Below are 70311 nucleotides of genomic sequence, written 5' to 3'. Positions count from 1 at the left end.
TTTGTGTGGGTTGGTTTTCTGTATACTTTTGTTTCAAATTTGTTTATGTCTTTTTTGATTAGAATGTCTAAAATGGAAGTTCGTTATTTTGTTCAGTTTCTGTTGTAAATTTGATTGTGGGTTCTATTGAGTTTATGTGAGTTAGAAATTGTTGAGATGATCATTACCGAATGGATATATTGTGAAAACATCATCAATATATCTCCACCAGATTGTTGTTTATAATTAAAATTATTAATGTTATTTTCTTCGAAATGTTCCATAAAAATATTACTTAATATTGGAGACAATGGAGAACCCATTGCCATTCCAGAATTTTGTTGGTAATAATCATCTCCATATTGGAAGAATGTTGTTTTAACACAAATTGTTAAAAGTTCTAAAATAGTGTTTACGCTTAAGCTTGTACGTTCCCCAAGACTTGCAATTAGATCTAACAATTGAAAGAGTTTTGTCAACTGGGACGTTTGTGAATAAACTTACAACATCAAAACTTACCAGAATATGATTTGGATTAATGTCGATATGTTTGACTTTTTCAAGAAAGTGAGGAGAGTTTTTATGTAAGAATCTGTGTTACCTACTAAAGGATTTAAAATGTTTAGCAAGAAGCGAGCTAATGAGTGAGTAGGCGAATTTATACTACTCACAATTGGCCTTAATGGCATGTTATTTTTATGAATTTTAGGAACACCACAAAAATGTGGTGTTTTGCTATTATGTGGCGTAAGATTACGCTTCTCAAGATCAGAAAATTGATCTCGATGTTTTTTTAAAGTAGTGTAAATTTGCCTTTCAATTTTTTCTGTTGGGTTTTTATTTAGTTTTGTGTAATTGTTTTCATTTAAAAGAGTCATGACTTTGTTGTGGTATGTAATAGAGTCCATTATGACTGTAGCGTTACCTTTGTCTGCTGGAAGTATTTTTATGTTGTTGTCTTTTTTGAGAGAGTATAATGCTTGTTGTTCAGGTTTGGATAGGTTTTGTTTGATTTTGTGTTGTTTTCTAAGATAAGTTTTGATCTTATTTTAAATTCTTGTTGATGTTCTTCTGGCAAATTTTGAGTTGTCTCTTCAATTGCAGAAATAATATCAAGTTTGGGAATGTGTTGTGGTGTAATGGCAAAGTTTAAACCTTTTGAAACAACAAGTTTTTCGCTATCAGATAAATTTTTGCTAGAAACATTTATTACAGTTCTTTGTTGAAGATTATTGACCTGATTGTGACTATTTACAAGTTGTATATGTTTTTTCTTCCATTAAATTATTAAATTTATTGATATGAATTTGTTTTTGCTTATTACAATTTATATGATAGCTATTCAGAATACATTGCCACATATGATTAAAATCATTAAATGAGACTTTTGACTGAAGGTCATTCTTATAAAGTTAATATCATTTTTCAAAACAAATATATGATGTCTGTGGAATTGTATTCTGTCTCTTATTAAAGATTTGCACGTTCTTTCTAGAATACGTATTATTCTGTTATTGTAATAAGGTGCTCTGAGTCTTAAACCTTTTGGAATGATATCATTGTTTCTGCATTTACATAAAAATGTTAAACCGTTCTCAGAATGTGTAAGTTGTATAAATTTGTGTTCTAAATTTCGAAATATAGAACAAATATGAGGCCCATACCTTTGTTGGAGATATGTTCTATATTTGTTGAGACGAGTTACTCATTTTTTTCTTTGTTTATTGGGTCTTCTGTCTCACACAAAAAAGGTTTGTTGGGAAAATGGAATTTCGCACTATTTTCAACTAAGTTGAAAATAACATTTTTATGTAAATGCAGAAACAATGATATCATTCCAAAAGATCTAAGACTCAGAGCACCTTATTACAATAACAGAATAATACGTATTCTAGAAAGAACGAGCAAATCTTAATAAGAGACAGAATACAATTCCACAGACATCATTTATTTGTTTTGAAAAATGATATTAACTTTATTAAGAATGACCTTCAGTCAAAAGTCTCATTTAATGATTTTAATCATATGTTGCAATGTGTTCTGAATAGCTATCATATAAATTGTAATAAGCAAAAACAAATTCATATCAATAAATTTAATAATTTAATGGAAGAAAAAATACATATACAACTTGTAAATAGTCACAATCAGGTCAATAATCTTCAACAAAGAACTGTAATAAATGTTTCTAGCAAAAATTTATCTGATAGCGAAAAACTTGTTCTTTCAAAAGGTTTAACCTTTGCCATTACACCACAACACATTCCCAAACTTGATATTATTTCTGCAATTGAAGAGACAACTCAAAATTGGCCAGAAGAACATCAACAAGAATTTAAAATAAGATCAAAACTTATCTTAGAAAAACAACACAAAATCAAACAAAACCTATCCAATCCTGAACAACAAGCATTATACTCTCTCAAAAAAGACAACAACAAAAAAATACTTCCAGCAGACAAAGGTAACGCTACAGTCATAATGGACTCTATTACATACCACAACAAAGTCATGACTCTTTTAAATGAAAACAATTACACAAAACTAAATAAAAACCCAACAGAAAAAATTGAAAGGCAAATTTACACTACTTTAAAAAAACATTGAGATCAATTTTCTGATCTTGAGAGGCGTAATCTTACGCCACATAATAGCAAAACACCACATTTTATGGTGTTCCTAAAATTCATAAAAATAACATGCCATTAAGGCCAATTGTGAGTAGTATAAATTCGCCTACTCACTCATTAGCTCGCTTCTTGCTAAACATTTTAAATCCTTTAGTAGGTAACACAGATTCTTACATAAAAAACTCTCCTCACTTTCTTGAAAAACTCAAACATATCGACATTAATCCAAATCATATTCTGGTAAGTTTTGATGTTGTAAGTTTATTCACAAACGTCCCAGTTGACAAAACTCTTTCAATTGTTAGATCTAAATTGCAAAATGATTCAAGTCTTGGGGAACGTACAAGCTTAAGCGTAAACACTATCTTAGAACTTTTAACAATTGTGTGTTAAAACAACATTCTTCCAATATGGAGATGATTATTACCAACAAAATTCTGGAATGGCAATGGGTTCTCCATTGTCTCCAATATTAAGTAATATTTTTATGGAACATTTCGAAGAAAATAACATTAATAATTTTAATTATAAACCAACAATCTGGTGGAGATATATTGATGATGTTTTCACAATATATCCATTCGGTAATGATCATCTCCAACAATTTCGAACTCACATAAACTCAATAGAACCCACAATCAAATTTACAACAGAAACTGAACAAAATAACGAACTTCCATTCTTAGACATTCTAATCAAAAAGACATAAACAAATTTGAAACAAAAGTATACAGAAAACCAACGCACACAAATAGATATTAAACTACACATCCAATCATCCAATAATGGTAAAAAAAAGGTATTGTAAAAAGTTTATTTGATAGAGCCAAAATTATTTGCAATAATGACAATTTAATAAAGAAAAATTATTCATTAAAAATGTTCTAAAAGAAAATGACTATCCTGAAACATTTATTAATAAATGTTTTAGGGATTTAGAACATCCAAAACAATCTGGAAATCAAATCAATTTTTACCTTTTACTAACCTTTTTATTCCTTACATTCCAGGTATTTTCTGACAAAATCAAACGAATAGCTAAAAATATAACATCAGAACAATATTTAGAACTCAAAACACATTAAGATCACACTTAACTAAAACAAAACCTCACAATGAAAATTAATCTACAAGAAACGTGATATACCAGGTGTCCAAGAGCACCCTGAAATTGGAGATTAACATGGGAAAACGGTTTTGATTTTTTTGCGCCTGTACGGTTGATTTGATTGAAAAATCCTATTAATGAAGTTGTAGTACCTATCACGGGCTAGTTTTCTGTATTTTTTCGGTTCTCTAACTTCAGCCCTTTCGTCGTAAAACACAACAAAAATGAGAAAATTTAACTTTGGCCTGCACTGTATAGGCGGTTGTCGGGCAACGGATAAACATTCATGTGTGCTGGTACGGTTGCTCGACAACCGCTTATACAGTGCAGGTAAAAAGTTAAACTTTCGCATTTTTGTTCGTATTTTACGACAAAAGGGCTCAAGTTAGAGATCTGAAAAAAATACAGAAAATTAGTCCGTGATATGTACCCTACAACTTTCATTAATACGATTTTTCAATAAAATCAACCGTACAGCGCAACAAAATTAAAACCGTTTTCCCATGTTAATTCCTATGTCCAGGTGCTCTTGGACACTGGTATAAAATTCCTTGCTAATGCAATCATTTATATTGGTGAAACCTCCAGACCATTAAAAAAACGTATTGTTACGATTTTCCCGTGGGTTCACACAAAGTCAATTTAACTCAACAATTAATAATTGTATTTACACTTCAAAACACTCCGTACAATAATTAACTCAACTAAAAAACACTACTACAATTCCACAATTATTCCACTATTTAAGCTTAACCGCGTCCCAAATTCACTACTACACTACTCTCTCTCGTCGACGCCGCTTCTTTTATATTCACAAACCACGTTCTAGAATGACCGCGAAACGCTTCGCGGGTTGCCTTGACCATTCAAGAATCTTCCAGGTAGCGCTTCCTAACTGTGGCCTACCTTAATACGCGCCCGGCCAGATATTGCGGCGCATCGGTTTCATCCTGACTCGAGTATAGTAGGCCCAAACCGTAACACTGCCCCCTCTTAAAGCTGATCGTTCCCGATCCGCTTCAACTAATCCCTGGTATTCTTGAGTCTGTCCAGATGGACAATTTTCATCTTGCCTTTGGGGCTGCGTTGGACTCTGTATGCGACGTCGTTTAATCTTTTTACCACATTGTAAGGTCCCTCCCCGTGTCCGTTGCCATCTTGACTTAATCCTTTGCTCCTCTTGGGTTGAAACATCCACACGGCATCACCTTCCTTATAATTGCCACCAGTTGGTCTGTGGTCCAGTGTCATCTTCATACGGTTGTTGTTTGGTTTCTCTTCTCTCTCTCAAGTTCCCGAATTGTGCTGGATCCCTTCTGTAACGAACACTGGTCACACCGTTTACAACCATTCCTCAACGTCCTTTCTGAAGTTAATCCAGTAAAATCGATCTCTTATTCTAGCCAAAGTCTGGTTTACCTCCAAATTGTCCTTCTCCGCGACTGCATGTAGTTCTCGCAGCACATTCTCTTTGCAGGAATTGGGCACTATTGTTTGGTAACAAAGCGTTTTCCGTCTGGACTTTCCCATTTGCCAGTAATTAAGTCATCTCGCGTCGAAGCGAATTCCACTGCAACCAGTAACCCCTTACTGTTGGTCCATATCTGGAAATCTGTTGCCAATCCGGTTTCAAATCCTTCTCCAACCATCTTCTGATTACTTTCAAATCAGAGTCTGAGCGCTGTCCTTTTATTATGTCCTCCTTAGAAACGCAGCTCTTCATTCTTTTTGTAGCCTCTTTATCTGTCACCATCGCGATTGACCAATCCTCCAACCATTATGAATTTGTCCTTTTCGATACCTTAAGTCACTATCCAAAGCTTGACGATCCTCTACATATCGCGGTAAATGTCCTTCCGGGTTCTCATTTCCGGCTCCTGGTTACGCCAGTTCTGCGAGGTCGGTAAACGAGACTGCTGTCTGCAATTCCATTGGTAATGTCCTTTACGTCCACAAACATAACATGTAATGTTTCTTTTAGCAGAGGAGTTACGGTGATTTGTTCTGATGTCCTGATTTCGTCGACACTGTGGGTTTGGAGAACAAGACCGCTGTCTGCAATTCCTTCTATAGTGTCCTTTGCGTCCACATCGATAACATTCCACTCTAGTGATCGGACGTGACCGTTCTAACTGTCTGGACTGACCATTTCCTAATGCTGCCATTTGTTGCACTAATTGGCCGAACATTGATTTAATTTCATCTATTAATGTAGCAACATGATCGGCTGGCGGTACTCTTTCCTCTTGAATAGGCTCTGACTTTAAATCATTGCACGCAGCTTCAATTTCCAGCGCTCGAACCAGTAATTCGCTGTTGTTGCTCCCTTTGAACATCTTCAGCCATTTCTTTACCTCCGGATCTCGAATCCCATCTACAAAATACTGTGCCACAAGTTCTTCTTGGATTTCATCCGGGACGGCTGGGTAAGCCAGATGCACAAGGCGACGAATTTCGGTTTCAAACTCTTCTAGATTTTCACCAGTTTTCTGCTGTCTTGCCATTAATTGCGTTCGATACAGTCCTTTCTTATGTTGATCCCCATAACGTCGTTCTAATGCAGCTACTAATGCGTCATAGTTGCTTCGTTGGGCGATAGGCAGAGTCTGTAACAGCTCCAATGCAGGTCCTCGTAATGCCACTATTAGTGCTACAGCCATTTCCTCGTTACTCCATCCATTTGCATTTGCAGCGGCCTCAAATTGGAGTTGGTACATTGCCCATGAAGTTGACCGTCGTATGTGGGAGGCTTGATCTGTTGAGCCCGTTTCCGGTGATCACTGTAGAGTTGACTCTTCTGCTGTCAATTTTCCACTCTAAGTCGCGTAGCTTTATTTTGACATCATTCTGAATTTTATTAATGTCCTCCCGAACATCATTCTGAATTTTATTGAGACTATGGGTTACATACTCTTGGATTTCTGTCTTGGTCCCCGCTAGAACGTTCAATATTTCTACGTTACGCTTTTCATGCCGCTCTCTGTCTTCTTCTTTGTCTTGTTGTCGAATTCTTTCTTCTTGTTGTCGAATCCTTCCTTGTTCTTCCTTGTTTCGTTTTCGAATCTTTTCTTGTTCTTCTTTGTCTTGTTGTCGAATCCTTTCTTGTTCTTCCTTGTTTCGTTTTCGAATCTTTTCTTGTTCTTCTTGTCTGTTATCGAATCCTTCTCGTTCTCCTTGTTTTGTTTTCGAATCCTTTCTTGTTCTTCTTGTCTCGTTGTCGAATCTTTTCTTGTTCTTCTTTGTTTTGTTTTCGAATCCTTTCTTGTTCTTTCTTTGTCTCGTTGTCGAATCTTTCTTGTTCTTCCTTGTTTTGTTTTTCGAATCCTTTCTTGTGTCTTCTTGTCTCGTTGTCGAAGCCTTTCTTCTTGTTGTCGAATCCTTTCTTGTTCTTCCTTGTTTTGTTTTCGAATCTTTCTAGATCTTCTTTGGCTTGTTTAAGCATAGCTTCAAATTGGGCCTCCATGTTTGCACTTCAACGTCTTGTTATTGGCATAAAATAAATTTAACACACCACTGTTCCGAAAATCTCTAGTCCGGTCCTGAACACAAGTCTCCAACCCGAAGTTTAGTTCCAATTCACGTCGCACTAAAGTCTGATCCCACTTCTGACACCAATTGTTACGATTTTCCCGTGGGTTCACACAAAGTCAATTTAACTCAACAATTAATAAATTTATTTACACTTCAAAACACTCCGTACAATAATTAAACTCAACTAAAAAAACACTACTACAATTCCACAATTATTCCACTATTTAAGCTTAACCGCGTTCCCAAATTCACTACTACACTACTCTCTCTCGTCGACGCCGCTTCTTTTATATTCACAAACCACGTTCTAGAATGACCGCGAAACGCTTCGCGGGTTGCCTTGACCATTCAAGAATCTTCCAGGTAGCGCTTCCTAACTGTGGCCTACTTTAATACGCGCCCGGCCAGATATTGCGGCGCATCGGTTTCATCCTGACTCGAGTATAGTAGGCCCAAACCGTAACAGTATTAAAGAACACCAAAATTATTTAAGAACTGGAGACTTTCACAAATCTAATATATGCCAACACGCGTTTGATAATGATCATAAAGTCAAATGGAATGAATGTAGTATCATAGACAAAGAAACTTTTTCAAAAAGACGTAAAATAAAAGAAAGTGCATATATTAGATATCAAACGAAACTGAAATTTCTTGTAATTTTGTTTTCATTATAAAACCCACCTTTCACTACACAATAGATAACCTTTCCTATTGGAATGACAAAAGTCAAAATTTATGTCAATTTTTATTGACAAAACCCTTCTCAGAGTTCCAAATTGAACATTATCAGGTTTAATATTTATTAAGTTGTTGTTTTCTGTGTTCTGCCGTTGTGTTCTTTCTTTTTTAGATTCTCTGAAGACGGTGGTAGATTTTCCACCGAAACGTCAGCGTTTTTAGGTAACAAGGACCGAGCCTAAGTCAGTGGTCTTGTGTTGGGACGACTAGGTTAATGTTATTTTCAACTTAGTTGAAAATAGTGCGAAATTCCATTTTCCCAACAAACCTTTTTGTGTGAGACAGAAGACCCAATAAACAAAGAAAAAAATTGTCATAAGTTGAAAAAAAATAATAGTCAATCACCACACTTAACGGAAACTCATCGATCTTCAGACCTCACCCCATTAGATTTATTTATGGGGTTACCTTAAAAATAAGGTTTATAAGGTAAAGCCAGAAACATCAAAGATTTAAAACAACGGATTAGACATGAATGCAATTAATAACACCTGAGGTTTTAGAAAATGTAAAGCAAGAGTTCAATTTGCGATTAGGGTATTGCCAGCAACAGAATGGTGGGCTCTTCGAACTTCGTTACTTCATTGATTTAATAATGTGTATTAAAATAATGTTGGAACATAAAATTTGTTTTGTTTTGCTCTTATGAAAAAACCGCTAGGAGTTGAAAAGTAAAACTCGTTTAAATTCACTTTAACTTCGTGCATAGAAAGCAAGCCATTTTAAAAAATTAAAGTTGTCTATAAAGTAAAGTAAAGTAGTACTTTATTTAGCATTTCTTGCTAGTAAATACAAAACATTTATAAACATTGAAACATGAAGTTACTTACTATTTAACATCTATACAAACATTCAAACACCAAAGTTATGATACTAAAACTGTTCATCAAACAAAAAGCGTTTTATCCTCTTCTGGAACAATCCTAAGTTGTTAATTTCTCTAAGTTTATCAGGAAGAGAGTTATATAGGCGCAATCCATCATATAACAATGATTTCTGTAGCAAAGTACTTTTAACAAAAGAGATATTGAAATCACAGCCCGATCGGATGTTATATGGTACAGAGCTACATCAACAAGAAATCAGCAGCGAAAAACAGTAATTAAAATGTGGAAAAATTATTGAATTATACACTAACTTTTTTGCATACACTGACAAGTATTGTGAGACACGGTAAAAGAATCCAATTTTCTTGCCCAATTTTTTAGATAAAAAATCAATATGTTTTGAAAAATTTAACTGTGGATCTAAGACTACTCCTAAATATTTAATTTCTGTTACACATTTAATTAAGGAACCATTAATGTACAAGTTACACCCTTCTTCTGCAAATTTTTGACAATTTCTTGTTGAAACCCAGCACCATACATTTAGTTTTGTTAACATTCAGTTTTAATTTATTTTGGCACAACCACTCTATAAAATGCTAAGCTCACTATTTAATAAGTCCGCAATGTTTTCGCTCGGCCTACCCGACATGCAAATAAGAGTGTCGTCCGCAAATAAACTTATAAAAGACCTTTTTAATAACAAGTGCAAATCATTCACATATATTATAAACAAGACAGGCCCAAGTACACTGCCCTGAGGAACCCCCCAATGGCTTACTATTTTTTCTGATATGCGATTATTTACTTTAGTTTATGGAATCTGCTCTGTAGATAGTTCTCAACCATATAAGTACACTACCCTTAGACCATAATTATGAAGTTTTTTTAGCAGAATATCCCTATCAATCGTTTCGAACGCCCGTTGTAGATCTACAAAACGCTGACAGTCACATTTTCACGAGCCATTTCATTTCTCCACACAGCACAAACATATTGGAGAGCAGATTCACACGAGTGATTTGATCTAAATCCTGATTGCCCCGAATATATTAATTATTTGATTCAAAATAATTTCTTAGCTGGCGACATACAATTGTTTCTATTACTTTATCAATAAGAGGGAGCAAATTTATAGGCCTAAAATCTGATGCGGATAATGGCTTAGGAATTTTGGGCACTGGCACAATTAAACTAACTTAGTTCGTTTGGAACACTACCTGAGCTTAGTGATGTGTTAACCAGATATAACAAGGCAAATCCTATTACGCAAAATAGCTTTTTTAACATGTTAACAGTAAAATAGTCATCACTAGTACTTTTACTTTTAAGCTCATTTACAACTGACCTAAGTTCACTTAAGTTCAACGGTGTAAACATGCTGAATTCTGTCTGCTGAGATACGAACATATAATTCCAGTTCCGCTTTTCTATACTCTCCGAAACTTCCCGAATACTGTCACAATAGAAGTTATTGAAGTTCTCTTCTGGTGGTCTAATGCTACTAAATTGTACATGGGAAGTTTCCGTAGCAGGTTTTTTACTGCCTAATAATTCTTTTAGGGTCCTCCACATTTTTTTGCTATCATCCTTGCACCTATCCACTCTGTCATTGTAATGTTTTCTTTTTTCAGTCCTTATTGTGTTTGTAACTTTATTGCGAAGATTCTTGTAGGCTACCCAATCCCTGTTATCTTTAGTTATAGCAAATTTTTATAAGCTCTGTCGCGGTCTTTCTGCACTTCACAAACTTTATCGGTAATCCATGGATATTTTCTAATGCTGATTTTCTTAATTGGTGCTTTCTTATCCACGGCAGCTAGTATTATGCTCATAAAATCAGCATATAACACATTAACATCAGTAGAAGTAAAATTCCAGCTGGCTCCGACCAATTCCTGAGTTAAATTTGCAATTGCTTCCTCATTTAATTTCCTTCTGAAAGTATTTGTATCTTTTGTTGATTTTTCATTTAGTGTCAATTCTGTTCCGATTATTTCATGATCTGAGATTACGGGGTACACGCGTTCTACTTCGCAGCATGCAAACTCGTTTGTGATTATATGGTCAATCAAGCTTAAAGAGACGTTCGTTATTCTTGTAGGATTCGCCACAATTTGCTTAAAGCCAGAGTCCTGGACAATCCGCTTCAAATGTAATGCATTACCGTCATTCTTTAAAAAGTCTATATTCAGATCACCCAATATAAAAGTTCTGTTCTTTTGGCTGCTGTCTGCATCTAATTCTTCTTCAAGAAATTTAAAAAAATCTCTGCAGTTACCGTTCGGTGATCTGTAAATAGCCCCCCACTATAATGCTTTCGGATCCTAGGTCAATCTTAATCCAGGTAGACCAATAATTATAATCAATGTAAACCTGTTTTAATGTAGTAAATTTAAGATGTTCTTTTATGTAAATGGTTGTTCCCCCTGTATGTGTACTGTTCGAATAACAAAGTGTAACAATATATGTTGTAAACATTGTAAATATTTAAACACTTAAGGAGAGTAGCGCCCTATAATTTTACCCCCACCAACCCACCACCAAGAGATGCCTAAAGTTGGACTTTAATAACTGGCAACGCTGCATCTCTCTCTCTCGTACGAAGCCGTCGCCGTGCCGACACGTTACCATTTTAATTCCCGAATATAATCGTTTAATTAGCTAAAAAGTTCGTTTCATTAAAATAATCGAATCATACAGTCCACTACAAACGAGAAGTATAAATCCAACATAAATTTTGGTCCATACGAGCGGATTGCAAAGTGATAAGTGATAAGTAACCTCAAAAAGCATCGGTTTGATGAAAACTCCGCGTGCCGCGTTCCGTGAACGGGTGCAAGATCAACAACAGCGAGCCATACACAGCGTTGCCACGTAGAGCAGCGAGAAAGAAGCAAGACGTCAAAATATAAAGTAGGTCCTTTCCATTATTTTCCGTTAGTGTTCCTACCTGGATACATCCATCTGCATGCTAAAATTTGTGTGAGAAGCTTAAAGCAAATAATCAGATTTAGTTTTTTAAAAAAACGTCTAAACGGTCAACTTACATCAAGTTGTAACAATGCCCGATGACACAGATAATGGTGTCGATTCAAGAATAGACGAGTTTAAAAGGTTGGTATTTCGAAGAGGCCAATTAAAGGCAACTCTAACTCGTTTTACTAATTTTTTGAACAGTCCAAATCCCGGATATACTAGCTTAAAATTGCGTGTAAAAGATCTCGATACAACTTGGGCAGAGTTTCAAGACATTCAATCAAAAATCGAAGAATTAGATTCAAAACAGGATGTTGAAAGACAGTCGTTTGAAGACAATTATTACAGTAGCGTTGCGATAGCGCTTGATTTAATTGAACAACAAGAACATAACGTAGTTTCGAGTGCTGGAGCAAATTTAAATGTGTCTCAACCAGCAATAAACAATAATAATAACGCAAAGTTACAATCTATTTACCTGCCACAGTTTAGTGGATCGTACGAAGGGTGGATTCAATTCTACGAAGTATTTCAAGCGTTAGTAGATAAAACAGCGACTTAACTAAAATTCAGAAATTTTATTACTTGCAGTCGTGCCTTCGCGGTGAGGCAACACAAGTATTACAATCTCTAGAAATCTGCGAAGCTAATTACGATGAGGCATTAAAGTTACTACGTGAAAGATATGAAAATAAGCGCATGTTAATTCACAATCATGTTCGAAATTTATTTGAAATGTCCTCAGTATCTAGGGAATCTCATCAAAATTTACGAAAACTCATAGACAGCGTAGTTCGAAACCTTCGAGCATTAACGAGTCTTGGTCAACCAGTAGACCAATGGGATACGTTGATAATATATTTAATTTCACAAAAGTTAGACAATCACACCCGTAAAGAGTGGGAAGTGCTGAACAATAAAGATTCGCCAATGCTCGATGAGTTATTAAATTTCTTGAAAAATAAATGTCAAGTACTTGAAACTATTGACAATAAACAACACCACGCGTACGAAAAAGCTCCTCAAAACCGCAGTACAGTAGCTCATGTAAACACAGGAGATTCCACACAACAGTTTTATCAGAATTCGGCAAATCAAGGGCAATTTAATAATTTTTATTGTTACGTTTGTAAAGAAAAGAATCATTATACATACAAGTGCCCTAAATTACTTGCGTTATCCTGTAAAGATCGTTATCTTGAGCTGAAGCGTTTAGGAATATGCACTAATTGCTTAAGAAGTGGTCACAATAATGAAAATTGTACAGGTAAAACATGTAGGATTTGCAAGCGTAAACATAACTCCATTTTACATGATTCTAATTTCCAATTTAATCGAAACACCCCTTACAATAACAATAATACCTTTACCGCCATTAGTTCCACAAACGTCAGTTCTGAAAATACCGTTAATCTTGAAAATAGCGAACAATGTTCCATAATCTTGCAAATGTCCGATCAAAATTACAACAGTACGCGTCAATCGATACAAGAACTCGATAGTTCACTTCAGAGGCAATGTACCTTAACTAGCATAAATACAGGTGCTAACGAAACGGTCAGCAATGCAACAGCGTCATCAGCTGATCGTTGTCACAACACTAATTCCTCGGGTGAAACTCAAATTTTGCTTGCAACAGCAATCGTTAACATTATAGACACAAATGGCAAAGCTTTAAAGTGTCGCGCGTTATTGGATTCTGCGAGTCAATCCAACTTTTGCTCTGAAGCTTTGCATCAAAAGTTGAACTTACCAGGATGTATAGTAAACGTTCCTGTTCTTGGAGTAGGAGGCGCGACCTGTAATGTGTCAGTCAAAGTCAAAACAACGATTAAAGCGTTAAATGATTCATTCCAGGCAAAGGCTGAATTTTTAATTATAAATAAAATTACCACTAAATTGCCGCAAATTTCTTTCGATCCTACTTTTCTTAACTTGCCCGAAAACATTCAATTAGCGGATTCCGATTTTTGTAACTCAAACGAAATTGATATCTTAATCGGAACCGAATTATTTTTCCGTTGTTTAAATGACCAAAGAATTATGTTAGGTGAAGACGCTCCTATCTTGCAAAATACCAAGTTCGGATGGGTTTTAGTTGGTCCTTTAAACTTATACCGTGTACCGAAAGAAAAATATCATAGTCATTGTTTTTGAATCTCAATGAATCTTACGAAAACCTACATAACACCATACAAAAATTCTGGCAAATTGAAAATGTAGGAAGCAAACAAGATAAGCTAACTAATGAAGAACTCGAATGTGAGTTTGATTTTCGAAATAATCATAAAATCGAAACAGACGGACGTTATACAGTTAAACTTCCGTTAAAGCAAAATTATGTAGAGTTAGGAGAATCTTATTCGATCGCATTAAAATGTTTACTTTCTTTGGAGCGACGTTTGGAAAAGAATATCGAGTTAAAAACCCAGTACACTGACTTTCTAAGGGAATACGAGAAAATGGGTCATATGTCCCGCATTAATCCTGATTTAGATTTACCAGGTGAAATTTGCGTATATCTCAGCCATCATGCCGTCATAAGGGAAAGTAGTAGCACTACAAAATTACGCGTCGTTTTACAACGCAAGTTTGAAAACTAATTCTGGCTATAGTCTAAATGACGTGCTCAAGATAGGGCCCAAAGTACAAAAGGACGTATTCGATATGGTTTTACGTTTGCGCACTTACCCAATTTTGAGTGTCGCGGACATTGAAAAAATGTACCGTATGATATGGATTGACAAATCCCATCGAAAATTGCAACGCATTCTTTGGAGAGATGACGTCACTGGAAACGTCGTTCATTACGAATTAAATACCGTGACGTACGGCACAGCTAGCGCATCGTTCTTAGCTACGCGTGTTTTACATGACATTGGACTTAAATATAAAGATTTACAGCCCGAAGTTAGTAAAATAATTTTAAACAATTTCTACATGGACGACTTAATTTTTGGGCACCACGACCTTGACAAAGCAATTGAATTAAAAGCAAATATCGACAAAACATTGTCTAAACATGGATTACAATTAAGAAAATGGGTGTCAAATAATCCCCGCGTGATCAAAAAATCTGACGATTCACAGAACACAGAATTTTATATACTAGGAGACGATGAAACAAAAACGTTAGGTACCGCTTGGAATACAAAATCTGATACTATTCATTATAATTTTCAATTAAAAATTGATCTTTCTATAATAACTAAAAGAACCATTCTAGCAACCATTGGACAGCTTTACGACATATTGGGTTTAATTAATCCTGTAATAGTGACGGCTAAATTAATCTTACAAGAGGTTTGGAAAAGTCAACTAGATTGGGACTCTCCAGTGCCTGCAATTATAGCTGATCAATGGTCAATTTTTGTCAACCAATTGCCTAAACTCAATTCTATACACATTCCACGTTGCGTGATAGATACCGAAATAAGTCATAGATCAGTTTTACTTTGTGGTTTTTCGGACGCGTCACAGCTCGCTTACGGAGCTTGCATTTATCTCGTATCTTGCGATAATTCAAACAAACCCTCTTCACATCTGATTTGTTCTAAATCTAGATTAGCGCCATTAAGTTCGATGAGCTTGCCACGCTTAGAACTGTGCGGAGCACTGTTATTAGCTCAATTAGTCGACAAGGTGTTAAAGTCTCTAGAAATTCACATACCTCAAGTAAATCTTTTCACCGATTCTATGATCGTTCTGGATTGGCTAAATTCTGAACCGAGTCGATGGAAAGTGTTTGTCTCAAATCGAGTTGCCGAAATCCAACGACTTACCGCAAATATGACTTGGTATCATATAGAGTCTGATATCAACCCCGCTGACATAGTCTCCAGAGGTTCTGATCCTGTAGCCATTCAAACTCAACCTCTTTGGTGGCATGGTCCTCCTTTTTTATTGAAAGATTGTGAGCAGTGGCCTAAATGTCCAAACGTTAAAATAGCATTGCACGAAGCGCGAAAACAAAATATGAACTTATCTTTTTCTACCGTAAAATAAATCATCGGTAATCCTAATGAGATATTTTTTAGATGGTCTTCTTATAACACATTAATTCGAGTTATTGCACATGTTTATAGATGGTCTCATAATGCTCGAAATAAGGAAAAACTTTCAGGGCCGTTATCTACCCGTGAGTTAAACAGCACTATTTACAAAATATGTAAGCTAGTGCAGATTGAAAGGTTTTCGGAAGAAATTCGTTGCTTACAGAATTCTCAAGTTGTGCCTAAAAATAGCCGAATTCTTTCTCTTAATCCGTTCATTGATGAACAAGGATTACTACGAGTAGGCGGACGATTAATAAATTCTAATCTTAATTTTGAAAGGAAACATGCTATTATTTTACCATCTAAACATGCATTTGTTCAGTTGTTAATCAATCACTATCATCGGAAATTTCTACATGCAGGTCCGTCATTCATTCTAAATCAAATTCGGGACAAATTTTGGATTATTACCGGAAGAAACGAAGTTCGAAAGGTGTTAAGGAAATGCGTTATTTGTTTCCGAATAAAACCGTCAAGCCCCAATCAACTAATGGGAGCATTACCAAAACCTCGAGTCGTACCATCTCGACCCTTTTCTCATTGCGGCATTGATTATGCTGGCCCTTATTGTCTGAAAGATGGTAAAACACGGAACCGGGTAACTATTAAGGCATATATTTGCGTTTTTATTTGCTTCAGTACCCGCGCTGTTCATGCCGAACTTGTAACGGACTTAAGCTCTGAAGCATTTCTTAATGCCTTCAAACGATTTGTCTCGAGACGCGGTTTATGTCAGCATATTTTTAGTGACAATGCAACCAATTTTGTGGGTGCTAACCGTGAATTACTTAGACTTTGCCAGGTTGTGCGAGATTGCGTCTCTAATAAATACTCTAACTACTTTTCTGATCATCGAATTAATTGGCATTTTATACCGGCGCGATCACCTCACCATGGAGGTATTTGGGAGTCTGCGGTGCGTTCGTTTAAATATCACTTGAAACGTGTCATTGGGGATAATCATTTAAATTTTGAACAATTTTATACGCTTCTTACACAAGTTGAAGCCATCCTAAACTCTCGACCTATCCTACCCCTATCCAATGACCCTACTGATATTGATGCACTCACTCCTGGGCACTTCTTAATCGGCGAGAGTCTAGTCGCTGTACCCCAATCCCACGACAGTGACATTCCAACCAACCGATTACGTCAGTACAAACTGCAAAAGTTAGCGCAACGATTATGGAGTCTTTGGAGTAAAGACTACCTCAACACATTACAGCAGAGAGCCAAGTGGAAGACTCGACAAGAGAACATCAAGATCGGAACTCTCGTACTACTCAAGGAAGAAAATGAACCTCCCTTGCATTGGCCTATGGGTCGCATAGTGGCTGTTCACCCCGGAGCTGATAAATTAGTGCGTGTAGTGTCAGTGCGCACGAAGAAAGGTGTTCTGTCACGCGCGATTACGAAAATATGTCCGTTGCCGATAACGGACAATGGCAGTGACTGTTTTCTTAAGAATTTGTTCTCTTAAATTATTTTCCTTTTAATTAAGGACATGTTGTTCGAACTGTTGAAATATCTTTGTATTTCAAGGCCGGCGGCATGTTGTAAACATTGTAAATATTTAAACACTTAAGGAGAGTAGCGCCCTATAATTTTACCCCCACCAAGAGATGCCTAAAGTTGGACTTTAATAACTGGCAACGCTGCATCTCTCTCTCTCGTACGAAGCCGTAGCCGTGCCGACACGTTACCATTTTAATTCCCGAATATAATCGTTTAATTAGCTAAAAAAATTCGTTTCATTAATATAATCGAATCATATAGTCCACTACAAACGAGAAGTATAAATCCAACAATATATCCCGGAATGTGTAACTCACTATCTCCAATCTCGGAAGTTACATGTGTTTCGCTAATACAGAGTATTTCAGGTTGTACATCATGCAGCAGTTTCCTAATTTCTACGAGATGTGACAATAATCCCTGGGCGTTCATATGTAACATTAAAAAGTGTCCATCACAATCACTCTGGTCAAACGGCTCTGGTTGCTATGAATACTGTGTTCTCGCTTTAACCTTTTCCTGCGCTCTCTGATAACTAATGCAATTTTTATCGACTACACTGTGTCTGTAGTCAATATCTGAGATTTTCAAGACGTCGTGGGCAAATCTACAGTTTGTGAATTCTTTTACATTGGAAGAACATTCCTCACTTTTGTGATTCTGATTACATAGTGGACAAATTATGTTGTTTTGCTGACAGTTTACTGCTTTGTGCCCATATTTCCAACATTTGTAACAGCGCAAGACACCAATGTACTCGTACACCGCATAACTATCCCAGTCGAAAAATATCCTCTTATTTTTTACCAGGCACTGAAAAGCATCCGGAGATAGTTCCAAAATTACATTATGATAGGTTTTTCCTTTCGGCACAAACTTTTTAATGAACTTAATTTCAACATTTTCCAAGGCTTGTAATGAACCCTGATTTTTTACTCTCCGAACAAAGTCAGCCTCGTCATCTACATATTTATTTTCGACTCCGATTATAATAATCTTTGGACATATAACTTGAGGAATTGCAACAGTGTATTGATCCGATAGTTCAGCTAATGCCTTGGTTTGCATTTTTTGCAAAGAGTCTCTATCACTGCATTCTATGACCACTGACCCGTTCCCTGCTTGTTTACACCTTTTTACTTCTGCTGATATATCTGTTGGGTTTATCTTTTTTATAACTGCGTTCTTTGTTGCTTCACTGTCCTGGCCGGCTTGCTTAGGTTTTATTATTAACGGCGGAAATTTATCTTTTTTGACTATGGAAGACCACTGATTAATATTCGCTACCACTGGTGGATGTGTTTCTCCAAGCTTTTTTATTAGCTCTTTTGCCTGGATTTGGTTTTCTTCAAATTGTTTTTCAATTTTAGACAGTTTTACACCAATCTGTAGATTCACTTCCATAACATTGACACAATCATCACAGCACCAGAACAAATTCCTGCCTTCGCTACTTAGAGCTCTGTACACATAATCTCTCTCTATCATAACTTTTATTTGGCGCACCTTGTATATGTCTAGATTGGTTCATAAAATGCGCAAGATAAAGTTTTAGTTGACCTATTTCAGCGATTTTTTGAAAAACGAGTCAATTTAATTATAGCGAATTTATTCCAAGTTACGCCACTTCTCTGTATAGCAAACTATAATTATTTTTAGACTTAGAATACGCAGTTTAAGTTTGCGTATTAAAATCTGAAACACTCTGTTCAGGGTGGTATTTCATCTTGAGATAGCAAGGTATCTGGATAACCGTAGAGTTCCAAATTTCGTTTCCTACATAAGTAGACCTACATAACATCGAAAGGGATATTTCCGGAATATATATTTAAGTGTGACAGGGTGACCTAAAAAAGTGTGACTTCATACAATACAATATTTTTAGTATATTTTATATAATTAATTGCAGTAGTTTGCAGAAAAAAATATAATTTTTGAATGTTTCCTGTATGTTTATTATACAATTTTTGGCAATACCAACGCTTTAAATTTGATATGACTTTTTTAAATATAAATATAGATATAGCATTTAAAAAGAGGGCCTCTTTTCGTGGCCTGCTAAGTCTCCCGATGTCTCTAAATTATATGACACAATTTGAATAATTGCATACAAAATATTTTTTGTCTTTTGAGCTGAAAAACTATTTTTTGTGCAATACAGGCATTTAAGAGTAAAAAGTGAAATGATGGTCATTCACGCAAACACGCCTCATCCGAATGTTGATAGACTGGGATATACAGGGCCTTGACGGTTTAAAATTTAAATTTTCTTTATTAATCTGTAATTATCAGGGGTACCACGAAAGATTTAAAACTACAAATAATTTTTTTGGTGGCTTAGTTGCATTCTTGCAAATTTCACTCGTCCTACAGGACTTGTGTAATTATGGGAAACATGTACGAATTAAAAATTATCTGGTTTGCTTAAAAGTGCGAGCGGTATTTATGCCTGGTTTATACAGAAACTTAACATTAAAAAATTAATACAGGATGGTCCAAATTGATTGTAAGATACTTAGAGGGCGGAGATTAAAAAATAAAAACCAAAGTGTCATGTAAACTATGGTTGAGAAAAAACAACAACAACCCTTAAAAAACCGTTTTCCATTTTAATTAACTAACCAAAAAAACTCGTATTTGGGGTGTTTGTCTTTTAAAGTGCTACTATTTTAAACTGATTATTTAGAAACTCTTTCAATTTATAAATAATAATTTGGACTGGTACGATTTGGATTTTTTTTCATCATGCGTTAGCGTATCAAAATGACGGTATCTGAGAAACTATGCAAAATGAAAAGAAATATCCAGACAAGCATCTTCAAGGAGAAAGTAGGGAATATCAGATGTGCCACATCAAAATGCCTTAAAATTACATCTTAAAGAAATTTAAAGCTGCCAAATTTTTGAACAACCTCCGTATCTGTCCAGATTATTTTCAAAAAATTGAAAAAACGCTCATACGACCACTTTAAAACATCGAACATGAATGCAAAATTTTATTTAAGTAACTTTGTTAAAGAATTAAAATTAAAAATGGTGTTTGTGGCATTAGGATGAGCACTCTGCAGAGACACTTTTTTACTACAGTTTATATGACACTTTGGAGTCTATTTTTTTCTACTTTCTAACCTTGAATTATCCGACAATCAATTTGGACATCATTTTGACCATTTTTACTAATGTAATAATACAATTATGGAAATTTTAAAGTTATAACACAAACTCAAAAAAAATAAACATACGCTGTGTATAAAAAGTCCCTGAATTATTTCGAAAAATATTCAAATTATTGAAAAACATCGTTTATAAAAATTGACGCATTTTAAACGTTTTACCGTTATGTGATTAGTGAATTTACCGGGCCACAAAATAGCCATGAATTGATGTTACATTTTTTCTTATGGAATTACTATGTTTCAATGACATTTTCCGATTCGGTCTTTCATTTTGGTCACATTTCATGTTACATGTTATATGGTTGTGTTGTATATCGATCTACACAATCTACAATGGTTAGCTTGCATAGTTTGGCAGCCTATTAATTATTAAAGAAAACTACATTTTTAAGTAAATATCAATTTTGTATTTGATTGAATGCTAAAAATGTGCCTGAATTAAAATACAAATTTGAATTAAAAAGACCCCATGTTAATGATCTAGAAGCGTCAAATCTGGTGATCTAGGTGGTAATTAATTTGAAGCAAAGTTTTATTGAATAATTAAATAGGTGGCAAAGAAACAAAACAAAGTTCAAGTTAACCATTCGAAATGTCAAATATGTACAAGATTATGTCTCTAAAGAAACGATGAAATAACATATTATGTACAAAGTGTTGTTTCTACTCTATTTGTTTAATAACTCCCAAGGTAACAATCAATTAATTAACCACCGAATGGGAACAATCGGTATAAAAACAATCATATATACACTACAATACAAAAGTATAAATACAATCGTAAAATGTCCTGTTCAATATTTTAGTAACATTGTAACGAAGTTACTAACTATTTCGCTCATTAAATTTATATACGCGTGACCTTCACTGCTGGGTGCTAGACCGCGGCCGTCGTGGCGTCGATTCTATCGGGGCCGTCCGGGGCCGTTCGAAATGGTTCGGTGGGCGCTGAGAGTGGGTACCGCCACTAACAGCCCCCACCGTGGGTTTTGTGTATAAAAGAAGGCCCCGAGCCGGAAAATAGGGATTCTTCGATCATCAAAAGATCGAAACCAGCCAGCTAAGCCGATCCGTGCCGACCGTTATCTCTTATCTCCGCGAATTTGTAAGTAAAAAAATAGGCACATACCGACCGTCCGGTATTTGTTCTGTTTGCTGTTTAAACCCGTACCGTTAACTGTAGTTATTTTAACAGACTGTAAATTGGGGCATTTTCAGTATTTTCTCCGGGGATTTTCATTTGGGGCATTTACTATATTTGTCCGGGGATTTTCATTTGGGGCATTCACTATATTTGTCCGGGGATGTTCATTTGGGGCATTTGCTATATTTTTCCGGGGTTTTCCGTTTGAGGGTATTTCTGGTGAATCGGCGCCGGCTTCAGTTACTTTTTTTTGTGAAAACAGTTAGGTAATCCTTCTGGTCCTGTTCCTGTTTGTTGAACACCGGGGAAACGGTGTAGCAAGCGGGAACGGTGAAACCTGTGACTCGTTTGCTTAGCTCCGGGGAAACGGAGCAGTAAACGGGTTTGGGGATACTGGAGGGATTAGCGGCTGTGTGACTGGCAACGTCACGAGACTTCAAACCTCTGTTGCATGCTTGGGGAAACAGTGTGCAACGGAGGCTCTATTTGTCGAATCCCGGGGAATCAGGGAGAGGCACCTAGGGGTTAGGTCGAGTGGCGGGAACACCGCTGGTCACGTAATTGGCCTCTTTGGGTTTTTGGAATAAATTCCGGCGCCGAGTAGTCAGTTTTACATAACCGTACCGTACCGCTGTTCTTTCACCGTGTCACAGTCAGTCTTAATCTACAGTAGTCAGGCTAATCAGTAGTGAAGGGTCCGTAGGTAGTTTTCATTATCGTTACACGCTTTCCCCGTACCACCGTATAAGGTAATTTCCGTTTCATTGGGTATTCGTTACCGTGAGTATTTACTGTAAGTATTGAGAGCCGTAATACAGTGCAATTAGTGAAAACAGTTGTTTTAATTTTTGTTTTCTTCCCGAACCCTTTGGAACTTTTCTCCAGGTGTCTAAAGGCTACCCAGGTACCGCAAAGTGGACCTTCAGCCACTATAAATAACGAAGGTGGCGCCCGAGGCAACGTAACCGAAGAAATCGGCGAGAAAAGCGCTACAAATTTGGCGCCCGAGCAGGGACCGACTTTTTTTTTTCCCCCTTTATTATAGTCTGTTTTCTTTTGCCGGTTTTCTTTAGCTGAAAAGAAATGGACGAGGAAGGCTACAGCGGAGACAGGGCCGCTGGTGGAGTGACCGAGGGTCGAGACAGCGACAACATGGAGTTGTCGGTAGTACCGGGACCGACTGACGTGAGGGTGAGTTGGATTTACGGGTTGAAAAAGGAAGAGTTGCAGGATCAACTCAGTAAGTTTTGCCTGGATGTGACTGGGACCGTGGAAATGTTGCGTAGACGACTGGTGCGTTACATGCGTGAGGGTGTGGCAACACCGTCCCCACACTTGCAACAGTTTGCGTTTCCTGCAGTACCGGTTCTTGGGTTTCCAAACCACCCACTGTCACCGCCAACCACTACCGCCGTAACGTCGACGACCACCCGGTATTTTACGACTGTTTCAGGTACTTCTGTGGTGACAACGCCTCCTGTCACTATGACAGGCTTGCCAGCCGTCACGTTTGCCCTGCCGCCGACCGTTCACTCACCGCCCGCCGTTTCTGGATCCCCGTTTACCACCGTACCGCCGCCGACTGCCCATGTGCAAGTACACAACTGGAAAGTGTACTTTGATGGCCGAAACGACCCCGTTGCATTTGTGGAGCGTGTCCAAGAGCTCTGTGACGCTCAAGGCATTTCCATGGACGTTTTATTGCCACATATGCCTGATTTGTTACAGGGTGAGGCCGCTTTGTGGTTCCGTAACAACAGGGGAATTTGGCGATCCTGGGGGCAGTTTCTGGCTGATTTTCGCAGCTTCTACTTCCCCATAAATTATGCCGAAGATTTGGAGCTGGAAATCAGTCGGCGACGTCAGCGACCGAATGAATCGGCTGGTGCGTATATAACTGAGCTGCAGACGCTAATCCGCCGTCATGGGGGAATTAGCCCGGAAGAAGAGCTGAGGTGGCTCTATCGTAATTTGTTGCCGGAGTACCGACAACAAATCCGTCGGGGCGATTTTTCGGATCGCACCAGCTTTGCCCGATCGGTTCGAGAAACCGAACTATTGTTCAAGGAGCTGCACTCACCGCCGCCGCCTATAATTCCCGCCTCCGTACCGTCGTCACGGCCATTCTCAGGGCCCCGAAATTTTACTAACACCCGTCAATTTACAGAAAATCAAGCAAACCGGGCATTTAGGCCAACGACAGTGCCGCCAGCTAGACCATCCACTGGGACCGAAGAACGAGCCGGACCAAGCCAACAGGCTACGGATAACGGCCCTCAATGCTGGAACTGCGGTCAAAAAGGCCATTACCGTTCGGCCTGCAGAAACCAGGCAAGGCTGTTTTGCTCCCGTTGTGGCAAGGCCGGTGTATTGAGCCGGGATTGCACCTGCCGGACGGGAAACTAGATCGGTGTTGCATTGCAGCAAGGTCCGTCCAGCACCGTCAAACCGAAACCTTGCCTGTCCGTACAAAAGAAGATTGCCGTCCGCACCTGCCTGTTACAATTTTAGAAACACCGTTTAGGGCATTAATAGATACCGGAGCAGCTCATTCTTTCATAGGTGACGCCGTTAGGGGGTTGTGTGTTGCTAAACGTTCGCAACAGATCACCCCGCACACCAGTTCCGCTCAAGTTGCTAGTGGAGGCGTGGTCAAGATCACCGAAGCTTTCCGGCTTACCGTCTCTATTAATGATCTTAGTTTGCAGGCGGATCTGAGCTATTTGCCAAATCTCACTTCCAACGTTGTGTTTGGCATGGATTTGTTAAAACAACATGCTTTTCAGATTGATCTAAGCACCAGTCAGGTTACCGTAGTACCGCTGCCTCTTCCATGCAGTCCGTTGGGTCTTACCGCACCGCCGAAACTGTTGTTAACCGCCGATGAAGAGGACCGACTTCAGAACTTTTTGGCCGCCGAACTACCCGGTTTTGAGTCAATAGAGGGCACAACACCGCTGATTTACCACCACATTAACTTGACACAAAGCGACCCCATAAAACAACGATACCACCCCCGCAATCCGAAAATGCAGGAAGTGATCAACACAGAGGTTGATCGGATGCTGGAAGAGGGCGTTATTGAGCCTTCCATGAGCCCTTGGAGCTCGCCGGTGGTGATTGTCAAGAAAAAGGATGGTAAGCACCGGTTCTGTATCGATTTTCAGAAAGTGAACTCTGTGTCTCGTCCGGATGCGTACCCGTTGCCGTTTATCAACGCAATACTAGACAAGCTGCGCAGAGCCAGATACATTTCTAGTATAGACTTGAAACAGGGTTATTGGCAAGTACCGTTGACGGAAGAAAGTAAACCGATTATCGCGTTTACCGTACCGGGTAGAGGCCTGTTCCAGTTCCGAGTAATGCCGTTTGGTCTTCATTCCGCCCCCGCCACCTTTCAGCGCCTAATGGACCGTGTGATCGGGCCTGAGTTAGAGCCGTACTGTTTCGCCTATTTAGATGACATAATAGTACTGGGCGAGACATTTAACGAGCATTTACACTTTTTAAAACAGGTATTTGACCGTCTACGAGCCGCCAACCTGAAACTGAATCCAGAGAAGTGTCAATTCGGGCGCCGATCGCTCCGGTATTTGGGTCACTTTGTCACATCCGAGGGAATCCGCACTGACCCGGAAAAGGTTTCGGCAATACTCAGTTTACCGCCGCCGACTAACGTGAGGGGCGTACGAAGATTTCTGGGAGTTGCATCGTGGTACCGCCGTTTTGTGGAAAATTTCTCACAATTAGCCGCCCCGTTGAACCACCTGTTAAAGAAAAACGTACGCTGGCAAAGGCAGGAGGAACAGCAGGCTGCATTTGAGCAGTTAAAAATCCGGCTTACAGAGGCGCCCGTATTAACCTGTCCTGACTTTACCAAGCCGTTTATTTTACAGACCGACGCCTCCGCCGCTGGATTAGGGGCAGCTCTGATTCAGCATGACACCGATGGTGACCATGTCATTGCGTACGCCAGCCGTAGTCTGTCCGCCGCCGAAAAGAAGTACTCCGTGACTGAAAAAGAGTGTCTGGCCATAGTTTGGGGCACCGAAAAGATGAGACCGTACTTAGAGGGCTACCGGTTTACCGTAGTGACTGTAAGGGAATACTTAATAAAGTAGCCGATGCTTTGTCTAGGAGTCCGGTAGGCAAGCCTGAAGACGAAGTGGACCCCGTTTCCGCTCTCGAAGACTTCGTACCTTGTCCTTGGTACAGTTCGAAGAAGACCGCCGTGGAAAAGAACCCCGAAGCTTTTCCGGATTTTTGTGTGCGCAATGGCCGTCTCTATCGACATTTCTGGGACATGACCGACTTGACTGAGAACGAAATGGCCGATCCATGGAAAGTTTGCGTGCCTAAGGATGCTCGAAAAGCTGTACTGGAAGAAAACCACTCTCAACCGACCGCCGGCCATCAGGGCATAGCCAAGACAATAGCCCGCATTGCCCGCCGCTATTATTGGCCAGGAATGTTCCGAGATACCGCTCGGTTCGTCCGTAATTGCTCTGTTTGTCAGCGATTTAAGGGTGAATCCCAGAAACCGCCTGAAAAGATGCAACCGTCCCGCAACTGCCTTCCGTGGGAAACCGTTAGCACTGACCTAGTGGGGCCGTTGCCGAGGTCCTCTAAGGGTAACTCTTATATGGTTGTATTTCAGGATAGGTTTACAAAGTGGGTCCAGTGCAAAGCCATCCGCAAAGCTACCGCCAAGGCCGTCAGTCAAGCTCTACACGAGGAAGTCTTAATGCGCTTTGGGTGTCCGAAAACCGTGATTTCCGACAACGGGACCCAGTTCACTGGTAAACTGTTCCGTGGTTTACTGAAGGAAATGGGAATAAACCACCGTCTGACTCCGCCGTACACACCGCAAGCAAACCCGGTAGAGCGTACAAATAAAACTTTGAAAACTATGGTGGCTTCCTTTTGTGAGGAAAACCACAGAAAGTGGGATGTTTATCTTACAGATTTGGTTTTCGCCGTGAACACGTCCCGACATGAGTCTACAGGGTTTACTCCGGCTTTTCTGAACTTTGGCCGAGAGTTAGAGCCGCCCGCTGCATTGTCCCGTCCGCCCGTCACCGACCTTACAAACGACCGCCCGCCCGTCACCGAACTTACAAACAACCGCCCGCCCGCCACCGAACTTACAAACGACCGCCCGCCCGCCGAAACCGACTACCAAGGCTATACCGAACATCTCCGAAAGCTTGCTGAAGTTTATGAGTTGGTCCGAGTTAATCTGGGCCGAGCTTTCTCCGCACAGAGCCGTAACTACAATTTGCGCCGACGAGAATGGAGATGTAAAGTTGGGGATCGACTTATGAAACGAGAAAATCCGTTGTCATCCGCCGACAAGGGTTTTGCTGCAAAGTTAGCCCCGAAGTTTTCCGGACCGTACTTGGTAAAACGAGTTGTGTCACCGGTGGTGTATGACTTAAGGGATGAGAACGGAAAATGGTACCGCCGTATACATATCAAGGACTTAAAACCTTTAAGTTCTGCGGAGGTGATGTATTAATGTACCGTAGAGTTCCGGGGGTTGTAATTGGGGTTGTGCCGTTTTTTTTGTATCGTCTAGTGATTATGTGGGCAGGTAATGTGCCGAAACACCCGTATTTTACGACTATGTTTACAGAGAATGACTCCGCCGCCGTCAAAGCGCCCCTGTCTCGAGCAGTTTCCCCACCTTCGGGATTGGCCGGAGGAGCTGCTCGAGTTCCTCGGCGATTTAGGGGAGCCGGACAACCGGGTGTTTGCCCCGCCAACACGACCGTCACCGCCGACTGTACCGTCACCTCCGCCGCCGTCGACCGACCTGTTTGGCCCGCCGACGCCGCCGCCGTCTGTGCCGTCCCCGTTTGCGTCGCCTCGAACGCCGCCGCTGCCCTGTCTGTCCCCGATGCCGCCCTTATTGTCCCCAATACCGCCGTCGCCACCACTGCCGCCGACATGGTTATGGATGGTTAGTACCCGTCACCCTGCCGCCCCCAACACCCGGCCTGTCGGCGGCCGAACTCCTGCTGGCCCGGTATGGCGGTCGGGCACCGCGCGACGGAGAGGCTTGGCCGGACCACCAGGTTGCGGACTTTGCCGGAGTATATCCGGACCCGAGGGACTGGCCACCCGATCTTGTGGCGGCGTTGGGAGGGAGGTTTTCGGCGTCCAGCGGGCGCCGCCGTGTCCTGTTGACCAACTCCACAGGGGCGCGGGTGCGCGTGGCGCTGCCTAGGCGGTCGCAGGCACCGCCGTAGGGCGCCGGGAAGGGAGAAAACAGTTGGTAACACCGTAAAAGTAGAAAGGGGGTAACAAGTATTGTGGGGGTAGATTGTGTTGTCTGTTCGTTTGTTTCGGGGGTTCAGTACCGACAATTATTTTTTTTTTTTTTTCTCTTATTAGCCGATATGAGCGACAGTGACGCGTCGTCCGATGTGTTGGTGGTGGTCCCAACGGGAGGTGACCCCTTTTATCGGGAGGTGGACCGCCACGCACCGTCGCCGCCGCCCCCGAGCCGACCCGAGACGCCAGTGGCAATCCGACGCCTCCGAGAGGAGACCAGGTGGATGGAGGACCATCGGGTGACGGTGCACCCCGACTCGTGCTGGAGGTGCGGTCACCGGGGGCACTACTGGTCGGAGTGCCAGCTGTCACCGCTGCTTTTCTGCTCGCAGTGTGGGAGGCTGGGTGTCACCACCCGTCGATGCTGCCCGCAGCCGCTGCCGCCTCCGCCGCCACCGCGACCTTCGCGCTCCCGCAGGTCGCCCGCCGATCCGTCTCCTGTCCGCCGCCGATCTTCGTCCCGGGGTTGCCCACGGTGTGGGTGCCCCGAAAGACGCCACCGCCTAGTAGATTAAGTTAATTATCTTAGAGTTTTTTTTTTAGTTTTTTTTAGATTTCTTTACCTGGTTCGTTAAATAAAAAAAAATATGTTGGGATAAATATATTTTTTTTTTCCGTAAAAAGGGGGGGTGTGTAACGAAGTTACTAACTATTTCGCTGATTAAATTTATATACGCGTGACCTTCACTGCTGGGTGCTAGACCGCGGCCGTCGTGGCGTCGATTCTATCGGGGCCGTCCGGGGCCGTTCGAAATGGTTCGGTGGGCGCTGAGAGTGGGTACCGCCACTAACAGCCCCCACCGTGGGTTTTGTGTATAAAAGAAGGCCCCGAGCCGGAAAATAGGGATTCTTCGATCATCAAAAGATCGAAACCAGCCAGCTAAGCCGATCCGTGCCGACCGTTATCTCTTATCTCCGCGAATTTGTAAGTAAAAAAATAGGCACATACCGACCGTCCGGTATTTCTTCTGTTTGCTGTTTAAACCCGTACCGTTAACTGTAGTTATTTTAACAGACTGTAAATTGGGGCATTTTCAGTATTTTCTCCGGGGATTTTCATTTGGGGCATTTACTATATTTGTCCGGGGATTTTCATTTGGGGCATTCACTATATTTGTCCGGGGATGTTCATTTGGGGCATTTGCTATATTTTTCCGGGGTTTTCCGTTTGAGGGTATTTCTGGTGAACCGGCGCCGGCTTCAGTTACTTTTTTTTGTGAAAACAGTTAGGTAATCCTTCTGGTCCTGTTCCTGTTTGTTGAACACCGGGGAAACGGTGTAGCAAGCGGGAACGGTGAAACCTGTGACTCGTTTGCTTAGCTCCGGGGAAACGGAGCAGTAAACGGGTTTGGGGATACTGGAGGGATTAGCGGCTGTGTGACTGGCAACGTCACGAGACTTCAAACCTCTGTTGCATGCTTGGGGAAACAGTGTGCAACGGAGGCTCAATTTGTCGAATCCCGGGGAATCGGGGAGAGGCACCTAGGGGTTAGGTCGAGTGGCGGGAACACCGCTGGTCACGTAATTGGGCCTCTTTGGGTTTTTGGAATAAATTCCGGCGCCGAGTAGTCAGTTTTACATAACCGTACCGTACCGCTGTTCTTTCACCGTGTCACAGTCAGTCTTAATCTACAGTAGTCAGGCTAATCAGTAGTGAAGGGTCCGTAGGTAGTTTTCATTATCGTTACACGCTTTCCCCGTACCACCGTATAAGGTAATTTCCGTTTCATTGGGTATTCGTTACCGTGAGTATTTACTGTAAGTATTGAGAGCCGTAATACAGTGCAATTAGTGAAAACAGTTGTTTTAATTTTTGTTTTCTTCCCGAACCCTTTGGAACTTTTCTCCAGCTGTCTAAAGGCTACCCAGGTACCGCAAAGTGGACCTTCAGCCACTATAAATAACGAAGGTGGCGCCCGAGGCAACGTAACCGAAGAAATCGGCGAGAAAAGCGCTACAACATGCTTATAGTTTTACACCACCAATTTCTTAAAAACTTACTTAACTACTTAACGGTAGACCAAAAAAAATTCATTTATGTCCATATAGACCGGATTTACCACCGAGCGTCGCGTGTAATGAGTATTATTCACAATTTTTCTCATAGTCTTTTGGGATTCAGTTTTATTGTGATAAATGCACTCTGTTTCGTGGACGATTGAATGCAAGTCTGACTGTATTAAATATTAACTTTTTTTATTGAAAGAAAGACATCTAATTGAAAGCATGACAACTTCAAAAAAGCAACTGACAACTTCAAAAAAGTACAAAATTTTCTAGCAACCAAACTCGCGTTTACCAACAGGTCTAGATAGCACCAGGTTAGTTACTTTTGCAACGCACTATAGTAGAACTTACACCTTGGTTGAAACCACCATACCTCAAACATTTTTTTGAAAAGTATAGTTTACAACCAAGGTATGTAATGATAACATTAATTGAGGCACTTGTCCAGCAGAATATATGTTTAGTTGAGTAATGATAAGACTGTGCTTTAACCAAATACTAACTTTATTCTTCTATCTACTTCTACAATCACTTAAAACTAACCAGTATTACCAGTGATGTTCAAACTGTTGTACAAACATAAGTTACAATATATTTACTGGTTTCACAAACAAAACAGTTTAGTGGTCGCTGTAAACCTGATGTTGCAAATGCTGCCTACTGATCGTCCTACATAATATAGCTTGTACAAACACATTATGCGGATGTTTACTGTTTCTTAATGGTTTCGATTGAGCCATATTGAAAGTAATTAAACACTTAAATCATGTCATGTCAATAACCTATTGTTTAAATGAAGATTAAACATGCTGGCAACTCTCAAGTTGAGAGGTGAGTGGTCGAGGTGTTTTCCTTAGGTCAGCTCTGCAGTGTTAATCATGGGTGTCGTTTGCCTGATGACTGTAGTGACGGCAAATTGATTCTGTAACACTATAACCGCAGCAGTTTGATGCTCACATGGATCTTATCCTAAATACAGCTTAATGTTGTTTTAATCGTTTCAGTGCAATAGACTACTAATAACTGAATTATAAAGATATCTTATCCCCTAAGTTACCCTGGTTAATGTAGTATAATTCTAACTAAAGGAATTTTGTTCCTTTCGCACAAATCTAACTAAATAGTGCAACTCTAAACTTTCGTATATTAAGCCAACATTATAAGTCAAGATTTATAGTCGGACCAATGATATGCTAATAAAATGGTTGACCACATTCTATGACTAGGCGTATTTATTTTATGACCTTGATCTTAGGACGGCAGTTGTTGCCTTGTGGTTCTTAACGGGCCTAGTTCGATTTCTTCTTCTTCATCCTCAGTTGGTGCCCTAGGAGTTTTTGGTTTTAATCCTTTTTTAGCGATGATATGCTTTCTAAGTCGCCAACCTCCAAACACTACTATAGCTACTACTGCCGTGAGTACTAGTGTAGTAATCACACTTGATATTGATGCGTGATTTCTTAAGTTTTTCCAAACTGTATGTTGAAGTTCTTCTTGGATCTTCTCTTGTTCCTCAAAGAGATCATTAATTTCTTCGTCGGGTTCTATAATGTGCTCATTCTCCGTTGTAGAGTGAGATGGTTTGCTGTGAGGTGTGGGTGTTTTTGACAACGTCAAATTTGCCTCCACCGGCCTAATATAGCCGGCAATGACTGGAACGCTCTGTATTCTCGCCGGTGATAGTGTCGCTGTTCTAGTTACTATCACACAATTCTGTGATATTGTAATAATGCCACATTGATGTAACATTACCTCCTCTCTATGCCCACTGCACGTGATTGCCACTTTAATCCTTGCAGGTGCCACAAAAATCCACGTATTGCTTGTGTATACCTTTTTCCAGATAGTACTCGTTAGTCTCATTTCTTTCACTGGACACGTCACATTTTCGGTTCTCTGGTATAATTCGTCTATCAAACAATTCGGGTTGTTCTCAATATTCCTTATGATAGATGGAGAACAGATGGAAACTGTCTTATTCAATTTTACACTGTTTTTTAGCATCGCATCATTTAGTTGAAAATATCGCTGATTATCATAGTCTATTGCGATAATGTCGGTGCTTATATCATATATCCAGTAGTTGTTCGTTTTCATTTTTAGTGGAAGTACATTTGCCTTAATTAGGTCAAACTGTGTAACTTCCGTCATTGCAAGGTAAACGTAAATGTACGTGTCGTTGCCAATTTGTGTTAATTCTGTTTTAATTATAGGCTGTGACTGAATTTCTATGTTATGAGGTAATTTTATAGATGCTTCGTTGACAATTTCTTCTATATGTACTGGAGATACTATCTCATAAATGTTTTCTTTACTGGTTTGTATATTTAATATATTCTGATAGTAATCTATCAATTCGTCGATGTACCCTTTTGCTACATCGTACAGATTTAGTAATTCAATTTCCAATTTGTTATTGTCAACTTCGGAGTACCAATTTTGCATTTGTTCTATCACCTCCATGCCTTTCTTAATTTTTACTGTAAATTGGTTGAGCTTCTTAGATATTCTTTCCTCCGTGTCGTTAAACTTTAATAGTGCTTTAGGCATAAACTTGGTTTGGTGATTTGACGCTTGAATCAACTCTTTTTGATTTTTGTCAAGATCATCGATTTCCCTGTATACTTCATCGTTCACGCCAAAAATTGAAGTTAGTAGGTTTCCCCATAAACCTCGTCTTGTCCTATTTAAAACAATTTTTGACACACCTTTATGTATCCATTTGATTCGCCTTTCTTCTTCGTGAAGATGATCAATCAGTGGTTGGCAATCCACGTGAATAGTGGTTTTTTTAACCTCATTGCACATCTTGTCTACCTTTGATATTACATCCTGTATAGACTTTATGTGTGCCTCTAAATCTTCTTTTCCTATTTTAGCTTCGATTCTTAAAAACCTCGATCAATTTTGGCTGTTCCAAGATGTTCTATGTAGAATCCAGGTTTTGGATATTCCACGTGATATTGTGCTGTACTTGTTTTTATGTGGGCTGCATGTGCTTTCCCGCTGTACAATTGGAGTGCAAAAATAATTGCCAATGTCCAAATTTTCCAAATGTTACTTGTTTTTCTACGTGGTTTTGAGTTGTTTTCATTGTGGATTATCGATAGCGGTACTAGTTTATGGATTGGTCTTTTAATTTCTGCTCCTTCCGCTTTTTTCAACGTGACGACTCTCACTAAATTTTTGTCGTCTACTTGAACTCCTTCCACCTTTGCCATTGGCCATTTGCTTGGTGACATTCGATCATCCTTTATAAGTACTAATTCTCCCACCTTTAGATTTTCTTGTTCCAGTTTCCATTTGTTTCGTTGTTGAAGTTCATGTAGATATTCATTTGTCCACACCTTCCAAAAATCTTTTTTCATTTTTTGTATTATTTTCCATCTGCCTTCTAAACCTGTATCATTATGGGTAATAATTGGACTACTTGGTGATAATAGTTCTCTCCCTATCAAGAAATGCCCTGGCGTTAGTACTGAAATGTCATTTATTTCTTCTGTTAGTTTACACAAAGGCCTCGAATTCAAACATGCTTCAATTTGGTGTGTTAATGTAGTTAATTCTTCATAAGTTAGGGTTGACTCTCCAATCACCCTTTTTAGGTGATGTTTGGTTGATTTCACACCTGCCTCCCAGAGCCCTCCAAAATGTGGTGCTGATGGCGGTATAAAATGCCATTGAGTTCCAATGTTTGCTAATTTGTCCACAATGCTGGAAGTTTTTATCGTGTTTGCTACCTCAACATTTAATGCATTAGCTGTCCCCACAAATGTCGTACCATTATCGGAGAATATATTTGCGCACGTCCCTCTTCTTGCCATAAATCGTTTTAGTGCGGCAATAAAGGTTTCTGACGTCATGTTGCTCACCACTTCTAAGTGAATGGCCTTTGTACACATACATACAAATATTGCAATGTAGCCCTTGTAGGACTTATGTCCCCTGCCTTTAGTAGTTTTTATTTGAATGGGCCCAGCGTAGTCAATTCCTACACTTAAAAACGCTGACGCCGGATTAACTCTTGTTGGTGGTAGTTGACCCATCAATTGACCAGCTGTCTCAGCCTTGAATCTTATACACCTTGCACATTTATTAATTATTTTCTTTGTAACCTTTTTTCCATTTATTATCCAATATTTTCTTCTTACAAAAGCCATTGTTTGTTGATTTCCGCCGTGTAAGGTTCGGTCATGTGCATTCCTTACAATCAATCCTGCTAAGTGATCTGACGCAGAAATTATGATCGGATGTTTTTCACTGTAACTTAGTAATGAGTGTTGAAGCCTGCCTCCCACTCTAAGTACTCCATGGTAATCTACGAATGGATGTAAATTTAGAATTTTGCTCTTTTTTGATACTCTATTTTTGAGTCTTAGTTTGCGTATATCCTCTGAAAATGAATCTTGTTGATCTAATTTGATAATTCTATTCATCGCATCTTGTAGCTCTTGAACTGTGAATGGACCTACTAGTTTCCCGGTTTTGGGACTGTAATTGTTAATAAACCGAAAACATACAGCTATCACACGTGTTGCGCGATGTAAAGATGAGAATTTCTCTAGAACATTGATTTTGTCGACTTCTATGCTTACTCCCACATGTAAGCATTTTTTACGCTCCACCTCAGTGCTGTAATTTTTGTTGTATTGTGGCCATTGGTCTTCACTTTGGTTTAGCCAATGTGGTCCATTCCACCATAGTAGATTGTCCTTAATTTTTGACGGTTTAATTCCTCTTGTTATTAGGTCTGCTGGGTTGTCTTTAGACCCAACATGATGCCATTGTACTTCTGAAGACAGTTGTTTAATTTCTGAAACTCTGTTTGCTACAAACGTCTTCCAATGTCTTGCGTCGCTCTGAATCCATGACAAGGTGATCATCGAATCCGACCACGCGTGAATATTCCAACTTGGTGACCCAAGTGTTTCCTTGACTCTCCTTATTAGTTTACTCAGTAGCACCGCTGCACATAATTCTAACCTAGGTAGTGTAGGTTTAGTTCTTATTGGTGCAACCTTTGATCTGGACACCAACAACGAGATCTGTATTTGTCCTAACTCGTTCATGGTTCTCACATATACTGCAGCTCCTAACGCCTTTTCTGACGCGTCACAAAATCCATGTATTTCTGTCCTTCTGGAGTTTGAAGTGTAACTCCACCTCGGAATTTGTATTTCTTCCAACTGGTTAAGTTCTTTGTAAAATTCCTTCCACTTGGTTGAAATCACTTCTGACACAACGTTGTCCCATGAATTTTGTTCTCTCCACAATTCTTGGATGATGAGTTTTGCCGTAATTACAACAGGTGATAAAAGTCCTAATGGATCAAACAGCTTTGCTACACTTGACATTATTCCTCTTTTTGTTAATTTGTTCAAGTCCGTTAGATTAACTTTAAATTTAATTGAGTCATTGTTAGTTGCCCAACATATGCCTAATGTTTTTTGAAGTTCATTATCATTCAAATCTATTTGTTTTATCTCTCGGAGTTCTTCTGAGATATTCGTAAGTATCGCAAAATTATTACTACTCCATTTTCTCAAGTTAAATCCTCCTAATTTAAACTTATTTATTAAATCTTGCTGCAGTTTTGTTGCTTCTAACTCAGAGTCAGCTCCAGCGAGAACATCGTCTACGTAGCAGTTTTTTCTTACGATCTCTAACATATTAGGAAAATTATCTTGTTCATCTTCAGCTAGTCTTTGGATAGTCTTTACTGCTAAATATGGTGCTGCCGCAGTACCATATGTGACTGTCGTTAATTTGTATTCACGAATTGGCTCATCTTCTGTACCCCTCCAAAGAATTCTGTGGTATTCTTGATCAGACTCCTTGATCTTTATCTGTCTGTACATTTTTTCAATGTCAGCTGTAAACGCTATCTTGTAACTCCGCCGCCTAATTAAGATGTCGCAAAGCTCTTCTTGGATGCGTGGTCCAGTGTGCATTAATTCATTCAAGCTTTTTCCGTTTGACGATTTGCATGATGCATCAAACACAACTCTTAATTTAGTTGTTGTGCTTTCTTCTTTTATTACATAATGATGTGGTATGTAATATTTTCCTTTCTTTTCGTCTGCTTGGCTGACAAGTTTCATGTGGCCTAACTTTATATAAGTTTGCATAAACTCTTTATATGCAATGTTTTCGTTCATTTGTTGACGTAATCTTTTTTCTAGTTGCAATAACCGTGCCATTGCCCTAGTTCTTGACTCACCTAAGGTCAGGTCTGTGTTTTTAAATGGAATGCTGACCGTGTAAGTCCCATCGTCGTTTCTCATTGTATTTTGATTATAGTCACGTTCACATTCTTGTTCTTGGTTATTTACAGCTGGTTTTGACGTTACTTCTTCTAGCTCCCAAAATCTCGTTATGTCTTCTTCTTGCAGTGTTCTTGTCATCATACTAGCAATTTCTATGGTGCCATTAGTTTTTCCTGGGCTACACCCAAGTAAAATCCATCCGAATTCAGTATTTTGTCCTGTTAGTCCAACATCCGTTTTCTTTATACCATTCAACAAAATTTCCTGATATTCCTTTGCCCCTAAGAGAATGTCTACCGGACCTGGCTTGTAAAATAGTGGGTCTGCTAACATTACGTTTTTCCAATAATTCTCGTCGTAATCAATTTCACGCTCCGGTGAACTTTTTGTTAGTTTTGGTAACACTAACAATTCTGTACTTAGCGAGTACGCACTTGAAGCTCGCGCTTTACATTCTACTCTTATTTTATTATTGCTGTACTTAGGCTGTTCTTCTCCTAACCCGGTAATTTCTGCTCGAACTTTTTCGCGTGGCAAACCTAACAGTACTGCTGCCTCTTCGGTAACAAATGCCGCCTGAGATCCAGGATCAATTAACGCTCTAAAATATTCCCATGTATTGTTCACGTTTTTAACTTTAATTTAAGCTGTTGCTAATAACACCGTTTCGCCTTGCACAGTCATGTGGTTTGCAACCCGTGCAACTCTTTCTTGGCCCTTTGCCTTGTCTGAATTATAATTGTGGCTATTTTTTGAATTTCTGTAGTTATCTATATGAATCAGCGTATGATGGTTTTTGTTACAAGTTCTACATTGAAAACGAGAAAGGCATCTTTTACTACTATCATGATTTAAACAGTTAAAACATAATTTTTGTTTTTTTATAAATTCATGACGCTGTACATTGTCTAACCCTTTAAAATCTACACATGAATAAATAGAGTGCGATCGATTACAATACTTACAATTAGTTACTGCTATTCTCTTGTCCTCGACATCTCTGGAGTTTGCCTGGAGCCCTCGTTCGTAAGTGCCCTTGTAGCCTCCTCTCTCCTCAAAGCCTCTGTAGCCTGAGTGTGCGCCTCTTTCCTCAAAGCCCCTGTAGCCTGAGGGTGCGCCTCTTTTCTCACTTGATTTCGTCTCTGACGCCTCCATGGTTTGAAATCGCTTCAGTATAAATTTCAGAACACTCTCCAATGATTGCACTTCGAAGATGTTGTCAACCGTCCACTCAAACAAGTCGTTGGTTCTGGCATCCCATTTATTGCTGACGATGCATACTATAATAGGATCCCATGATGCTATGTCAATTTTTTGCATTTTTAACGCTTCCAAACACTCTTTTACTGTATTGTACAGGGTTTTCAAATGGTCGGCTGATTCTCTTTGCGTCTGTGGAATATGTAGTATTTTGTTAATGAGCTTATTGACAATTCGTCTTTTATTGTCATATCTCTCTTTAAGTTCATTCCAGGCACTAGTATAGTTTGTTTCTGTTATCTCGTAATGTTGAATTGCTTTCTCTGCTTCTCCTTTCACGTACGTTTTAAGGTATTGCATTTTTTCAACCATGCTAATGTTGACGTTCGTGTCGATCATCGTTGCAAATATGTCCTGGAAGGTAGGCCATTCGTCATATCTTCCATTGAAAAATGGTATTGTTAGCCTAGGTAATGCCATAGTGTTGGTGGTGTGTGTAGGTAAACACCGTTGCTGTTTAATTTGTCTGTCTAGCGCTATTGTTGCAGTTCGATACTCCCTTTTAATGTTATGAAATGTATCTTCCGTATAGTATTGACGGTCAGAATATTCGTGCCTTATGCGGCTTAGCTCTATATCCTTGTCTACAACTATCATAAATTGCTTTTTTATGTCTTCCAGATATTGCTCATATCCTTCAGTGGCCGTTTTTGAGCTTTCTATGTCAGCTCTTAGGAGATCAATTCTTCTTTCCTGGTCACAAATTTTCTGCACTCGTGCATGGTTACTTCTGTCTCTTAGAATTTCTTGCTGTTCTTTCAAGTATGCCTTTGCTTTCAAGTATATTACCTCAACTTGATTAAAGTAGTTTGTTTTTATGTACGGGTTCTCGGTGCTCTTACCAGTAATTTTTGCGATCTCCTGATGTTGAGAACTAAACTCTTGCCATATGTCGTCAACCTCCTTCAATTTTTCCAGCAGGTAAGCTTCCGTTTTTCTGGACCTTGGATCCTTTTTAATGTTTATGAACTTTTTGTTAAGTTCTTCTGCTAGCTGCTCCTGTTTTTCTACAATTTTGTTCAATTGTTCCATGTCTGTAGTAGTTTCTTTGTAGTTTGTGTTGACAGTGTTGTTTGGTTTTGTTTAATGTAGTATAACTGTTTGTATTAATGTCACTTGGTTCACTGCTTTACTTCACAGCGGTTAGGTTAAGTTAGTCACTACGCGTTTTTCCTTTTCCTGTTAACAAAACGCGCACTTTTACTGTTCGTAATCCGGTTTAACGCGATTACCGTATGAAGAAAATCCCGAACGCTATTTTCTTCAGTTACCCATGACTTATTCCTTTTTTGCTCGAAGGACCATGTTTAATTGAGTAATGATAAGACTGTGCTTTAACCAAATACTAACTTTATTCTTCTATCTACTTCTACAATCACTTAAAACTAACCAGTATTTCCAGTGATGTTCAAACTGTTGTACAAACATAAGTTACAATATATTTACTGGTTTCACAAACAAAACAGTTTAGTGGTCGCTGTAAACCTGATGTTGCAAATGCTGCCTACTGATCGTCCTACATAATATAGCTTGTACAAACACATTATGCGGATGTTTACTATTTCTTAATGGTTTCGATTGAGCCATATTGAAAGTAATTAAACACTTAAATCATGTCATGTCAATAACCTATTGTTTAAATGAAGATTAAACAATATAACTCAAACCTCATATTTTTCTTATATTTTTTTGTGTATTTGTACTTATTCAATGTTTCCTAAAGCAAAAGCGCTTAACACCAGCTTAAACATTATTATATCCATGTTAACATGTCTGAAATGCATTAATTTGTTTAATACCAAAGTTGAGGTTTATTTAAAACTGAAGATGTATGTGGGTGGCCACCGGTTTTATGGTTACCATATCTATTGCAAAAACAGTCAGAAAATCACAAAAGGAAGGCAATGACACGCAGTCGTCTCAACAATACTTTATTTCAACCTTCAAAGGGTAAGGTCTGCTCTACTAGTTTCGGACATATTAATGGCCATCTTCAGGAGCTCAACTCAAAAATCAATGCGCCGGCTGTCGTTTTAAAAGTGGAGAGACAGTGTAATATATTCATAAAGTCATAGGTATTCTGTCCTTTCACAAATTCCATTTAAGCTGGTTGGGAATTGAAAGTAAACTAGTTTTTTTTTCAGGCATAAGTTGCTGTGTCCACAATTTCCAAATGTGGATCATGAAGCAAAACGGTCTTACTGCAAATGCTTGACGCGCCTAGAACCGCAAAAGGATCGTCGCGAGGTGAAATGTCACCAACATCAACATTCCTGCAAGTACTTCTGTCGGCAACTTGATACCCAAATTAACAGAATTGATCTATGTGATTGGACACAGCATAAACTATGAACCAGAACTCGAGTTTTGGTTCATAGTTTATGATTTTTAAATGTTTTTTGTTTTTTAAAAGAGCTCCATTGAAAAATTGTATCACAACCTTACCTATCCTAACCTGACTTTAACACACAACTTGGATGATCATCAGTTTGATTGCAATGTGTGCGGAAAATTATTATTATTTATTATTATAAATCACATAATCCATACACCATATAATACCATATACAATTAAATTCAAAATACATTTAAATGTAAACATTGTGATAAATGCATTGGCCATGTTTCTACTTTAAATTCTCATATTCACACCGGTAAAAAGCCATTTAAATGCACAGATTGTCATGTGTCAAAGAATGTTTTGCGAAAGTTTCTATTTCAAATCATATTAGGGCTCACACTGGCAAAATATGAGGTAAATATTTTGTGGAAATTTCTAAAATAATAACATAATAGGGTTCACACCTGAAAAATAATTTGAATGTAAAGTAAAAGTTATCTCCTAATTATTTTAAGTAAACATTTAAGGTGTTTATACATTTTTTTACAGCATCAGCTCACAAAACAGTACCCTTACCCAGCTATGTTTTTATTTGTGTTTTTATTGGCACGTATAAATGCTTCATCGTCGACGTCGATTTAACAAATGGGTATAAGCGTTTTTTGGCAATTTTTACAGGAGAGATACACAAACCGATAGTATGCCAAGATATTAATAGTATATTAACAATTATTTGTATGGTGGGATATAATAAATACGCTATGTAATCTGTTTATTTAACTAAGTGCCATAATTATTAATTTTTGTCACTTTTGTTGCTTAGACAATTAAAGAAAGATTTTTTGTTTTTCGCTTAGGCCTTCTGATTTAATTACAAGTTGAATAAAAGGAAGGTTACAATGTTGCTATCGTCATGCTATTTTTTAATAATACAAAAATCTGGCTTGAACCAATTTTATATCTTTTGGAATAATAAAAAATTAATGATAAAGTGAGAATTTTCGTCCGTAATTTAATCAGGAACATAAGAAATTTTATAGCTAAGCGGACATTCATTAGGTCAAAAATAACGATTTTACGTAATTGCCATTAGGAAAAAGTGCCTGGTTCCGCTGCTATTGATAGTCAAATTTCTTGAAAAATTTTTTTTTTATATTTTCAGAAATATTTTGAGAACGTTTCGATGGATTTTAATGAATCTTGCTCTGGTCTTGTCTGTAAGTAAGGCTCATGTTTTGATTAACAAAATATCTCTCTTTAGCAGGTGGCAAGTTCTTCATTCGCTTGATTCAAAAATTACCAGAACCAGAATGTTTTTCTGTCTCCGTGCAATTTATTATTTTACAAATTTTCATTGCGAATAATGTAGCCGCCAGTTATTTTTTTAACTATCTACTGACTAATCAAAGTTTTGACGTTGGTGACAGAAATTGTTTCAAACAAATCTAATGGCGAATTCAAATGAATAAATGACATAAAAATCGGTAAATAGGGATAAATATAATAATTGACCATGTCCGTAATTTCTTAATTAGAACTCAGACTATCGTTAAAAGTTCGATAGTGAATTTATAGTTATCAAATCAACTGGTGGCTACGTTATTTGTATTAAGTAAATGTATGAAATGGTAAACAGCAGGGAGACAAAAATATTTATTGCTAAAAAACGTTGAATGCTAGAAGATCTTAAGAGTACTTGAAAAAGGTTCAATGCATCTGATAAAAAATAAATAAATGTATTTCCTAGCATGGAATTATTTATTTTATTAATAAACTAAAAATGGGGGGTGGGTTGTGTGTAGTTTTATTTGCTATTTTGCTTTTTTTTTACCGTACTTGTTACTTGTTACTGTTTTATGCAGCATTTATTATGTAATTTATTATTCCTTTGTCAGCTCCAGAGTATTTAGCCGAAGAGTTTTTATTTAATGTGGGTAATGTGTTTTAGGAAAAGAGTCATTCCCTTTAATGTCAATCTACGCATGGCGAACTGAGTAACTGTGCAGAAGTTGACATTGGGAGTGAACAAAGACCAGCAAGCAGCCATTTATACCTATCAAACTTACGATTTATTTTCCAACTGATTGGCATTCTACAGCAAGTTTTATGAATTTATATATTCCTTGCCAACCTCCATCTGTTCGGTATTCTTTTAATTTTGTCCGGTTCTAGTCGCCCTTAAACTTAGAACTAACTATGCAAAAACAACATTTTTGAAACTTTTTTTTTTTAATTACCTCGCGGTCTGCCGCTAGCACTTAAACTACGAGTATAAAGTGTTACATATGGCCCATGTTACTATACGGCCCAGTAAGGGTCTCTCAAAGCTGGAACCCTGAACCGCATCGAGGCGTTTGAAATGTGGACCATCCGGAGAATCTTGCGCGTGCCGTGGACCGCACATGCCACGAATGAAGAAATTTTAAGAACTTCAGGCTACGAATGAGAAATACTTAACATCGTTAAAGAAAGAAAGAAAAGTTTCCTACCTCGGCCATATCCTTAGAGGAGGCAAATATAACATTCCTACACTAATTCTACAAGGAGAAATAGAGGAGTGTCGAGGCCCAGAAAGAAAGCAACACTACTGGCTAAGAAACATACGAAACTGGTGTAATATCAGCGACGCAGATCCCATATTTTCGAAGAGCCGAGAACGGCACTCTGCGCATTGTATGAAGAGTGCAGACAAACTCCACCGTGCGGCAAAGCACAGGGCACAAGAAGGAGAAGTCCCGCAATTTGGTACGCGTATGTGACATAATGTTACGACCACGATGGACCTACACGGTCCATCGTTCTGTCTTACTAGATCAAGGGCATACAAAACATTTCTCTAAATTTTCTTACATTCCATGTCCTCCTGATCCGGCTCACTTTTACTTGGGGTTCGTTGCACCAGTGCACTAAGCAGGTATTTTTTCTTCTGTTGATGTAATCTAATCAAGTCAAGAGGATGTTGGGTCGAAAGGGAGCAATTTTAAAATTTGATAAGTTAGATGGCAGCAGGTTGTTTATATAGTAACTTTGAGTTTTTAAATGTAAGAATTTTAAAAGCCAAGAATACCACCCAGATTGTAGTTTAGGCGTTTGTTCAAATAAAGATGCCATAAATTAATTGGAAGTATATTAAAATTAAAAAAACACATGAGTGGTTCTCGAAAATACATAAAGTAACATCACATCTTGCTAAATCTCTTTCTTTCAAGCCTCTTTCAAGTGACGCATTGACTTTGATGATTTGTCATGAATGTTCTTATAACCAAAAACGTTTAATAAACCGTTCTTATACTTAGACCACATAAACAACACAAGTTTACTACAAGATATTTAATAATAATTAGAAAGAATTATGTCAATATAAAAAAAACTCGAGATAACATCAATGAAATTCAGGTAATTGAAAGCATCAACTGAGAGAGGTTGAGGTGCTTTTCCTAACTTTAATATTGCTCTCCCAATTGAATCGTTAACTTTCAGGATCCTTTCTATCACATAGAAAATACTGTTCCATCTAGTATACACATCCTGTGAAAATTTGTACTACTTATATGTAGCATTTTCATTTTCAGCAAATGTTTTGCTCTTTGATGAAGGGTTCCATAGCCCCTGTACTGCTATTGAAAAATGTGACAATGCTTTTACAGTTTTTGACCAGAAGTTTTGACTAACCATAGTTTTCTTAATTCTCCAAATTAAGACTATGGGCATAACAAGGAAGATTTGTGGATATTCTAAATCCATTGTTCTGGTACTGTAATCATTGCTACTCTCGATGCAATATAAAATTTACAATTGAACGCAATGTAGTATTATTTTCGCATCACACTACATTTTTCTGTTACTGGTCTTTTTAACGTCTCTGTTATTCATATTAAAATTGTAAGTAAAAAAATGTAGAATTTTGTTTCAACACCGCGGCCAGAAAAACTAACGGACAATGGAATTCTTAATCAATTCACATAATATTTTCCGCAACAGGATAAAGGATCAGAAATTGCTTTGTATGAGAAGTAGATGTAGAAACACATGGAGTAGTTGTATAAATCTAGAGTCAGAACATTCATAGAGAAAACAGCAGAGAGGTACAGCATCCAACTGACTCCGAAGAAATTGTCGTTTCGACAGACATAAGTGGTAGTGACAAAAAACTAGTCATTAACTGTCGCTGTCAATGATCTTGCGTCGGCTATGGAGAAAGCAAAGTACTGGTCATACAGCTGACAATGAGCATACTGTGTATGATGCCTACATGTTTGGAGTAGTGATAATTTATCACCACAGTTGAAAAACTAGTACTACTTTAACTTTGATATAAGCAATGTAAAGTACTGCATAATCATCACCCTACCAAACAGGATCACCTGATCTGTAAATACCCAGCAAAGAAGTAATTCAAATTAAACTAAACAGATAATTATTACAAACATAATCTTAGAAATCTTTTAAGACGTTTCTAGGGCCATAGTTAACGCAATGTAATACCAAGCAGCATGCCTTCTTGCCTTCTTATTTAAGCGAAATTCACGTAAATTGTCCCCTGCATCTGGCAGCATCTTCTTTGTCTCGGCAATGCATTGTCTAAGCTGAAATCCATCGCTTAGGTGCGACATCTTTGGTCCTTTGCATACTCTCTTTTAGCACACGTTCCTTTGGACTACCATACTTCTTCATTTCTAAGCCTATCTGGAGAACCTTCTTCAGCCTGTCATTTCAGGGACTCTGGGTACACACGGGTATAGAACCATTGCGGCGGGACCCATCCGAAGACGCTGGTTTCTCCAAGACTTGATTGCTGTTCTTGTTTTCGCATCTTTAAATAGGTGTGACAATTGGTGGATAGACGCAACAAGGTTATCAGGCGGTCCCTAAAATCAACAATTTCGGTATACCGTAACCAAGCAAAATTCCAATAATATTGTTACGGTTTGGGCCTACTATGCTCGATACTCGATGAAACCGATGCGCCGCAATATCTGGCCGGGCGCGTATTAAAGTAGGCCACAGTTAGGAAGCGCCACACCTGGAAGATTCGAAGCAAATCGCGAAGCGTTTCGCGGTCATTCTAGAACGTGGTTTGTGAATATAAAAGAAGTGGCGTCGACGAGAGAGAGTAGTGTAGTAGTAGTGAATTTGGGAACGCGGTTAAGTTTAAATAGTGGAATAATTGTGGAATTGTAGTAGTGTTTTTAGTAGCTGTGTTATTTATTGTACGGAGTGTTTTGAAGTGTAATAAATTTACTAATTGTTGAGTTAAATTGACTTTGTGTGAACCCACGAGAAAAACGTAACAATTGGTGTCAGAAGTGGGATCAGACGTTAGTGCGACGTGAATTGGAACTAAACTTCGGGTTAAAGACTTGTGTTCAGAACCGGACTAGAGATTTTCGGAACAGTGGTGTGTTAAAGTTATTTTATGCCAATAACAAGACGTCAAAGTGCAAACATGGAGGCCCAATTTGAAGCTATGCTTAAACAAGCCAAAGAAGAACTAGAAAAGATTCGAAAACAAAACAAGGAACAAAAAGAAAGGATTCGACAACAAGAGGAAAGAATTCGACAACAAGGCAAAGAAGAACAAGAAAAGATTCGAAAACGAAACAAGGAAGAACAAGAAAGCATTCGACAACAAGAAGAAAAAATTCGACAACAAGACAAAGAAGAAGACAGAGAGCGGCATGAAAAGCGTAACGTAGAAATATTGAACGTTCTAGCGGGGACCAAGACAGAAATCCAAGAGTATGTAACCCATAGTCTTAATAAAATTCAGAACGATGTTCGGGAGGACATTAATAAAATCCAGAATGATGTCGAGATAAAGTTACGTGACTTAGAGCAGAAAATTGACAGCAGAGGAGCCAGCTCTACAGTGATCATCGGAAACGGGCTCAACAAGATCAAGCCTCCCACATACGACGGTCAAACATCATGGGCAATGTACCAACTCCAATTTGAGGCCGCTGCAAATGCAAATAGATGGAGTAACGAGGAAATGGCTGTAGCACTAATAGTGGCATTACGAGGACCTGCATTGGAGCTGTTACAGACTCTGCCTATCGCCCAACGAAGCAACTATGAAGCATTAGTAGCTGCATTAGAACGTCGTTATGGGGATCAACATAAGAAAGGACTGTATCGAACGCAATTAATGGCAAGACAGCAGAAAACTGGTGAAAATCTAGAAGAGTTTGAAACCGAAATTCGTCGCCTTGTGCATCTGGCTTACCCAGCCGTCCCGGATGAAATCCAAGAAGAACTTGTGGCACAGTATTTTGTAGATGGGATTCGAGATCCGGAGGTAAAGAAATGGCTGAAGATGTTCAAAGGGAGCAACAACAGCGAATTACTGATTCGAGCGCTGGAAATTGAAGCTGCGTGCAATGATTTAAAGCCAGAGCCTATTCAAGAGGAAAGAGTATCGCCAGCCGATCATGTTGCTACATTAATAGATAAAATTAAAGCAATGGTAGGCCAATTAGTGCAACAAATGGCAGCATTAGGAAATGGTCAGTCCACACAGTTAGAACGATCACGTCCGATCACTAGAGTGGAATGTTATCGATGTGGACGCAAAGGACACTATAGAAAGAATTGCAGACAACGGTCTTGTTCTCCAAACCCACAGTGTCGACGAAATCAGGACATCAGAACAAATCACCGGAACTCCTCTGCTAAAAGAAACATTACATGTTATATTTGTGGACGTAAAGGACATTACCAATGGAATTGCAGACAGCAGTCTCGTTTACCGACCCCGCAGAACTGGCGTAACCAGGAGCAGGAAATGAAGAACCCGGAAGGACATTTACCGCGATATGTAGAGGATCGTCAAGCTTTGGATAGTGACTTAAGGTATCGGAAAGGACAAATTCATAATGGTTGGAGGATTGGTCAAATCGCGAAGGTGACAGATAAAGAGGCTACAAAAAGAATGAAGAGCTGCGTTTCTAAGGAGGACATAATAAAAGGACAGCGCTCAGACTCTGATTTGAAAGTAATCAGAAGATGGTTGGAGAAGGATTTGAAACCGGATTGGCAACAGATTTCCAGATATGGACCAACAGTAAGGGGTTACTGGTTGCAGTGGAATTCGCTTCGACTGCGAGATGACTTAATTACCCGCAAATGGAAAAGTCCAGACGGAAAACGCTTTGTTTATCAAACAATAGTGCCCAATTCCTGCAAAGAGAATGTGCTGCGAGAACTACATGATAGTCGCGGAGGAGGACACTTTGGAGTAAACCAGGCTTTGGCTAGAATAAGAGATCGATTTTACTGGATTAACTTCAGAAAGGACGTTGAGGAATGGTGTAAACGGTGTGACCAGTGTTCGTTACAGAAGGGATCCATCACAATTCGGGAACTTGAGAGAGAAAAGATGAAACCAAACAACAACCGTATGAAGATGACACTGGACCAAAGACCAACTGGTGGCAATTATAAAGAAGGTGATGCCGTGTGGATGTTTCAACCCAGGAGGAGCAAAGGATTAAGTCAAAGATGGCAACGACACTGGGAGGGACCTTACAATGTGGTAAAAAGGTTAAACGACGTCGCATACAGAGTCCAACGCAGCCCCAAAGGCAAGATGAAAATTGTCCATCTGGACAGACTCAAGAAATACCAGGGACTAGATGAAGCGGATCGGGACGATCAGCTTTAAGAGGGGGGCAGTGTTACGGTTTGGGCCTACTATGCTCGATACTCGATGAAACCGATGCGCCGCAATATCTGGCCGGGCGCGTATTATAGTAGGCCACAGTTAGGAAGCGCCACACCTGGAAGATTCGAAGCAAATCGCGAAGCGTTTCGCGGTCATTCTAGAACGTGGTTTGTGAATATAAAAGAAGTGGCGTCGACGAGAGAGAGTAGTGTAGTAGTAGTGAATTTGGGAACGCGGTTAAGTTTAAATAGTGGAATAATTGTGGAATTGTAGTAGTGTTTTTAGTAGCTGTGTTAATTATTGTACGGAGTGTTTTGAAGTGTAATAAATTTATTAATTGTTGAGTTAAATTGACTTTGTGTGAACCCACGAGAAAAACGTAACAATATAATAAATAAACATAACATCTGTTCGGACATGACCCTGTTAACAAAAAACACATCATACTTGCGCAATTTCGCTAACACAGCAGAGTACCTAGGTCGCGAATAACGTCACTGACCTAGAAATCGAGATAACGTAAATAATTGCGCTAACTATACACTTATTTGATGACACCTAACTATGAAAATCTGCTTTTTACTTTACCAAATATAATACAAAAATAATGTGCTGCTATGCACTAAAAATTTCGCGCTATGGTTGCCGTATTAGAGCGTTCTAGAGGTCCTTCTTGACATTGCCCTACTCAGTTCAAGCAACTGTGGACCTGCAGGCTAGCCCTTCAAAACTCTGTTGATTTTGTATTTCGTTTTCGCTATGTCTCTTCTATTTGATGTGTTATCACCTTTTTGCCATCTGATCTGTCCAAACGGGTGGTCTAATCAACAATAAGTGTAATACTAAGACTATAGTGTACTCAAATAGTTTAATTAGTTAATTAGTTTTAAACATAGTTAGGTTGTAGCAATTGAATCTATTTATAAAGAGATCACTCACTGGAGTGAAACTCTACATGTCATTCATTAACTTTGTCAAATGTAAAGCTCATTGCCTTATTGGCAGATTGCTGATGTATCTAGGAGTAATAAAAAAAAAAAAAATCACCTTTTTGTTGAGGTATCTTTTGACGTAATTCTGATACCCTTCTGGCCGCTGTCTTAGCGTATTCATCTTCTACACTTGAGCGTCTGTACCTTTTTTGAAACGTGCTGTCAGATTTTGTGGATCTCGGAATGTACCGTCTTTATTCATTCCCCTTTTCTCTGTGTCCAAATTTCTCTCGCAGGCACACCCTTAGGATTAGCAGACGGGGACGCCTCCACCATGTTACGTTAGGGGTAGCTCAGGGGAAAGAATACTCGGTCCATAGGTAACTCGCTTTATTGTACTAAAACAAACAGAGGACGAGGAGGGCGAACGCTTAGCGGGGGATTTATTTATTTATTTAAATACAGGACCCAACATATTGTTCCGGTTTGGCGCCTACTATGCTCGATACTTACTGAACGAGCACTCGATTCGGTGAGAATTCGGTGTATGGATCCGATGCGCCGCAATATCTAGCCTGGCGTGTCTTATAGTAGGCCGCCCGAGGCCGCCGTTAGAAAGCGACACACCGGGAGCGTCTTCGATGTTCGTCGCAAATGGCGAAGCGTTTCGCAGTGGTTCTAGAACGTGGTTTGCCGAATAAAAGGGAGCGCTTTCGACGGTGGAGCAGTAGTGGATTTGGGAACGCGGTGAAGTTTAAATAGTAAAATAATAATTGTGAAATTGTAGTAGTGTTTTTTTTTTGGTAGCTGAATTAATTATTGTACGGAGTGTTTTGAGGTATTGATGTGTAAATAAATTTATTTTTGGTCGAGTTAAATTGACTTTATATAAACCCACGGGAAAACCGTCACAATATGTAACTAATAGAGTCGCCTAAACCTAAATTACATACTAACTTAACTAGTGCCCTTGACAGCAATTGTCTAAAAGATTTTTGAGGAAGGCTAAAATCACATTCTTTCGATATCTTATTGTAGGTCGAACACATTTTGTATACACGTGACAAAAAAAGTATATTTGAGCTTGGGGCTGGTAGATAAAAATAGCTGCTTAACCGGGTAACATGTTTCGGAATATCAAAGTTAAGTTCCTCTAACAAAAGTGTTCATACGATATTTCCGTTTATTAAGTTACACAAAAACATACAAGAGTCCATAATTCTACGTTTTTCTAGTGAAGCCAAATGAAATCTGGCTAGTAGTATACTGTTGTTAATTCCTCGCTGAAGATAAGTACTATCTTCTTTATAGACTAAATATTTAAGAGATCTTCTTTAAACTTAACAATTGTTCTTCTAGCCCCTGAAGATGAGCTGCTTCTGCGCTCGAAACATGTAGGGCATTGGATGGTTTTTTATAACGCATGTTTAGTTTTGTTTTTTTTAGCTTTTACTCAAACAATAAGTCAGCTTTAATTATAAGTAGTTCGGCTGTTGGAACAACTATCAAAGGCCAATCTAGAAGTTTAATAGTTGTTCCTATTTTTCTTATACACTGTACAAATGAACGTACTTGTATATTTTCACTTATATAGTTATAAGTGAATATATTATAGTTACTGTTAAATATTTATTGCTGTAAACGTGGATTTACAGATTGACTTTATAATACAAACCTTGTTCAAATACCAAAAATTAGTTGTTCATTCTGAATGGATTAATTGATATTGTAACGAAGTTAATAATTTTTTCACTGATTTTGTTGAATTTGATTAAATGCGCGTGACCTTCACTGCTGGGTGCTAGACCGCGGCCGTCGTGGCGTCGATTTTGTCGGGGCCGTCCGGGGCGGTTCAAAATGGTTCGGTGGGCGCTGGGAGTGGGTACCGCCACTAACAGCCCCCACCGTGGATTTTGTGTATAAAAGAAGGCCCCGCACCGGAAAACGGGGATTCTTCGATCATCAAAAGGTCGAAACCAGCCAGCTTAGCCGTTCCGTGCCGATCGATAACTCTTATCTCCGCGTATCCGTAAGTAAAAAATAGGCACATACCGACCGTCCGGTATTTGTTCTGTTTGCTGTTTTAAACCCGTACCGTTAACTGTAGTTATTGTAACAAACTGTAAATTGGAGCATCTTCAGTATTTTTCCGGGGATTTCCATTTGGGGCATTTACAATATCTTTCCGGTGTTTTTCGTTTGAGGGTATTTCTGGTAAGACGGCGCCGGCTACAGTTACTTGTTTTTGAAAACAGTTAGGTAATCCTTCTGGTCGTGTTCCTGTTTGTTGGACACCGGGCAAACGGTGTAGCAAGCGGGAACAGTGAACCCTGTGGCTCGTTTGCTTGGCTCCGGGGAAACGGGGTGGTAAACGGGTTTGGGATACTGGAGGGATTAGCGGCTGTGTGACTGGCAACATCACGAGACTTGAAACCTCTGTTGCATGATTGGGGAAACAGTGTGCGACGGAGGCTCTATTTGTCGAACCCCGGGGAATCGGGGCGGCACCTAGAGGTTAGGTCGAGTGACGGGAACACCGCTGGTCACGTAATTGGGCCTCTTTGGGGTTTGGAACAAATTTCGGCGCCGAGTAGTCAGTTTTACATAACCGTACCGTAGCGCCGTACTTACACCGTGTCACAGACAGTCTTAATCTACAGTGGTCAGGCTAAACAGTAGTGAAGGGTCCGTAGCTAGTTTTCATTACCGTTACACGCTTTCCCCGTATCGCCGAATAAGGTAACTTCCGTTTCATGTGGTAACCGTTACCGTAAGTATTTACTGTAAGCACCGAAAGCCGCAATACAATGCATTTAAAGGAAACAGTTGTTTTAATTTTGTTTACTTCCCGAACCCTTTGGAACTTTTCTCCAGCTGTCTAAAGGCTACCTGGACCTTCAGCCACTATAAATAACGAAGGTGGCGCCCGAGGCAACGTAACCGAAGAAATCCGCTAGGAAAGCGCTACAATATAGTTTCCCATCTTGTGTCAATCTATAAATTTCGTTTAATAATCTGTAGTTAAAGAAGTGATTTGTTACAGAATCACTTAAAATGGTAAAGTGCTACTTTATATAGCTCTTGGAGGTTAGTAAACCCAGTTAGACGCAATACCTGATATTTTTTAAGTTTATGTGACATATCAACTTTAATTTATTTATAAAAATAATTAGTTAATTCCTTTGCGATAAGAAACCCAGACTGCTACGTGCAAATATAAGTTAACCTTAAAAATTGAAAATGTTGTGTAAATAACTAACCAACGATTGATCTTAGTACTATTTGTTTTAAAATTACAAATTTTGATCGATTATATACGAAAAAAATAAAATGAAGACCAAATCCGGCTTTGACACGAAATTTTTATTGTGAGATTTCAGTTTAAATAAAAAATCCTTGGATCTACTGGATCAAAAAATGAACGTATTGATGCTTCAAGCCGGATTCTCCTCTTGACAACTCCATAAAATAACAACTCACGATTTTCCTTCGGCTAGGACCCGAGAACACTCTTATCTTGCAGTATACCGGTGCTATTTCAGAAATAGGGGGATGATTAGGCGCCACTTCCTTGACAAGTTAACACCCGAGTAAACGAGAGCATATTATCACAAGTTACACTAGTACTTCGACAGTTATTAGTAGCTATTATATAGTAGTTATTACTTGACAGTCACAAAGAAGTATATCTCTCCATACGATGGAGATATGTTCTATATGTTCGTTGAGACGAGTTACTCATTTTTTCTTTGTTTATTGGGTCTTCTGTCTCACACAAAAAACGTTTGTGAAAAAATGGAATTTCGCACTATTTTCAACCTCAAGTTAGTAGTAGCAGTAGTTTTTCAACTTAGCAATTTTCTTTCTTTACAAAGTCAAAATTTAAATCAAAATTAAATTAGTACTTACGGAATTAGTTTGAGGCACATCTGAACACTACTAGATACAACGCTTAAATGAAAGACTAGTTTGAAAGAAAAATCTGACTTCAAATCCTATGCCAAACCTCTAAGAGATTTAATTGGCCAGCGTCGTTAATCTAGAAGCGGGGATATATTTCTATTGGTAGTTCTAAGGAAAGGAATTTTTCATATAGTCATACTGTCGCCACAAATTCTCACCTTTTTGGCCCCAAGCAAAAATTATTTATTGCCTGCAGGAAAAAATTCTTTGTGTTTGCCGGTACATGGTCCGCAAAAATTATTATTATTTATTACATCCGGCGACATGTTTTTGAAATTCTACCACCAATTTTGACCTGACGCATTCCTGCTCCCAGAATGACGTGAATTTTGTAGTATAAATATGTCCATCATTTTGCCAAACCGTCAGTCAGAATCGGGCAGTCAGAACTGAAACGTCGTTAAGCCGAAGACAAGTGTGAAAATTCGGTTAAAGTCCAAAAAAAGTTCTAGTTATGTTCAGTAGTGCAAAATAAGTTCTACCAAAATTCTTAAGTGTGCAAGATCTGTGAAACTAAAGTCTTCAAAATTCTCGTAAAGAAACCACGTAGCCTCTTGACCTAAAGCCTGTCACTTCAACTCAAGATGTCCAGAAGGTAGTTAGACTTTGGAACCGAACCGTACCTAGAGGAGTATTTAACTATGTTTTTGAAGCCTGAATAAATGTCTGATCCGAGATTGGTGGTTGTGTCATTTAGGGTATAGCGCTTGCCCCTCGAACCCCAAAAATTAGCTTGTAAGACCCAAAATTGGAAGAAGGCATTTTTGGCCATTACACATAAATTTTGACTTTTGTCATTCCAATAGGAAAGGTTATCTATTGTTGTAGTGAAAGGTGGGTTTTATAATGAAAACAAAACTACAAGAAATTTCAGTTTCGTTTGATATGACCAAGTGTTATTACCTCCTCTACAATATTTAACCAAGTTTGGTCAATATTAATAAAGGATGTCTTGACAAAACATGTCATGACATGTCATTCTATTTTTTTCTTACCTAAATTATGATGCAAGCCTCACTGACCGGTAAACATTATATCAATCCTCGTGTGCCACATTTTGCCCCATCTGTTTACGACGTTTACGTTCCCCATATTAGCTTTACCTCCTCGTTTTAATTACAGACCGTCTCAGTCTACTCCACACTCTCTTCTCCCTGCCATCATACATATATTTTACATCCTCCGTTCTTTCTTCTTTCACTCCGCATACACACCGCCCACTCTCTCTGATGCTAAATCTGACAAGTTGGCATGCCCAGTCAGTAGGTGACACCGGCAACCTATCCCGTTCTAGTTCTCTGCACACCTGATTCACCCGCCTCCCCTTACCAGATTTATCCTACTCATTCTGCCATTCATTCATCAACCCCTCTTGCTTTTCTTTGGCTTATCTTTCCTTTTCCTCATTTTTATTTCTCCCCAGTCCACTTTTCCCCCCACTTAGCATTTTCAGTTACAAGATCCTCTTTCCCAGTGCAATAAAAATGTTCATGCCTTTTACCTAATTATACCAACCTTGTTTCCGACCATTTCCACCACCTTATGTAGACTAGGATGGTGTAGCAGCTCGACAGCCAGCGGACATATTTTTCTTTACCCCTTCACTATACCGCTGTTCGGAAGCTATATTAGTAGTTCGTATCTGGGAAGCTATTACTTGGCAGTCTCAAGGACGGACGTATATCTCTCCATACGTGACACTTAATTGCACCTGATACTTCCATTACTGCTAATATCACTGCCACGGACAATCGTAATACGGTTTTATTAATTTTTCCTAGTAAACACATAGTGATTCCAACAAAGACTCAATGCAGAGTGTAACTGAAAGAGCGGCCATGCACACTTCCACCTAAGCACCTTATCAATGTCAATAGTACAGGTTGGTACACATTGTAAAGCTTAACAAAAAAACTGTCACAGTTGAAAAAAATCACAAAGTCAATGCATCCTTCTTCTTCTAGTAGCACAAGCGTTGGCGTTGTGTTCACTGGACAATGTAAAGTGTTCCTTCCTCGGCTCTTCTGAATATCGTGGCGGCTTCACCATTTCCGGATATTGCGTAGCCAAGAGTGTTGTTTTCCGTTCTGGTCCTCTTTTTTTTTATCAATCAGCAGTTTCTTTATGGACACATTCCCGGCGATGCGACGAGGCGAGTGCAATAAAACAAGTCAGTCACACCGACACGTGGCGTCAAATAGAACTAATTAATCTGCTTTATTTTCCACTAATGTCGCGATCTTTGCAAGTAACTAAATAATAACTTTCGGTTTATTACGTACTACAGGATCATACAACAATGCAATAGACAGGTACATAATTTTGAATCTGACAAATAAAGAAGCAAACGTCACATTCAAAACGATGTACCAGTCTATTGCATTATTGCGTCATCCTGTTGTGTAATTTTTGTCATAGTTTATAAATACAAGGTGGTCCACCACAAACCTCCGCGATCTGTTATGGAAAAGGACCACAATTCTAATTAGGTAGTATAAGAAACAGAATCAGAGACAGTTAATCTAAAATATTCTCAAACTGGTGTCACTTTCAGTTATACCGGATGTAGACACCTACTCCCTTATTTTCAAAGAGACACACTGTATAGTTTATAAGTTTCCCATTTTAAAAATATTTTAGATGAACTGCCCCCATCGATTTTGATTTACGACCAAATTTTCAGAATTGTGGTCCTTAAAGTTTTTCCATAATGGAGCTCGGCGGTTCGTGGTGAACCACCCTGTATATGGGTTACATACTTTGTTGTTTACACCTTAGGTATTACCTTATACCTTTGGTATATGTAACTAATGCAATAAAACCATAAAATTTATTTGTAATATATATTTTATTTTTCCTCATACTTCAAATGTAAATGTATCACAAAATTGAGATAGTAGGAACTGACAAACAGGACTGTTAAATTTAAAATATAAATAAACTTATACAACATCAAATTTGTAAGCTAAGTGTTTCAAGACTAAGATACTGCCTAACACTCAGTCATTGCTGGCATGACTTTGAAGCAAAAATAAATTTAATCAACTCTTGTTGATTGTTGAACACACCTAAGTGGATTTCGAGGTGTTCTTCAGCTATTTTTTGTTTTCGTTGTTCCAGTTCCCAGCGTTTCTTTATTTCATAGGCTTCCATTTCGTGCTTTTTCTCCAGAAGCAACTGCTGCCTCTCTTTAAGAGCTAACTCTCTGCTTCGCAATTCAAAGTTTCTGTCATTTTTTTAAAATTAAATACTGAATTGTATTTTGTTTTACATTCAAACATCTTTTACGACTTGGTGCTGTAAAAAGAAAGTAAAAAATAGGTTGCACACATAGATGGTGTAAAACAGTACTTACATGCTATTTTTAATTCACTCTTTGCCTTTGATTTTTGTAATACCTTTGCCGATTTACCACTATGGTTAAATAGTATTTCATCATTTTCACGTCCATTGTTTTCCACTGTATCTTTAATGACAATTTCCTGGGGCAAAACCAAATTATTGGTATCATCTCTCAGATTGTCATCATCTAAAATAGGAAGTTCACAATAACTGCTAGTTTTTCTTTATTGAAAATCAAAACAATAAAATTGCATTGCCATATACATATGAGAAAAGATGAGGTAAAAATGCAATAGGCAAGTACATTGTTTTGAATGTGACGTTTTCTTCTTTATTTGTCACATTCAAAACGGTGTACCTGTCTATCGCATTGTTGCGTCATCCTATTTTTGTATGATACTTGTCATAGGTGTGTACCCAACTTACAAAGATCAGCGGGAGGCTCTTGTATGAAAGTTGCAGCCCTTTCCCTTGCTTCATATCCTTTCTGATAAAAAGAATTTTCTTCTTGGCTGCCCTTTTTAATGCTAGTTCCAGAAGCTTTTTCTCCAGAAGCACTTTACAAAAGTCCTTTAATCAGCTGCAGTAAGTCGTCCAGCTCATTTACTTCTACTTCTACACCAGATCTAAAAACAAAATGTTCCTGATAGATACCATACTTAAAACAATCCTATTTAGAAATCTCATTAAGTAAGTTACTTTTAAAAAGTTGGGATAAAATTATGCAGAAAAAAACTATTATGTACCAGCTACTTTCCTTCATGTTCCCTCTCCTTTAGCAGATACTTCTTTAGCAATTTTTAGACTCTTTCTTTGAGGGTCCGGATACTTAACAAACAGCCAGTGACTTGCAGCATATTTGTTTGAATGAGTGTCCATCTACTGGGGTATGAATTTTGTCCATAAACTTCTTGCAATAATAACAGATCCGTGGTATCATTGAATCTATACCTAGTTTTACTCACAAGGAGGAGACTCTGACTCTCATCCATTTTAACAATATTAAACTCGACCGGCAATAAATAAATTAAGCTTTTTTAACACAACTTACTGATTATAGAGACCGAATAGAGATAGACTGTGTGAAATACGGCATAGAAGTGTTTATACTAAAAATCCCATCACTTCCATACTACATACATGTTACCAACACTAGATATAGCCTAATCCAAAATGACAGAACTGACAGTCAAACCGCGCCAAGTTAACATGCTACCAACACGACCGATTTCGTAAAAATTCGAGTTACGTTAAGCGTTCCCGCAGAGAGCCGCAACCTCACGTATCCCTCTAAACGCAAACGTGAAGAAATTTCAACTGCGCATGCGCATCTGTCAAACGTCACGTTTACGTATACGTTTCGTCCTGCACTTCATCTCTCTAATATATTTTTGCGCAATTTTTAATTTTATTATAGGTTTTACTCTTTTTTCGACGTCTGCAATTTCTACACCCATTAGATATTCTTTTTGAATTTGGTGTTTAGAATCCACTACAAAATCAGGTCAATAGAGCTTGACTGTCACTTCATTACCGTTGTTTTTCGGTGAAATACTGAAAGTATTTTTATTGCCAATCAATAATTGAATTAAAATCCGATAAAAAATTATATCCCAGTATTAGAGGTTTAGAAAGGTTTTTCACTACTAATGCCTCAATATCCACCTTTATGTTGTTAATTTTTAGAGTTACTTTAGAAATGCCAACTGGGTTGACAGTATAACCTCCTACTGATGTTAATTGGATTCTCTCTGATGATAGGGACATGTTAGTTACAAGATTTAAATCAATTAAATTTCGTCCACATCCTGTGCCTAAAATTACATCAAATAAATTGTCCTCGTTATTTATTGAAGCTTTGATTGACAATAAATTGCTATCTTTACTGTTTGTCGAGTTTAGAGCAACTTCATCAATACTTAACTGAATTTTCACATTTACTAGGATTCTGATGTGTAGAAAAATTTTTATTTTGTCCAAAATTGTTAATTTGTTTCTACCTCGATTACAATTTTTATTTTTTGGTGAACAAATCTTGCTGGTATTACTGTTTCTTATACCTCGATTTTGATCAAACCTAGAATAATTTTTCTTTTCACATATTAGTGATTTATTAGACATATTTCGATAGTAGAAATTATTTTTGTTTAACTTGGGCCTTTTGTAAAAATTTTTTCTACATTAATTGTTGGACGGAAATTCACAAATTTTAGAATGGTTATTTGACCAAATACGATTAGCACCATATTTGTTAAATTTGTTTTTAATTTTTTTTTTCTATTTATTCCTTACGAAATGTAAAATATACTTTGTCGATTCATTTGACTAAATAGTACACGCTCTTTAATTCAATATCACTTATTTTCAAGGCTAGTTGGTTTAAATCACTAAAATGTTTATTATTACAGCTTAGCAAATAATACATTCTGAAACACGACGGATTTAAATAGTTGTGATAAACTCGTGTGCTATTTTATTGGACCTTCTGTTGTCCAAGAGAAGGGTTCTTTAGTTCCAGTGCGTATTGCTAGATTCAGTGAAACTCGAAGAACAATAATGTGACGCTCTTTTGTTGGGGATGCAAATTAAATACCCCTTTTGACACTAGTCTGATTTTAATTGCCTCGGGCGCCACCTGGTTTCAAATAACCGCGGAGCGTAAACCAGGAAAACGCTCCGTCTACCGGGGTAACTTTTAAGACAGTCGAAGAAGGAAAGCGGGCGCTAAGGTTTTGCAAGGCTGACAGGCCCAATGAAAGACAAAAGTAAATTTGACACACTTAACCAAAAAAAAATATGACTACGGACCTACGGTGGTTAACGAACAGAACCAATCGGAAAAACGGAAGTCGGTACCCTAACGGTATCTTAAGTCTTAACAGAAACAAAAGCAAGTATAAATATGAGAGAGAGCGTGTAACTTTGTTTAAGTGGTCAATTTCAACCTAAAGCGTGTAAGTCGGGACGCGGGTGACAAAGCAGTTAAACGTACCAATAAAAGCGGTCAAATAAAAGGTGTACACGTTAACGGTGTCTACGGCAGCTGTCCTGGCGGTTAGGAACAGGAGAAATCCGGGTGCTAGCTACGGTATGCTAATTACTGGGAAAATCCGTCGGGTCAATACGAGTCCACGACGGCTAGCTACGGTGTACTAATTACTGGGGAAAAATCCGCCGGGTCATTACGAGTCCACGACGGCTAGCTACGGTGTACTAATTACTGGGGAATATCCGCCGGGTCATTACGAGTCCACGACGGCTAGCTACGGTGTACTAATTACTGGGGAAAAATCCGCCGGGTCATTACGAGTCCACGACGGCTAGCTACGGTGTACTAATTACTGGCGAATAATCCGCCGGGTCATTACGAGTCCACGACGGCTAACTACGGTGTACTAATTACTGGGAAAAAATCCGCCGGGTCATTACGAGTCCACGACGGCTAACTACGGTGTACTAAATACTGGGGAAAATCAAAAGGAACGGACAGGTATTGCGGTATAGGCCCAGAACAGATGCCGTACCGGTACACGTGGTTGAATGGTACTTACTGCTAGTCGGATCTCGAGTCGGAGCAGGTTGTCTGGTTCGGACGCTGACCGCAGGTGGAAGAGGCCGTTTGCCACGTGCAGGCCAGTTTTATTTCCTGCAATCTCCCACTCACCTACGTACCATGTATGGGGGACCGGAACCGCGCGCACTGCCACACACTGGGTGCCGGCAGGACGCCCTTGCCGGTTAACTGCGGTACTATAGCCGCTGAACATTCGGCCGCGTAAAACTTATTAACCACGCACTCATCAATTAGCGGTTTTCCGCGACACATCGCTATGACCCTAACGAAAAGTAACCGACGTCCCGAACCTAAACTGACAAGAACGGAGAAAATCCGACTGTTGGAACTTAAGTAATTAAAATGATGATTCCGGTTGATCGATTTAATTAAGAAAACGGTAAAACTTAGTAACTTCGTTACACACCCCCTCTTCGTACGGAAAAAAAAAGGCGTTTATTCCTTTTTTTTTAAACAAAACTTTTCAAAACAGACGGCCTTACCTTTAAACTACCCGGCAACTCGAGAAAACAAAAACTTAACGGCTTAACTCTAACGCGACGGTTGACAAAAGAATCACAAAAATAAATCACAGACTCGATACAATAAAAAAAATCACAGATTCTACAAAAGTACAAAAAAAAATAAATTTTCCACTCGGAGCAAACAACTCCCCTTAACCTAACTTAACCTAAATCGCGCTACCCGCCGAGACCCATCGCACAGAGCCCTCACACCTCTGCCCGCACACCGCATACCCCCCTCACTTCCGGTCTCGGCTACAGATGGCCGATGGATAAGTAGGTGCAGAAAACGGAGGCTCCCCCGGTAAGCGCCGACGGAACTTCGGTAAACACTTTCTTTCGGTCATCTAGACTAACGGCTACGGTCGGTACGGTAACAAATACGGCTTTCGTTACGGTTGCTAACGGTTGTCACCCGCCCCAACTCACAGCGTGGTTTACACGCGGGCTTCATTAAATTCGGCCCCGTCATGCGCCGCTTTTAAGTCTTTAATATGAATACGGCGCAGAATTTTACCGGTGCAGCTTTTAAGGTCATACACCACCGGAGAAAGAACCTTAACCACGGTGTAGGGCCCTGAAAACTTAGGCGCTAGCTTTGAGGCAAAACCTCGGACCGCTGAGGACAGGGGGTTTTCACGCCGGTACACGTGATCTACCGCCACTCTCTTCTCCGCAAATTATAATGTCGGCTTTGAGTGGTGAACGACCGACTCAGATTTAAACGGACCAACTCATAAATATCATTGAGCTGTTTGAGCCGGTTGCTGTGCTCCCCAACATCGGAGTGCTGGGGTTCCCTTAACGGCTCGGCGCCGTCGGGTTCCGGTCTGACAGAACGGTATAAAGCTTTTGGTGGCTCTAACTCCCGACCAAAATTCAAGTAAGCCGGCGTGTATCCGGTGGAGTCATGTTGTGACGTGTTAACGGCAAACAGCAAATCGGGAAGCAGTACGTCCCACTTCCGGTGATCCCCTTCGCAAAACTGGGCGATCATGGTTTTGAGGGTCTTATTAGCTCGCTCGACGGGGTTGGCTTGGGGCGTATACGGTGGAGTTAGCCGGTGAGCAATGCCCAACTCCGCAAGCAATTGTTTAAACGGTTGGCCGGTAAACTGCGTGCCATTATCGGACAAAACGGTTCGTGGGCACCCAAATCTAGTTATGACCTCGTCGTACAAAGCCTGGCTTACAGCTCGAGCCGTTGCTTTTCTAATTGCTCGACATTGTACCCACTTAGTAAATCGGTCTTGAAACACTACCAAGTAATTGTTCCCTTTTGCAGAACGGGGTAACGGGCCAACTAAATCGGTACAGACGGTTTCCCAGGGGCGGTTATTTCGTGACGGTTGCATGTACCCAGGCGGTGCTTGTTGCGATACTTTATAACGCTGACAAGAAGGACAATTGCGGACGTAATTTGCAATATCCCGCATCATTCCCGGCCAATAATAGCGCTGTGCTATACGGACGGTAGTTTTTGCAATCCCAAAATGCCCGGCGGCCGGTTCATCATGGTTTTGCCGAAGAATGGCCGCCCTAGCGGTTTTAGGGACGCAAAGTTTCCACGAACTGGCAGACTCTGCCGACGTGACTTCGTTTAAATCCCAAAAATGGCGGTAGAGACGATTTTCTTTGACACAGTAGTCAGGGAAATTTTTGGGATTCGCTTCGACCGCCGCCATCTTAGCGCTATACCAGGAGCACGGTTCAAAATTTCCGATCAGCGCTATGGATTCGGGCGGATCGCCAACCGAGTTGGACGGCACGGGGTCCCGAGATAGAGCGTCAGCTACTTTATTCAGGATCCCCTTTCGGTACTTGATTTCGAAATCAAACTGTTGGAGATAAATACTCCAACGGGCTAATCGGCCAGACGGGCTTTTAAGCGAGTGCAACCACCGTAAGGACTGGTGATCCGTCACCACGGTAAAACGGTAGCCTTCAAGGTACGGTCTCATTTTTTCGACTCCCCACACTATTGCCAAGCATTCTTTCTCGGTCACCGAGAACTTTCGTTCAGTAGCTGTCAACGTTCTGCTAGCATAAGCGATAATGTGATCGCCATTGGAATCATGCTGTATTAATGCAGCACCTAGCCCATGATCCGACGCGTCTGTTTGTAGTACAAACGGCCGGGAAAAATCTGGACAGGCCAAAATGGGGGCTTCGGTTAGGCACTTTTTCAGCTGCTCAAATGCATGCTGCTCGTCCGCTGACCAAGACCACTTCACTCCCTTCTTTAAAAGTCGGTTTAGTGGAGAAGCAATTTTGGAAAAGTCCTTGACAAAACGGCGGTACCAGGATGCAACACTGAGAAAACGGCGAACGCCTCTCACGTTGGTTGGAGCCGGCAGTTCCTGAATAGCCGACACTTTTTCTGGATCGGTACGGATACCACTGGACGTAACCAGGTGGCCCAGGTAACGGAGGGATTTCCGACCAAATTGACATTTATCCGGATTCAGGCGCAAGTTCGCAGCTCGGAGACGACGGAAAACCTCGGACAGATTGTCGAGATGTTGTTCAAAGGTTTCCCCAAGAACAATAATGTCGTCCAGATACGCAAAACAGTACGGATCCATATATGACTCTATCCATTAATCGTTGAAACGTAGCGGGAACTGAGTGTAAACCAAATGGCATGACTTTGAATTGAAACAAGCCCATGCCCGGCACCGTGAATGCGGTAATTGGTTTGCTAGCTTCATCAAGAGCTACTTGCCAGTAACCCTGTTTCAAGTCAATACTGGATATATAACGGGCACGGCGGAGTTTGTCCAAGGTTGCATTAATAAAAGGTAACGGGTATGCATCTTTTCGAGTAACGTCATTGACTTTTTGGAAGTCAATACAGAAACGGTGTTTACCATCCTTTTTACGGACAATTACTACAGGGGAACTCCACGGACTGGTTGACGGCTCAATAATACCGTCTTGCAACATCTGCTTTACCTCGGTATTAATAATCTCCTGCATACAAGGATTGCGAGGGTGATAGCGCTGCTTAATCGGCTCGGTTTGCTCCAAATGAATGGTATGTCTGGTTAGTGGAGTTACGCCTCTAATTCGGTCAAACTTTGGAAGTTCGGCGTTTAAAAACTGTTGCAGTCTGGCGTTTTCGGTTTCGCTTAACGTTAGAGGCTCAGGCGGTTCAATGGTGTTGACTGGACTAATCTTTTGCGGTATACGGACTGGTCTAGGGCTTACTATTTGTACAGCCCTCGTCTGCAAATTTACTTGAAAAGGATGTTTTCCTAGTAAGTCCATACCAAGTACGATAAATACGGTCAACCCTGGTATATAGTTTAACACCTCCGTTACAGTCGGGTAACCCTCAAAAGTCAGTTTGACCCTGAAAGCCTCGGTAATATCCACCTTACTGTCATTTGCAACTTTAGCGTTCTCAACAGTTGGACGGAGAGGTGGGCAGCCGTGCTTAAGACACAACTGTCGTACCACGGCCCCTACGTATGAACGGGCAGCACCAGTGTCTACTAATGCCATAAATTCTGTGTCAAACATTTTGACAGAAATGTGGGGTCGATTGTCAGTGGTCAGGAAAGCATTCAGGGCAGTGACTGCTGGTATATCAGCAACAGATGGCACTGGGACGGTCGGTACGGTAACGTTTGGTGTTGCGGTCGGAAGAACGTAGTCTTTTGTGCCAGAATCGTTAACCAACGTCTCGGTCGGTACAGGGTAACTGGTAATAAAGTTGGGTACTTTAGTAACTGGTTTAACGTCACGCTTATGTCTACTAACGGTCGGTACGGTACAACTAGGCACAGAAACGGTCGGTACGGTAATGTTAACTTTGTCGGCGGTATACTTGGGTACTGTATAACAGGTGACAGGAACAGGTGGTATGGTATAACAGGTGACAGGAACAGGTGGTACGGTATGACAGGTGACAGGAACAGGTGGTACGGTATGACAGGTGACAGGAACAGGTGGTACAGTATGACCGGTGCCAGGAACAGGCAGTACGGTATGACAGGTGCCAGGAACAGGCAGTACGGTATGATAGGTGACAGGAACAGGTGGTACGGTATGACAGGTGACAGGAACAGGCAGCACGGTGTGACAGGTGACAGGAACAGGTGGTACGGTATGACAGGTGACAGGAACAAGTGGTACGGTATGACAGGTGACAGGAACAGGTGGTACGGTAAAGTTAACTGGAGTAACGGTCGGTACGGGGTTTAACGGCGGAACGGTATTTACAAGGGACGGCTGACAGGCGGTAACGGTCAAAACAGGGTGAGGTGACCTGTTGTGCGCTGTATTGAGGAACTGGTTGTTGCGAGACTGTCGACTCCCCTCAATTGGCCGTGGGCGGCCTGGTACGGTAACCCGTGTCTCGGGTACTTGTCGTGACTTTATGGTCGGTTCCTGATGACTATTCACTCTAGTAAACTCAGGTTGAGGGCGGTAACTACATGCCTCTGCCTGCCTCACCTCCTCTAAGAGGCGTTCGGTCTCACGGGCTTTCTGTGACAGAGTTAACACGTCGTAAAAGTCGGTAGGCCGCACCATCTGTCTTAATTGTGGTGTCATATTACGGTACAACCAACTTAACTCCTGTTCGGGTGTAATACTCCCATGCCGGCGGATCATAGTTTGTAAGTCTGTAAAGTACAGACTGACAGATTCCCCTTGTTTTTGCAATCTGCGGCTTATCTGCGCCTCAAGATCATCATAGTAATCTAGAGGGTAATAAAAAGTACGGAAATCAGCCTCAAATTGCTGCCACGTCGCCCAACGATGCCGGTTGTTTCGGAACCACAGTAGCGCATTACCACGCAACACCATAGGTAATTGCGGCACTAGTAAGTCTGGATGGATTTGGTTGGCGGCGCATATTTCCATTAATTGCTCCAGGAAAGCAACAGGATCGTCCTGTTCATTAAAATAGACTTTCCAGTCTTGAGCGCGAAAATACATGGGTGTTTGCCGGTGCAGGGTCGGCGTGGGTTCCAGCAGACAAGGAAGCGGCTTTGTTGATGCCTCATTGGCCGTGGTCATGGGCGGCACCCAGGGATAAGTTACCGGTAAAGTCAGCGATAAAGGGGGGGCTCGGGAACCGTGAATCGGTCGTGTGGGGTGAGCGGAAGTGAACGTTACGGCGGTATTGCAACTGGGGATTGGGCGTGTAGTACCCCACGTCGATGGTGTTGTAAAAATGGGGGCGGTCGTCGTAAGAGACTCGGTAACTTTAACTACTACGGTAGTCGGGGGTAACGTTACTGTGGTTGTTGCCCTCGAACAAAACTACCCGTTTTGCCCTTGGAGTTGTCTCTTGCACTCTGGATCGGGAAAAAATATAACACCCTTTACTCGAATTCAACTTTATTCGGTGTTAGAACTAAACTTTAGATTGGGATTAAAACCCTAAAAGATATCAAGAACATGTGCCTATTTTTTACTTAACGCCAATAATCTCCCTTTTTTAGGTTATAGTTACACGTTGACATTACTTTTCAAAACAAAATTTTTCAGCTAACAGATGACAGTTGAAACTAGAAAATGTACATAGATACAACAGTGGTAGCGGTCGGTTCGGTATTTACTGCAGGAAAAGTAAATGGTGCAGTTCTGACTATCGGGGTTGATTCCCCACCCATTAAGTAGGCAATTAAGCGCTTCCTTAATACCTCTGTGGTTCAACTATCAACGCGTCTTTCCTGAGCTGGCAAACGTACGCAATTTTGGAGTCCATCGGTTCGGTGCCGCCAGAGAAGGCGGCTGCACTGGTGGCGGCGGTGACGGTGAACGGTAAACTATCTTTTTGATCGGTATCCATGACAACCCAGGCTACACGGTATATTTAAACTCGGGAAAAAAAAAACAAAGCCGGACTGGTTAAAGACAAATTTTTTTAGTGGATTGCAAAGCGGGGATCAAGCTCGGTTAGTACAGTTATCCTAAGCTATTAACCACAACAAAGTTACACGTTTATATTAAAAAGGGAGAAAAAAAAACAAAACGGTTAATTGAAACACTGTCAGTTCAAAACTCAAAACGTAGTCCCTGCTCGGGCGCCAAATTTGTGACGCTCTTTTGTTGGGGATGCAAATTAAATACCCCTTTTGACACTAGTCTGATTTTAATTGCCTCGGGCGCCACCTGGTTTCAAATAACCGCGGAGCGTAAACCAGGAAAACGCTCCGTCTACCGGGGTAACTTTTAAGACAGTCGAAGAAGGAAAGCGGTAAGGTTTTGCAAGGCTGACAGGCCCAATGAAAGACAAAAGTAAATTTACAAGCTCACCGGGTCGTGTTTCCAAATAAACTAAACAGAAATTAACACTCTGACACACTTAACCAAAAAAAATATGACTACGGACCTACGGTGGTTAACGAACAGAACCAATCGGAAAAACGGAAGTCGGTACCCTAATGGTATCTTAAGTCTTAACAGAAACAAAAGCAAGTATAAATATGAGAGAGAGCGTGTAACTTTGTTTAAGTGGTCAATTTCAACCTAAAGCGTGTAAGTCGGGACGCGGGTGACAAAGCAGTTAAACGTACCAATAAAAGCGGTCAAATAAAAGGTGTACACGTTAACGGTGTCTACGGCAGCTGTCCTGGCGGTTAGGAACAGGAGAAATCGGGGTGCTAGCTACGGTATGCTAATTACTGGGAAAATCCGTCGGGTCAATACGAGTCCACGACGGCTAGCTACGGTGTACTAATTACTGGGGAAAAATCCGCCGGGTCATTACGAGTCCACGACGGCTAGCTACGGTGTACTAATTACTGGGGAATAATCCGCCGGGTCATTACGAGTCCACGACGGCTAGCTACGGTGTACTAATTACTGGGGAAAAATCCGCCGGGTCATTACGAGTCCACGACGGCTAGCTACGGTGTACTAATTACTGGGGAATAATCCGCCGGGTCATTACGAGTCCACGACGGCTAACTACGGTGTACTAATTACTGGGGAAAAATCCGCCGGGTCATTACGAGTCCACGACGGCTAACTACGGTGTACTAAATACTGGGGAAAATCAAAAGGAACGGACAGGTATTGCGGTATAGGCCCAGAACAGATGCAGTACCGGTACACGTGGTTGAATGGTACTTACTGCTAGTCGGATCTCGAGTCGGAGCAGGTTGTCTGGTTCGGACGCTGACCGCAGGTGGAAGAGGCCGTTTGCCACGTGCAGGCCAGTTTTATTTCCTGCAATCTCCCACTCACCTACGTACCATGTATGGGGGACCGGAACCGCGCGCACTGCCACACACTGGGTGCCGGCAGGACGCCCTTGCAGGTTAACTGCGGTACTATAGCCGCTGAACATTTGGCCGCGTAAAACTTATTAACCACGCACTCATCAATTAGCGGTTTTCCGCGACACATCGCTATGACCCTAACGAAAAGTAACCGACGTCCCGAACCTAAACTGACAAGAACGGAGAAAATCCGACTGTTGGAACTTAAGTAATTAAAATGATGATTCCGGTTGATCGATTTAATTAAGAAAACGGTAAAACTTAGTAACTTCGTTACAATAATAACAACAACTTTAATAACTCCGCCTTCACTAATTGCACACAGTAACTTAACAGTAACGCGTACCGACTATATGCCAGTTCCCGCGCTGCGCAATCAGTCTTCTTTTTGACTGCCGCTTACTACGATCAATCCCTCCTTATCTACTCAGTATGTGTTATCTTACATCACGTTTTTTGGGGTCGATTACCTCCTAAAACCTTCAACAACATAACCCATTATCCTTTTGCATGAACGTTGACCGCATTGAAAATCACGTACTCACTTCTTAAACGTGCTTTTGAAGTGATTCCGTGACTCGACCAATAACCCAGCGAATCGGGTTATACCCTTGCCTGGGTCACTCCCTTACACCGTTTTCGAAATAATCCCTAAAAGTTTCAAGAACATGTCCGGGTTAATTTCATTTGCCGAAGTAAGTAAGTGATAATAATAAGTTTTAATGTCTTCATTGTCCCCATGTTTACGCGTGTTTAGTCTAAATTTCAGTTTACGACATGGCTGGTCACCTGCAAATTCTTTTAGAAATTCTGTTTGAATTATTGCCCAAGTATTAAACATTTTTTGGATCATTTACATATTTTTGCTACCAAGCTTGTGCTGGTCCGTCCAAATAATTAATTATTAAATAAGAATAAGGCCAGTTGTTTAATCTTGCGGGCTTTTCATATTTATTTAAAAATGTAATGGGGCAATCACTTGATGGATTAAACATATGTGGACACGTACATTTAGGGATTTCCGGGGCTTTTTGTTCGGCAAGTGCTGTAGTAGTAGTAGTAAGTAAATAAAACACAACCATAGGCCATCTTTTTGTATTTCTTACACAGTCTTAGGCTGCGCACAGTTTGTGTACTGTGTCGACTCCACCTTTTGTGTTATTGTAGTTCATAATCATTTCTAGTTTTCCCGTACTTTGATCTATATTGCTATCATGATGCAGGCTGGACACAAGTAAAACATTTTAATCTGCTAATTTGATTTGTAGGACAGGAGCGTTGCGTTTTGTAGGAAAACAAACATACAAAATTTTACTGGGCGTTTTTTGTCAGGACGAGCAAATTCTTCTGGAAGTTCTCTTTTGTTTTTGCGAGTTGTGTCAATCAGCGTTAGTTTATTGGAATATAGTAAATCCAATAATTTCATTCTGGTAAACCAGTCGCCAGTAGTAATATTTCATCTTGTCCCCTTTAAAAACTCACATAGTCTTTGCACTACGGCGGTTGCAGAATTACTTACCCCATAAGGCCCACTCGGCTGCTTCCCGATATAAACTATCAAATTAGAGGTAAAATTTTATTTTGAGTCTACTAAAGCAAATATCTTTGTTCTACATTTGTTTGGTTTGTGGGGAATATATTGCCTAAATGAGCATCGTCCTCTTAAAGCCTCTAATTTTTCATCCACCGTAACGTAGTGAAAGTGTGAGTACGCATTTTTGCAGTTTGTGACAAATGCATCAATTACATATCTAATAGGTTGTCTATTTGATTCGGTCATTCCTGGTTTCAGCATTATCAATCCTCAGTTGTTGAAGAATGATCTAGAATCTGTTTACTGACATTACCAGGCAAAAAACCAAATAATGCTTCAACCTCAGATTTACTTGTGAGAGCAGCATCTATTTCTCGAGAATAATTTGTAGCTGTTTTTCTAATATCTTGGTCTTTTGTTGTTCGTTTTATACAAGGTGGTCCAGTTTTAAATGTCAACAATTCACCATTCGATAACCCATCAAAAAAATAAGTTGACATACATTATGTAATTTTTTTAAAAAATGCTTCCTACGAAAGATACAGTCTCCTAAATTTCAGTTTAAAAAAGTTTTTTTAAAAATTTGGAACAAGCACTATTGAAATTAATACTCATTATGTGATGTTAATGACGTTTATCAAAATTATTCAGATGCGTAGATACAGGGAAATGATTTTTATTTCCCGCCTTATTTTCTACTGTCACTGGACATTTTTCAAAAATGACACTAATTTTTAAATTTATCATTCAATTTGGAAAATAAAGTATTTCGTGTAACATTCTAATTTGAAACTTCGTCTACGAGATAATTGAGTTATTACCTTTTAAATCCTAAAAAAAACTGATATCTGGGCTGGAAAAAATTGGATAGTTTATTTTATAATCAGTGAACTGTCAGTTGTTCGTCCTTATAACAACTTAAACTTAAATAAGCAGCCATACATGTTGTCATTTTTTAAAAGAACGCGTTACCAGGAAGATACAGCTTTTCAAAGTTCAGCTTCAAAAATCGTGTTTTTTTGTCATAATTTTGAGACCGTAGAAGCAATTTAGATCAACTTTGGTTCAAGTACTTATAAAGCTGATACTCATAGGGACGAAAGTAACTTTGGTCTAAGCTGTCCGTGTAGATACAAGAGAATTCGTTCACTTATTTTGAGCTACATTAATTTTTATACCTTTGGACTTCGTTCAAAGGGATGATAAATGATTATAATGAAGGGTTTTTTGTAGGGAAAACTAAAAACACTACAAAAAAACTTGATAAAAATTGTTTCAACGGTCTGACAGTTACAGCAAAAACGCGATTTTTTAAACTAAATTTTTAGGAAGCGTTTTGCAGCAAAATTACATAGTGTATGTCAACTTATTTTTTGATGGTACTATTGGATAGTGGATTATTGACATTTAAAACTGAACAACCCTGTATATGTAAAATGTATTCTGGTATAGCTAATTGATGCTAATGTGGAAGGGTAGACAGACCGTTTCAGGTTTTATCTGAGGAATGTTGTTAATATAAACAAATTTTGGTTCTAACAAATAGACTGTTCAGTTTGGGCCTGCTTATTTTCAAGGCTACTGACAATATGGCCAAAATGTTTAAAATATAACCCCTCACAATAAATTATTTAAAACAAATAAAAATTAATATGGCGTCATACT

The 70311-nt window shown here is 39.6% G+C and overlaps 1 protein-coding gene across 1 annotated transcript; it reads right to left on the bottom strand.

Annotated features, from left to right (window-relative positions):
• Positions 1-33008: 33008 nt before the first annotated feature.
• On the bottom strand, positions 33009-38586 carry LOC145739400 (uncharacterized). Its single transcript, XM_081994831.1, has 4 exons — positions 37260-38586; positions 37208-37217; positions 33090-36895; positions 33009-33034 (listed from the first exon to the last, which is right to left on the bottom strand). The coding sequence occupies exons 1-4, from the start codon at positions 38584-38586 to the stop codon at positions 33009-33011; spliced, it is 5169 nt and encodes a 1722-aa protein (XP_081850957.1).
• Between the last annotated feature and the right edge of the window lie 31725 nt (positions 38587-70311).

The sequence above is a fragment of the Ips typographus genome, unplaced genomic scaffold, assembly GCF_016097725.1.
Source record: "Ips typographus isolate SLU unplaced genomic scaffold, UJ_Ityp_2.0 IpsContig119, whole genome shotgun sequence".
Taxonomy (NCBI): Eukaryota; Metazoa; Arthropoda; class Insecta; order Coleoptera; family Curculionidae; genus Ips; species Ips typographus.
Note: the sequence above shows the minus strand (reverse complement) of the source record. Positions and strands in the feature narration are given on the sequence as shown.

Excerpts from the sequence above, each read along its gene's own strand:
- LOC145739400 (XM_081994831.1), bottom strand. The coding sequence starts at position 38,586 with ATGGAACAATTGAACAAAATTGTAGAAAAACAGGAGCAGCTAGCAGAA. Across the intron at positions 33,035-33,089 it reads AAAACCACGTAGAAAAACAA|CGGGAAAGCACATGCAGCCC; the intron begins GTAACATTTGGA and ends CCAATTGTACAG.